Consider the following 65316-nt stretch of genomic DNA (forward strand, 5'->3'; position numbering starts at 1 on the left):
TATGTTATTATAAAAAGGTATAAGTAAAGGTAAAGAGAGTACGTGCACATGGAGTTTAGATCCCAAACTTAGTTAGTATCGTGTCGTCAATGAGCCGCCTCGACCGGAGTGATACCACGGCCTCACAGAAAACAGACGTGAAACGATGCAAGCGTCGTGTTTCGTTGTGTGAGTGAGTTACAGGAAGTCCTATTACTCTCCTTTTCAATCTTTCCGATCCCCGATTCCGCCTACAAGCCTTAAATTCCTAACCCCCAAAAAGCCGGCAACGCACTTGTAATGCTGGTGATTGCATACCATCTGGTGACCCGTCTGCTCGTTTACCGGCTTATACTATAAAAAAGTCTTATTCAATTGATATAATATTTGCGTTCTTCAAAAATGTTTTTTCTTACCACACACATTAAGATCACTAGTAAACCAATAAAGCACAATAACAGGTACAGACCAAAACTATTAAAACTAATCCCTAGTCACCAACAATTTTCCTATAAGTCGTAATAAATCAAATACCTATATGACTGTATCATCACGCTAATATCTGTATAGCGTGGTGGACTGTCTGTGTCAGTTTATTGTGGTACCGCCCACTATAACCATGTAAAAGGGTAATCAGTATGGTCGAATATTGGATCCAAGATTGATAGTGTTGCGACCAATGTTGGCTTTGGTAGAAGTTAAATTGACTTTACAGATTTTATCATTAATGGTTTAATTTTTTAGATAAATTATATTGTAGGTATGTATCTTCACCTTTTCTTATTTAGATGTTACTGGGGGAGGCCTATGTTTAGCAGTGGACGCCTTCAGACCTTCAATTTCTGTTGAGCTAGTGCACTAATAAAAATTGAATAATTATTGTGTTCAAATCACATAAATTCATGTATTGAATTATCTATAGAAGTAACTAATAAGTTGTAGGCTTAATTTATTGCTCAGCGTTAACATACACACAAACGATAAAAAAGCAGAGAAAACTAGTATGATACCTAATATAAATACAAAAGCAACATAACATCAAAAAACAGCGCTCCATCATTTCACCAACTACCAATAACTTGAATCACTTACTTCCTACGTTTCATTGGCAACATTGACCAACACATCACATAGAATGGCTAAGGAAATGCGTGCACTAAGCGTTTTTATCGCGTCCCGATTGCGTGACATTAAACAAATGGCTTTCGGTATAAGTTTTCATATTTTTCCGGTGATTATATCGATGCTTTCAATCGGCAACTTTAGATCGCATGTGTGTTGCGATTATTGTAATCGAAAATCGATTTTGAGAATCGGATAGGTGTGATTTTTTGTGATTTTTGTAATGGGTTTTGCTGCTTTAGTTAAGGTGATGTTTAGAAGTTTTTTTTTTATGTCAGGAAATTAGAAATTTTTGGTAGTAAAGTGATGTTTAGAATTTGTTTTTTGGGTCAGAAAATTTTAGTTACTGCTACTCTACTGCCGTAGGTAGATATGCCATATCGCCCACATGTATTCCTGACATCAAAAGTGAGATATCATCTCCTATCTTAATGATGAACAAATATAGAACTAAAAAAAAATTTGAAATACAAATAAGTATCTCTCCTAGGTGTAGGCAAAGACATTGGAACACCAATTCCTACAAAATAATCAACACCTTTCTACCAAACTTAAACGAAATAAAGTGTAAAGAGAAGTGTTACTTCTCCTATCACAAAGAAGGCAACGTCCAGTAAATTATGACGTACACTATAAAAACTTCAATTATAGCAACAAACTTCAATTACAGCAACAAAGAGCAATAAACATTTACTTGTAGTTAAGTTTTATTTTATTTGAAGCACTCGGCTCTGGTCGGCCTATTTTATGTGACCAACTGCAAACTTTTAAAACGGTATGCTTCAGAATGTGATTGGAAGGTGTGGAGACGATTCGAGTCTACATTTTTGGTTTTTTATAAAATATGGTCATACTAGTTTTGAACTTAGGTTTTTAAATTGAGTAAAAATTGTGGTCTTAAACAAAATATAAATTTTATTTCAACATCTTTTTAGTTCTTTTTTGAAAAGCATGCAACTTCTCTCGCCTTGAGGAGAAAAGTGTCAGACATTTACTGACTAAAAACAACTCCATTTCTACTCCTTCTTTTCGAGCCGGAGTTCCTGTAAACCTGCTAGGTATTTCGCAGCTCCGAAATAGTGCTAGAAATACAGTTAGGTGTTTATTTAGTAAAATATGTTTAAGTATTAAACGTAAAACATAGCATTCATTCATTAAAGTCCCTTAATAAACCGTCCAAAAATAAAATAACGTTTCATCTTTTTGAAAACAAATTTAACAAGCATTCGTAAACCAAAAATCATTATTTATTTATACGGTTCTTAACCCTAGTGGTTTTTTTGGTTGCTATTTGTTATTTATTGTATTATTCTTTTGTGTAAATAATAAATAAAGTAAAAATAAAAATTTATTTATAGTAACAAAAATATATTAAAAATATATATTAACAACACAACTCCATTCCTGACTAAACGGACTTCAGCGATGATTCACGCCTTGACTCACCTAGGAAGAGTGCACCTGATGAAATCATGGGTCATTGACCTGGAACATAGGTGTCATGCTCTGCTGCCCAAGCTGTAGTATGAGGTATTTCTATAATCATTTAGCAAAGAAATGTACTGTAATGTGTATTAAATTATTTATTGTTGTCACCGTGAGTCATACTTGGATGTGTTTACACAATGTTTTATTGGTAAAGTAGAGAGTTTGAGGTCTCTAGTTCAATTCTAGGTAATGTAATCTTGTGATTGTCATTTTTTTTAGCGTTGAAATGTCTGCGTTTGGCTACCAACCCGCTGACTGCCAGGACGGTTAAGTGAAGATGTGGCCGAAGATGGAGCACACAGACTTAGAAAGTACCTATTCACTCTGACATTTGGGTTTTTCGATTTCAAAATATTCAAAAATACCTACTACAGTGTCTAAGATCATGTTTAATGTATGAAAAACGCAGAAATAGTAACAGTGAGCGTTAATCGTAAAAATATGTAAGGGGTATTATAAGGAAACAACAGATTTCAATTTACGAATATACACCAATATTTACTTTATTCAATAAAATAATTTAAGTTACATAGTAAAAACATATACTACACAAGACCAATGCTTTGATGTCCAGGAGAAAGCATATTACGCAGTTTTTCTGTGAACAAACAATAATATATTAAAGACGATCAAACATATTAAAGTATTCATTAAAGGTGAATGATAAACATAACATCAGAATCTGAAAAAGTAGATACTACTGGGATTTCAAAAGATAAACTCGTAAAAAAATAGTTTACTAGAATGTTAACATAGCTATCTAAAAACATAATCACTTAAAAATATATTAATTCATGACATTATATCTTCAATATTATTAAACCAATAAAAAAAAATAGAAGTTAAACCATAATCCTTTCCATTTATGAAGCAGAGAAATTGCAAAACTACTTTTCCATTCCACTAACAAAAGAAAATATGACAATTTCTAATCAAAACCAGGTATTTTCTTTCACAAAGAGATAGATAGAAATACTGCAAATAACAGTCCATGGTTCAATTGTGTACGATCAATTCAAACTGCAGCCTGCGGCCATATTGTCTTCCAATCTATTCAGACCAGATGAACGAGACAGTGGATATCAATATTTTTCTATTTGCTTATTGTTTTACTTAATATTGTAGCTCTTCAGCTACAATATTACATTTACAGCTACTTATTCCTTCGAATAAGTAGAAATACTTCTGCGTCTGTTTTAGGAGTTAAATAAATACTTAGGTTTGAAATTCTAATCGCCAATTGGTCGATATATTAAAGAAGGGCCAAATTAAAAGTACCTTTAACCGACGAGCATACATGAAAAGACTGATGACTGTTGATGAAGCGAAAGAGGTTTGTAAGATTCGTAGCAATTGGCATTTCATTGTTATGTATGAAATTCTATCATTATAGTGTAAATAATTAGACTCTAATTGAAAAAAAAATCTATTTTGTTTGATGCACATGTACACAACGACATATTTTAAGAAGATTACAATAAAGGTAATTTACAAGTGTAGATAATAAAATTGCAGACGCAGAATAACTATGAAAAAATAATGTTTGAATGATAACTAGAGGTATCTATTTGTGATGAAAATTGGCAATACCGATCATCAAGACAGCGGCACATGTAAAGGTGCCGTACAAGATGAATCATTTCAATAACCGACCTTTTCTATTGAGATTCAACAAAATAGAGTTTTCTAAACATATCCGCGCCAATTGTAACAGTACAACAAAAACTTTGGCAGCCATTGTCCTAAACCAAATGCAATCCGAAATGTAATTGACATGCGTTTAACTAAAAAAAGCCATAGAAACGCCCATGCGGACTGCCTCAAAGGTAGAACGGACATGACTCACAAACAAACCGAACGTAACAAATAAAAATGTTTAAAACCGAAAAACAAGTGATGATTTGACTAAAGACCATGTTAATAAAGCAGGTGAGAAACTCAAATATGAACCTAATGGTGAAGACATAGAGGCTAATGATGGTAAAACGGATGGTGGAGGTAATTTGGGTGGGCACCTCTGTGGGTGGTGAATAGGCGGCAGGTTTGCAAACAACTAAGAAAGAAAGGAGGCGGTGCCGAATTCAATACAAATATGGAAGCGACTATGACGATGGCGGCTAAAATTTGAATAGAAGAAGCGACGGTGAGTGACCTTTATGTGGAAACAATGACGCAAATGGCGCAGGGAAATGTCCTGCTGTGCGGAAAGGAGGTAACGTCTTTACTGGTGACCGTTTCGATGGGATTTCGTATAGGGCTGTCGGTTTCTTGTTACAAGATTATTATTTAGATTTTTGATACGTAAAAAATATGTAGTTGTAATATATTGTGCTAAATTTATTAAGGAATGTGCCAACTAGGTAAAGCATTAATTTACAGCTTAGCTGAGATTTTTGGTAACATTTGCAACTGAAAATGATCGGTAATAAGTGGTTTAGAGAGACAATCATTTATTTTTTGATCGCAAAATATTATTGAGAGATTCGTTTGTTAAATTCAGTTGCAGATGATAGTTATAACACAGGATTTATGATAATTATGATCAAATCACCTCTAAACTTATTAAATCACCAATTAACATTGACTCGACAGCCCTAACATTTACAACCCCAATATTTATAGCAGTTTGCGTTCAATATCCACTAACTTCTTCATCATCTGCCATACAAAGAACAACTACTATTTCGCCTCCAAAACTATCCCTTTTGCCTTCCTTTTCAATATTTTTATTACCTTAATTAGTTCCGTCTGCAATTTCAAAAGCAATTTCATCCTCACAGTCGGTATTGCCAATTTTCAATACAAACGGTTTCTCAGTTAATTGTTAGGAAACAATTATTGCTTTGGCGTCAAAAGATTTTGCATAATATTGATGTTTTGTGTAGATCTTTCTACTGCTTTGGTGAGCCGCTACTAATTTGCCTTTTGCTTGTCATAAATAAATAATCTTTTGACGGTAATTGAGTGATTTTTTTTGTGTTGAAAATGTGCAATGTATTGTCTACGGAGACTTTTATGTAGTTTTTTACGGTAGCTCCTACTGATAGCAAATGCTTATTACATGTTTAGATGAAGAGAAAATAACAAAATGAGTTGCGTATCTTTTTCTTTTTGTTATAACAAATTCACATTTGTGTAAACTATAGTCATCGATTCGAATCATTATTGCTAATGATGACAGTATTTTTGTACTGTTCCTAATTGTTGCCTGATGAAATACAAGACTTGTATACGATCTAAATAAAGATATAATAGCTAGAAAATTTTACATCAACGTAAAAATGACTAAATATGATGATACAATTAATAACAAAGTAAGACTAGAATTAAATTTAAATAGATAAATATAAACTGAAAATCGCGGTTTACTGACGAATTAATAGAGAAAAACTTACTAGTTTCGAGTCACAGAGGGACTCTTCATTATGAGCAGCGTGCATAGACGCGGCGACGTCACGCAGCCTGCGTGACAGAACTAGTAGAGCTTTTCTCCATTAATTTACATGATTTTTAGTCAATTCAGTATGTCTAACGATAGATATTATAAAAATTACTAACTTTATTTTACAAGCCTTCGGATCCATGGACAATAAGTACTGGTTGAGGCTGTTTTCACAGTTAGTGTAAGCCAAACCGAAGCCAAGACCACCTCCAATGCACAATGGCCATTTCCTATATCCCCGAAGGAAGAAACTGCCCACCATGCTTCCTATAAGGAGACCGGCAGCTAGTTGGTAAAAATAAAAATTGTATTAGAATCTTATATAGTGTCTTTGTATACAGATATTTTTTATAGAACACTTTAATTCCTAACCGACAAAAGGCCGGCAACGTATTTGTAACGCCTCTGGTGTTTCGAGTGTCTATAGGCGGTGGCGATTGCTTACCATCAGGTGATCCGTCTGCTTGTTTACCGGCTAATACTTCGTTTTAGGAGATAGAAAAATTATCCAATGACAATGACTACCTGCCTTACACAAGGCAGGAGAGCATGCGTCAAACTTATTACCGACTGACAAGTAATACGGCTATCAAGAAAAGAGTGTGTACCAAAATCAGATTAATCTGTCGTCTAGAAGGGGGAGAAATTACAATTACTAGACCTACTGCATTTATTTGACCTAAACAAACTCCGCCCTCAAGGAGCCTATTCCCATAAATCGGGCACAATTACAGATTCAGTGCTACTACTGAGATAATTTTTCGAAAATCCGAAAACAGCCCAGTAATACTTTACCTACTTTACTTTGCTCGACCAACGAGGCAGTCGAGTCGTCGCAAATGCGACCTTTCGCAAGTTTCCTTTGATCAAAAACAACTTTAGACAAGAAATACATCACCTGCCACACACCAAACACAATATCACCACAACATCACAAATAACAATGAAAACCAAACTTTATTCACCAGTTTTTAGGCCAAAATCTACGAAGCATGCTGAATATCGTTCCTCAAAGTCCCTTACGTCCGCTGTACTCTGACTCATACCTTAGTCTAAGTTACAAATAACAACACCATATTCAAAAAATACATCCTGACAACAAAACACCTTTTTAAATTGAAAATAACTTATTTTTTGTAATGTCCCTTTACTTCTATAAGAATATTATATTTTATTTCATTACGGAACATACACAAATTTTGAACGTTGACACTACGTTACTTTGACATTGACGTATAAGGTATTTCATTTTCTTGCGTTTATTTTGTACCTGTTTCTTTATTTGAAATGAGGTTTTAACTTATTTTCTTTGCGACTAACGAAAACCCGTTGAAGCTATGATTATTTATTTTATCAGCAGTGGTCAAGACCCAGAGGGCTTAGCGTGTTCAGCGTTTTGATTGGCCGGCTCGAATTAATAAACCAATCTATCAAAAAGTGTCCAATCCTCAAGCCCCCGACCTATGAAACGCCCTAAACTAACTTATAATAACTCATTCACCGTCCTATGCTATAAAATCTCCATCAGACCACCACAGATGGGCCCCAGTATGGCTGTTGCCTAATCCGGAGCTGCGGACTACCTAGCGGGTTTACCGCGGCTCCGGCTAGAAAAGCAGGAGTACGAGCAGATTTGTTTTTAGTCAGTAAGAGTCTGACACTTTTTCTCGCCTCGCTCCAGGCGGGAGAAGTCATTAGATGACTTTCCTCCCTTAAACAAAAATCCATAAAACCTAATAAAACGCTCGATTCTAATACCCAAAAGTGCTTACCTACAAATTCCTCAAATACTTAACATAGATTATACCCAGATCATATTCAACAATTCACAGTCAAGTTACATAAACCCAGAACCCTTATCACATGCCATGAACACCTAATTATAATTATTTAACTAATTAACCATAAATCAAGTCCTAATTAAATCAATTAACTAAATCAGCCAAATCAAATCAACATTACGGTGGTGATTGAAACTATAATAACCTTATTAATTGTGTTCAGGGACTTAGGAGTAATCCGTCTAATCTAACGGGAGCTTAGTGTATTCTGTACCCTTAATTGGTTGCCTGGTCGCGCGGATTTGAGTGGAAAATCGCATGGTGTACGGTTGCATGGCTTGTGTGGAAGGAAGGGTTAGGTTATACGTAGCTATATATTAATAGCTGGTAGAAGTTCACTGTCAGATGGTGGGCCTTTTCTATAATTTTTTTTTCTTTAAACAGAGAACCGCCTTCTTTTTCCTTTACTACATTTTTTAAGTCTTTACATTCAAGTTTACATTATTTTTAGACGCCTATATTTCGTTTGCACGCTCTTAGCTTTGAGCATCTTGCAACGATTATTTGAGAAGGCGCAACTCAAATCTCTCTATGAGTGATATATCTCCATACAGTTATTTAAATGAAAATATATATGAAAAATGTATTTCATACTAAAATTGATTACAAAGTTTTACCTGTGGAAGTCTTAAAGGCCGACAAAACTACACATTTGACAAAGACTAAGCAGAGCAGCAGTACTCTTAGACATGCTCTTTTTTGAGATTCCCCTCATCATCCAATGACTTCTCCCGCCTTGGGTGAGGCGAGAGGGAGTGCCAGACTCTTACTGACTAAAAACTAACCTGTTCCTACTCCTGCTTTTCGAGCTGGAGTCCCGGTAACCCGCTAGGCAGTCCGCAGCTCTGGGTCGAACTTTTCAAACTACGATCTAGATGCCACCTGAAAAGTATGGAGATTACAGCAAGGTCTCTTATTTAGAGGAGACCCAGTGTTCAGCACTGAACTGTTGATGATAATTTACTTAGCCATTCCACACCGAAAATACACACCGAATAAGGAAATTCCTCAGTAACGTTTAGGCAATAAAGTTCCAACTAAACTTGACCAACATTTAACACAAAATCAACATGCACAACTAAATTAAGTCTATATACAGTTGTTCGCTAAACAGGCAGTCAATCTAAACACAGGGCACGTTCAATTTAAACCAAATCACACATAATTGATCCGAAGCAATGCATAAATAGTGATGGGTCTATGTTGCCGTTGAGATATCCGAGTGCGGTTAGAATATCCGCAATTGCTTCTGCATTCCACAATAGAGTATACGATAATGAGGCCGTGGGGTCAATGTTAAAGCATGGCTCTCAAACACTTATAATGTGAATGAAGTTGTTACCAAGTATTTTTTCATTAGCTTTTCATTAACATCAGACATAATTATTTACCCAGTGTAGTGTACTAACTACAACTCTTGAGTGGTCGTAAACTACAAATAAAAAAAACTGTTATCGTTTTGTTAAAACAAGTTGAAGTTTCAAGAAACTTACAAAAGAAGATTAAGAGAATTACGAATCAACCAATATATCCGCACCATATATCGAAACAATCTCGTACCAGCAATTCCCCATCCCTATTAGTAATAGACAAAGGATTTAGTGCTAAACAAGCTGCAAGCCTAATGATTGCCCGGGCAGGGATGCCACTGTCCATAATCCTATCTGCATGTCTTATCAAAGCGGTTTCTACGTAACGAAGCAAAATTGACAGCCCTGATTGAATGGCCGATGTGCAGTCGGTGAAGACGTTCAACGGTTCAATGACAGATTGAATTATCAGGATTATAATGACGATTTGTTGTGTCTAGGGGGTAGGCAGATGTCCCATGTAATGCTTAGATACATTATGTTTTTTGGATTTCTTTTATGAGATAATTTATAGAGTAAATACTTTTTAAATACGAAAGTATTTTAAAAAATTTTGATCTTGAATCTTCTGTATCTTTTAGCAAGTTTTTTTTTTGATGTAGTCAGACTACTGATTATAAACTGTCAAATCTGCTCTAGAAATATAATGCAAAATCCCAATTAAAGACTGCACTAAATTTCAAACTGCAACCAAAATTTGATCCCGCACGGAGCAATTCTTTGTATGATCCAAAAATTTTGTTTCGGGTCTAGGTGTCTTGTGTATATATTATGTTTGTAAACGCAATCATGACAAAGAAAATTTAGTGTGACAGTTTAAAAAATAAATAAGCTAAAGAGCCAGTAATGATAATTACCCGGGCAAAAAGTTAAATTGCATTACACCTTTAAACCACTAATCTCCTTATTTTCTTTGACTATCATGCAAATGACTCAAATTATGATAATTTGTCTAATTGTTAAATCAGCCGGTGGCTGTTTACATAAATGCTTTTACATGCTTTGCAGATAGGGGTGAAGACTACGGACTTACGGTTCAATGAGTGATTTTCTTGTCAAAATTTCTTGTCTTGTATTTTTTGGGAAATGCTTGCAATATTCAGTCTTGTTAATTATTAAATATTGCATAGTGTTATGGAAACAAGTATTTTCGGAGATAATATATCGATTTGAAATATCGCCTGATGTCACTTCTAAGTACATTTCTACGTAGTTTAGACATATTCTTTGATAACGAATCACTTATAAGTATTGTTAACTTATAAGAGAAAATAAAAAATAGTGTCTAATATTTTTTCTACTATCTAACTGATGGACTAAATAGATTTTTAATTTTCATAGCCCGTCATCATCCCTATTATTAAAACAATGTCAGTTACAATTTATTTTTAACAGTTGCAAGTAACTTAATACCAACAAAAAAAAACAAACAGACATACGAACAGTCATACAGACAAACACGAAAATCTTTTAAACAAACTCTCAAAAGGGCATCACAGTATTTAATATTCAAACATGCCAAATGTATGCCCTGTAGGCAAATTACTTAAAAGAGATGATGATTTGACATTAATTCAGTAACTTGAAACAGTATAAACAAGGATTAGTGGACTTTGATGAAATATTTTAGGAAACTTTGCCTAAGGGTACATTACTTTAGCGACTAAAGATATTATAATGTATTGTTTTAAGTTATTTAATGAAGCTTTTATTAGGGTTATTGAAGTTGTTTTTGGTGTAAATTCAGTGAGGTTGGTTTGATTACTGAGATGGGAAGCGTTTTGAATTTTTCAATCAATACAGTTAAGTGGAATTATGGATAGCATGACACTTTATTTTTGGGTAATAAAAGCATAAAATTTTGATCCAATGACATTTAACATTTAAATTTAAATGCGGTTATTAATGGAATCACATTTCACACTAAAATAAATGTGAAGGTTTGTATATTTGGGTGTATTGTCCGTCTTACGCAGAAAACAACGGATTTTGATACCTTCTAGTATACAGACAGGATTTGACCAGTTTTGTGATCGATACTTTATATCCCACGGCAACGAGAACGAAGCCGCTGACAGAAGCTAGTATAGAAATAAGTGTAAGAGTATTTGCCCGACTCAGAAAACAAACAAGAAAGTTGCTACTTTGCATCTCCCAAAGAACGTAGTAACAATAGAATAAATACCAAATTGTTTTAAGACCCAGATATTTCTTACCCTATTTGCAAAATTACAAGATAGACAATCTCATTCATTGGGACGGAGTTACGACAGCAAAATAGCAAGATTTATCTCATCACCACGACGCTTACGAATTGCCCTCATTTAGTTTACGAGGTTCGATACCCAGTTGAGCCAAGTTTTATAGTTGACTTAATTTTATAACCTTTGATTAGTACCTTCACGGTGGTCGGTTGATTGACTTATTTGGAAATTGGTTGTCAAAATGTTTTTTTTTTGTCTTTTGAGGTTTAGTTTGACATTAATTTAAAAAATAAACGTACATACAAATTGACCTTTTTTGGGAAGTCGGTCAAAAATACTTTTAAGGTATTATATATTAATACGTGATGAACTTTGGACCGCTTTGTACGAAAATTGCGCAGACGTAGGAGCATAAAATTTGGTACACTTATAGTTTTGTGTAGGAGAAGTACAGAACGCTAATATTTTTAAAAATAATGCTTATAAAGTACATTAAATCAATAAATAAAACATTTACACATGCATAGTATCTGATCGTATTTGACAAAACGTCAAAATCGATAGACATTGCGATGATATTCTCACTCATATGAAAAGAGTTTTTAAAAGAGTTTGTTTGAGTTTCAGTTAAATAAAAATTATTTGAACGTAAAGTGGTCTGTAAATTAAATCGTATATGGTTGAATTTCGGACTAGTAAATTCCCCAATTTCAAATTATAACTTCGTGAGATATACTACATTAATTTTGTATATATTTATTTATAACACTCTAAAATTATATTTTTACAATTACTTATTTAATCAAACAAAATAACATTTAAAAATTAAAATAGGCAGTAGCGGTAGCATGGTCCAAGCTCTTTAGGGCTCCAAAGACAGAAACTCACAATACGTGCCTTTAGTCCTGCTTCTGCATCAGGCCCTTGATCCCCGCCTAAAGCCTCCTAAGGTGGTTGTCGACTGTTGGGTATTATCCGTTGGCCGACACGACTATCGGCACACGATAGCCGAATCCACATTCCACATGTCGACAGATCGTGAGCCAAGTCAAGATATTTTAAAAATCTTTTTCAGCTTTCACGAGGTTCTCGTCATGAGGGACTTGATACATTATCATCGTGCGGCGCGCTTGTCGGATCACCACTATATCAGTTTATTGGCTACAATAGTCCTGTCAGTGATGATAGATATCCCCAACGTGATTGTTTTCGAGAACTGGATCGGGCGCATACTTGTAGTATGGAACCTCAAACTCAACAAGTTGGTACAATAGACAAGTTGCTGGTGGATAATCTTGGCCACCTGATTATGTCTATAAAATATTCACCATTAGCCAATCGACCACAACCAGAAATTATATTGTCTTATGGTTCACCAGGACTTGATATGCCCGACATATGTCAACGGTCCCATCCTTTAATATAGTAGTTACTTCGTAAATAACTTCGTCCATAATTGCACCAAATCCTTCAGTTTCTCCAAAGAGTACCTGAATCGTACAAGATACGGACGCCAGAAAATTACACTTCCACTTATTAATGGGTATTTGTTTGTAAACCTGTTTTTTTTTCGTTACGTTGTTTGTAGAATTTCAACACCCTTAAATTAAAAAATGATTTTCACCTACCTGCATGACACGTGAATGTATGGAATTTAGTTACTCGTAAACTGTGTTGGTAAACAGTCAAACTGGTTAAACCAAATAAATTATCAGATTGCAAACAAATATTCAAAGAATGTTTTAGAATTCTACCCCCTCTTTCACCTCCCACACATACATCCTTTTTCACATTCACTCATAACAAATATGATTTGGCTACAGATCCAGCTATACATAACCAATTTTCATGTTCTGGCAAAGACATTTTCGTACATTCGAAGCTCTTATATTGGTTATTACATATCCAGTTTATCATGTGGCTTTGGACCCTTAAACATTCGTAGCTCAGTTTATACTGGTTAGTCCCAACGTATTGTGGCTACAGATCCAGGTATACAACCTGTATCATGGTCTCGCTTTGTATGACCTTTCCATACATTCGAAGCTCAGTTTATATTGGTTATTTCCAACGTACATTGTGGCTACAGATTCAGCTATACAAAACCAGTTTACCATGGTCTCGCTTTGTATAACCTTTCCGAACAATTGAAGCTCAGTTTATATTGGTTAAGCCCAACGTACATGTGGCTACAGATCCAGCTATACATAACCAGTTTATCATGGTCTTGCTTTGTATGACCTTTCCCTACATTCGAAGCTCAGATTATACTAGTTATACCTAACTACATATGTAGCAAGTCCACTATTTATATATCCAGTTTATCATGGTCTTGCTTTGTTTGACCCTTCCATACATTCGAAGCTCAGTTTATATTGGTTATGTTTAACTTGATATGTAGTCATATGTACTATTTATAGTACAGCTCCGAAGAAAGGTCAATTAGCCACCCACACCGGTACCACGTGACATAGCCATTCATCTTATATTGTCGTTTTGTTTGTAAACTTCTAATTTAGATGTTTGGTACATTTGCAGTCACCGTGGAACTAAATGTACCGATTTATTGGAACCATGTGATGTGACGCTGGTGTGGTTAAAATTAGTGCTTTTGTTTTTATGTATGTGTGATGTTTTTGTCACTGTGACAATATTATGAATTCTAATTTATGAGACCTCTTTTTGTTTCATGATGGATGATAAAAGTCTTTTTTAGTCTTATTGGAGTACAAGATACGGTTGGGTGATAGCTAGGCAACTAGCTGATGTAAAACGTGTAGCGGTGTTGATTCCTGCACGGAGAAACTCTTTATGTGATCCACGTATTATTGTTTCTGGTCTGGGTGTGATATGTATGTAAACTTGTATGTTTGTAAACGCATCCACGATACAGTAGAAAATCCTATTGTGGGGCCAACATTATCTTAGTGAAAAAAATAAAGTAAGCAATGAAGCCAAAAAAAAATTTTGTATTTCAAAAATACATCCCTATACATATAACCTATTCTTAAAAAGATCAATAATAACTTTAATTGCGTACTCTGACAATAAACGCACATCACCCTGTGTCCTCATAAACCTACCATGATGAGTTTCATGCAAATTTCGACGACTGTACAGTCTGAAGTACCTCGTGTGATGAACGTGTCATTGTGTGCTGGGATTAATATTTGGGGTAGTGTTGATGCTAAATTATGGTTAGAAAATGTGTCGCGTCGCGTATTATCGGTCGTGTAACGCCTGATAAATGTATCACGATTAGGCCAGTGAAACAATTACCTAGTTGAGTATGAAAATTCAAGTCTTGTATGTGGTTTACAAACAATAATTAGCTTCTAGTCACATAGGATTTTTATCATGACCGGCCCGCGCAGAGCGACGAGTCGTGCAGGCCCACAAATTTAGTACCTAGAGATAGTGATTTAAAAAAAAAACTTGTAGGAAAATACCACAGAGTATATTATTTTTCAATAGAAATCCGAGTTTGCTGGTGAAGAGAAAGTGGTATAAAATATCGATATAATTAAACCAAATCCTTAATCTTCATGCATTACGCACAAAATAAGACAAACACAATAAAATCTTATCTCAACCTAACCTACAAGACCAACGATAAAATCGGCGAATTACTAACAAAACAAAATTACCATTAACACCCATAAAACAGAAAACTAACCTCTATTTCAAAAACACTAAAGTTCAAACTTACATTTCTTAGCCGCAAAAAAATGGCGGCAGTAATTTGAAGGGCACACAGTGTGCTAAAATGTTCGGATTAGAAGACAAAATGCATGTAGTAAAGTTTATGACTATGCAAATGTAATACCGTATTGGACAGTAAAATGTAAGCCCTGATATGTCAGGCGTGGATCTCAATATTAAACACAGGGAACATTTTTAAGATCGTAAAGTTTTTTGATTTTTATTAGCACTCTTTTATAGTAATAAGGGAGGTACCGAGTAAGATGTTATGCATTTAAAACTGATGTAATAAGATTTTTTACGATATTACTCGTATTACGTCTTGGCGTAGCTTTGTTTTTACTATAGTGATTTATGTTTTAATCGAAATTATAGATGACGTATGATTAAGATGAGAAAAAAACAGTTAAAAATAGTGTTAATCGAGGCTCCGACTCGAAAAACAGGAGTAGGAACGGGGTGGTTTTTAGTCAGTAAGAGTCTGACCCCCTTTCGCCGCGCCCAAGGCGGGAGAAGTCATTGAATGATGATGAAAAAAAAGCCTTTGCTCATTGTTTTTTGTTTTCACTTGACCACTGACACTACATCATATCAGCGTTCACCAGTACAGAATTATACTCAGGAACATATTAGAGCATGTATATTATATTTTCAAATATCTAATTTGCACATGACCATTATCCGTAACACAACGCATGAACATCCCTCCAACAATGTGTAACTGTTCACAAGCCAATAAAACTGAATCAAGATAAACTCCTTTATGTCATTGGGATTAAAAATTTGCTCGTAAAACAAGAACGTTACACTTACATAGGATTCATTTCTTTTACGACTTGCCTGCAATATTACAGGATTTCATGATTGTGATCTTAGTTCGCGGATTTGTGACGTCAATTATGTGTGAGCTGTAATTAAGGAAACACGTCTTTATTGTTAGGGTGGTTCGGTCGTAATTTGAGGTGTCGTGTGTTTTATTTGGTGTTAGGTTGACAAGATTATTTCTTGTCACATTGAGGTCTTGAGGTTTTAACTAAACTAAAATTGGAAGATCTGTTGGTTTAATTCTATAGTCAATGCACTTAATCTTCATAACTTAATTTTATTCAAGCTTATCGATATATCAAATCTATGGATTTGAGACACATATTGAGTCTTATTATATTTTTTTTATAATATTTAAATTGGAAATTAAAAACAGTTTTTCAATTTAATATGAATCAAAATCATACATACATACATACATACATACATACTTTGTAACATACACTTGTTACAAAAAAAAAAACAAATTACGCTTTGTTTAAGCCAGCTTCTGTGTACTTATTTTTTAACTTTATTGCACTTCCCTAACAATATAATTTAAATTGGATATCAAACTAGTAATTTGTAGTCAATTGAAGCTTACACAATGACTTGATAAAGGAAGTTTCATTATTGAATCAACACATCAATTAATTTCAATAAATAATTGCAATCAAACCAATCATTACTTTCAAATTCTGATTTCAACAACCTGCAATTTGAAAATCAAAATCATTTTTATTTCTAGAAATTAAAAACGGAATCAAACTTGTTACCCATTGAATTGTGAAGTATCAAATCGTAACCACTCATCAACGAACTGTCACCGTATAATTAAGTAACGAAGCATTAAAAAATTAAATCAACAAAAATATTTTTTTATGAAACACGAATCTCAACTCTAACTCCATAATTTTTAGTGTTAAAATTGCATTTGTGTATAATACGAAGTAATGATACGTTTTGTTAAAACCACCTTTTATTTTACACTTCATATAATCGACACATAGTCATAAAACCAAAGCAATAGAGTTTACAATCGTGTGTTTCTATGTTTATGGATTGTTAATAAAATATAGTTTTACATACAATAAAGGTACGCTCAGGTGCGTAACAAACTAATTAATTTGAAAGCCCGCATTTGATTAAACAAATCAAATGGTTTCCAGTGTGGGGGGTGAAATGAGAAATCGCTAAGAAATTTTATCCGTCACGTTCACGTATCGTTTCCTGCTTTTTGTTTGTGACGCTTCATTATTGTAGTTTTATTAAGGTGTAGATAGGTGCTAGTTTTAAATTGATTTTAATTTTTAAATGCTTCAGTGTAAAGTTAGTTTACAACATTGAATTGTATCTGTAGCAGCAGCGGTGAGTGGCTTTCGTAAGCAAGCTGATGGATGATGAGGTTTGAGGTTTTGGAGTGATGAATAAAAGATGTTGGTTGCGTGAGAGCAAAGAATGTAATGAACGATAAAAGATGAACATTAAACTTAATACTACGGGCGACAAAATGCAACGCGATTCGCGGTCCACCGTACGACGTCATCGTTGGTGCAGCCTGGTGATTGGTCGAGGCGAATGTTAAGCCAGAACAGTATCCATAAATAATTGTAACAATTATTAAGATATTGATATTATTGGGTTTTGACCAAATTATTAATTGAGCACTTTGTTTTAGCATTTAAGCATATTGACTTAGTTTCTTTGTTTACCACAATAAGCAACTGAATAGTTAATGGCATTAATTTTATTATAGCTTTTGTAAGATTTTGACATTCGCGACGATCGCCGCGTCGTGTCTCGCGGAATACTGCTCATGAATATGAGCCTCTAGCATGGCTTGGAACTAGCCGAGTTCCTCGTCAGTTACGTGAGGAAGCCGATGACATGATAATGAAGACATTAATTAATTTATTTATTCATGCTAAAAAACAATTGTAAAATAATCAAAGATAACTACATTTTTTTCCACAACGCCACCTCTATGAAACCACTATGTCTACGCACACCCTCGCACAGGTGTCGCCGATTCACACGACGCATTTATGATGGCTCGTTTATTATTATATCCAGTAATTACTCTGCCTACCCACTGTCCACTGTTGTTCAATGTGAAATCATGCTTAATTGGACATGGTTGGTCAAGCCAGTGTTTTTGGTAATGTGTATAATCTTTTACAATAGACGGCAAACGATTTTTTTGTGTGATACAAATTAAGAGGTTTAAAAAAATGCCATGAGTTTTACATGAAGTAATTAAAGTGATGTAAACCTATTAAATATGTTTACTTATTTCAAGGTAAGAAGAATAACAATAGCATTTAAATTATTTTGGCAATTGATTATTTATTTCAGTTGATCTAATTTATATGAAAACATAAATTGAGCTCACTTTTATATTTTCACAAAACGAAAAAATCATCCCATGACTTCTCCCACCGCGGCGAAAGGGAGTATCAGACTAGTTTTCGAGCCGCAGCTCCGGATTTGGTATAATACCTACATATATAAAAAGGGTAATAGTATCAATTATCATCAAGCTCTTTGAGGCCCGGGTCTTGCCTTGGGTCTGGCTATCGGGTGGCAAGCTCCACTGGAGAAAATATTATAACTGAAAATTATTTAGTTCACACACCACGCAAAAATCAATATTCAGTTTAAAAACTCATCCATCAAATACCATCACAATTTTTCACATAAAACTATCATTTATTACAGAATTTAGTAATCATTATTGCACCATTAGTTTCAATGAGCACGACCTTTTCAACCCCATACAATTATATGGCAAATTGATTCTCCCACAATGCAGCTTAAAAACAAAAAAAAAATCATAACTGGCCAAAAATACCGAAAAAAACATTATCTATAAACGCCCCTTTTTAAAAAATGGAAAACAAAAATTAACCGCAAATCGTTTTCACCCCATCCATACACCTACATGCATTCCCACGGACTTTAAAAAAAAAGAAAAAAAAGTGCAACACGATGATTCATTACTATTTAGTGATGGGGAATGATGTACCGTTTAAAAAACGATTGTATTGATAATTTTTGAGGTTATTTTATTGAATTATATTACGGTTTATAGACTCGAAAGTGTGTTTTATTTAGGTAAGCGTTTATGTAGAAATTGCTAAAAGGATTTAGATGTAATATAATAGGTAGGGGTTCAAAATTACAAATGATATTTTAACAAATATCTACCCATTGTTGTGTCTTGAGAAAAAAAACAAATGTCAAAGTCAAAGTCCAATCATTTAATCCAATTAAATCATAAATTCTTAGGTATATATTTTTGTTACGCTTACAAAGAAAGAAATAAATAATAGTCTGTCAGTCTGTCCGTCATTGAAGCTAGGTGCTCGTTCCAAAGTGTAGCTTCGAATGGAGAAGAACGAGAAAAAACTCCATCTTCCTCCATTCCTCCGAAAATGGAAAGAGCTGATATTAAAGTTCAAAGATTTTAATTTACTATCGTTACGTTTTTATTTTAAACAATGCAAATGTGAACTTTATTTACATAACACGTTACCTACATTTTGACAAACTACAAAAATGTATTCACTTTTTCATTTCCAAAACATTAAGTTTAGAAGAAAACAACCTGTAACGAACTTACAAATAAAATACAATAAACAGATTAGATCTAAAACAGCGCGAAAGTAGCCCTAAATGGATATGGTTTTAATTAAATTAATTGTTAGTTCATGCGATACAAATGACGAGTAACAAAACTAACCAAAAAATAGATTTCCAAAAAGATAAAGTCTAATAAAACACTTCCCTTTTGTACATGCGGCTCTATAACGTTGAATTTTTATACTCATTTGAGAGTTTTATTATTTTGCTTGATTCTAGAACTACACATTTAATAGAAATCGGACTGCAGCACTCTCTAACTAATCTAAACTTCTTAAGATCAAAACACGGAAAGTCATCCAATGACTTCTCCCGCCTTGGGTGAGGCGAGAGATAGTGACAGATTCTATATCTAGTGTCAGATTCTATAGCTAAAAGCCACTTCGGTCCTACTGCTGCTCTTCGAACTGGCAGTTAACCCGCTAGGCAATCCGTAGATACGGGTTGGCAGCAGCCCCGCTGCGTATCATCTGTGGTAGTCTGATGTCTTTTAGGGGCGTGAGCGGAAAGCAACACGTTGTACGCACAGGTCTTCCTATGACGCTAATAATCCTTATTCAGCTTTACCTAAAAGAGTCTACATAAAATATTGTAGAAAATCTCAATTTATCTTCACGAAAAAAATTGAGATGTAACGTAAAAATCCAAAATTTACTTACAAAAACTAATATTCGTCACATACAACCCGCAGCCGACCCGCATGATTCAAAAACTGTGTATCACGATAGCAGTACGTACACCGGACAATAACACCGTATTACTGATATTAATCACTGCCCCACGTGTTCAGGGAAACTCATTTGATTGGATAACTGTTATGAGCCTTTTAGGGATGCACCCAATACCGGTCGGTGAGCTAACTTCCGTTGTGTTGTGGGAATTTGAAAGTTTTGTAGTTGTAGATCTTTTTTTTATGAGTGATGGTTGAACTGTCTTATTACATTACATTACAGTTAGATAATACATATATTAGGATTATGCATGCATGCTATATGTAGATGCATGCGATGGATGTGTGCTATGGATGGTGAAACTATTGTCGATACGTTGCATACTCAAGGTGCGCATTTTCCTCGCACAGCTACACAGCTTAGTATCAGTGAACGGTTAAGTAATGGTCACATAGTTTCACAGCTTAGCTATTAAGTCTTCATGGCATAGCTACATCCCACGTCTCTGGTGAAAAATCACCCTTAAACTTAGGAAAAACATTAACTTCTATTTTTAATTACCTTATTCAATTATGTGATAATAGAAAGTGTTTGACGGCCTAAAATAAGTACCTATGTCACTTAAGTAATTTAATCATCAATTTATTTTAGTCTTTGAAATTCATTATAACATTAAAATATAAAACATACAAAAAGATAACAAAAATGTTCCTGTCGTTACCAAACGTAGAGACGATGTAAAACAAACAGTATTATAAAGGCATGTGTACACAGATACGGCTCAATATTTATACAACAAGCATTACTTGTACTCTCAGCCGATATCGGCTAATTGCCTCCTCGGGCACGATTAGGGGTGTACGATGTTTTTCTATTTAATTTTATTGTATAATTTTTAAATATCTATTGGATTGTCGTGCAAACTACTACGTACGAGTAAGAGATGTCGGAAATTAACACTACTTATTAATACTACTACATACTAATTTTTAAAAAGCCGGCAACACACCTGCGACTCCTCTGGTGTTACGGGTGTCCATGGCCGGCGCTGATAGCTTATCGTCAGGTGACCCATCTACTCATTTACCCCCTATTCCATAAGTAAAAAAAATATTTTCTGGTTATTTTGACCAACTTATACCATAATATATAGAAAAATTAAACGCAGTATTTTATAATTTTCACACAAACTAACAGATCTAATAATGGAAAATAAAACTTATTTAAATAGATATAGATTTCTTATTTACTTATTACGTTTTTAGAGGAAACTTTCTACCTTTGATGAGTAGCTTCGCTTGCTTCTATTCTGACGATTAATTTAAGCAACACAACCCCATGCCCTCTGTCACGAAGTTAAATATCAACAAAAACAAAAACGTTCACAGTTTATTTTTCTAAGCATTCCTTTCATTCTCACCCCTACGAGGTTAATGTTTAAACCCCGTAAATTGTATAATTCCTTCAAAGGAAGCCTGTCTGTACCACCCCTAGAATAAACTTTCTTAAATCAATAGCGACATGTCACCGATAAAATACAATTTTAAACTAGAACATCGCAAACAAAACAAGAAACTCTATTTTGATAGCAGCAACGTTGAAAATTGAATAAAATTTAATTATCAGACAGCAAAATTAAAATTGTTTACAAACATGTGTTTTGCAGTTGTGAAAACTTGTATTGGTATTTAAAGTTAGAGTTATAAGAGTGATTTTTGCGTGTTTTTTATTGTGTGTAAAGTAAGTTAATTTGTCGGTTTTTGTTGTAAGAAGGTGTCATTTGCATCAATCCACGTCGTATTAGTACATTCTTTGTGTTGAAATAATGGAGTGAGTGAAAAATTTGAAGTCTCGTAATTGGCCTCTGTTACATGAATAATTGTGGAGAATAAACTATAAGACTGTATATTATTTATGCATGTGTACTTATGTCAACGTCCCTTGTAGTTTAATGTCCAATTTTATATTGATTATGAATTTAAAAATAGATTGAGTTTGAGGTTATGTATGTTCTAAGATTATTATATCTATCCATTGATAAACGTAATTCAAATGATATCGTATACTGTACTGATGGAAACCTTTAGCACCGATATTAGAGGCTTAGAGTCAGCAGTGGCGAATCGTCAATAGGCTGTTTATGAAATGCCACCTGTATAGATTGAGGAAATGGGATAGATATAGAATAGAGTCAAAACATTGGAGGCTGGTTAATAGGAAAGGTTGAAAATAAGGAAAAAATATTCAAACACTCAAAGGACCAACTAGAACTTAGTACATTCATAAAAAAAAAACAATACATTCTTTAAGTTTCTAATAAAATTCTAAAATGATGAGCATGCATGAAAAGACTGATGACTGCTGATGAAGCGAAAGAGTTATGTAAGATCCAGAGCAATTGGCGTTCCATTGTCTCTGGCTACCTCCATGGAAGACAAGTATGAGGTAAGGTATGTATGTATGGTGTGTAAGTATGTAAAACTTTCCCTTTTTCCTCATCAAAATGAATACTCCAATCATTACCAAGCTATGTGTCATCCTTCCACGGACCTTCTTGATTATTGGCGCGTGAGAATTACTTGGAATTAAAAAGTTATACCTTTGTTACACATACTAAAACCAACTTACCCATACAGTTGGCAATACCGCTAGTATCTTCATAAAACAACTTAGTACTAACGCTTTTGCTAAGGGCATTGTTAGTTGGCGCGTCGCGTTCAAAGAGCCATCAGACCACCACAGATGGGGCCCAATAGGGCTGATGCCTGATCCGGAGCTGCGGACTACCTAGCGGGTTTACCGGGGCTCCGGCTCGAAAAGCAGAAAAAGGAACGGGGTTGTTTTTAGTCAGTAAGAGTCTGACACTCCCTCTCGCCTCACCCAAGGCGGGAGAAGTCACTGGATGATTTTCCCCCCTCAAAAAAAGGCATTGTTAGTTCCATATTTGTCCACCCGCAAATGTATCTTGGTGAAGCGATTTGCTTTTGTTATTTTTACTGAGTAATAGGTAACAATTTGCTGTAGCGGTCATGACAGGTAAATTGCGAACGGTATTAATGCAATCTTTTGCATTTTTCAAATTGTGATTGTCGTTCATAATCGTGTTCGGTTGGTTTCTTGGAAGTGTCAAGTGTCGTGTTAGGTAGTTGAGTCTTCGGTAACGCCGCTGTCATGCAATTTTGTCGTCAAATTATTTATTGGATTAGGATTTTTGCAGTATTAGACTTTGTTAAGTCTAATATTGCTAGTGTCCATACGTAGCAGGAATAGTACAGTTTTACAGGCACTAGCCTGTAAAACTGTAAAACAAAATCCTGTATGGATTTTGGTATGGAAATCGATCACTATTTTTTTTTACTTTGGTAACGAAACATAAATAACAGTTCGCAGAGTTTGCTCAAACAAATCTATAAGTTCAAATATTAAAAAAAAACTTTCCCCAAACTAGGATTTGCTCCTGTCTCGTGGGTGCATTTACATACAACTTCATAAACAAATGACACCCAGACCCGAAACAACAATTTGTGGATCACACAAAGGGTTGCACCGTGCGGAAATCAGGAATCAGGAAATGTGCAGTCTTAATATAGATCAGTCCGAATTATTTCATTCCCTGGATTAAAGACTAGAAATCAGTAGAAAATGTACTTTTAACCTTTTCAAACTTTTCACTAAGTAGACATATCACAAAGTACATTACCGAAAATAACCCAAACCCGTCCATTAATCAAGCAATTTCACCAAATCTTGTCGTCTATTCCTGTCTACGACATGTCCTAACAAGCAAACAAATGATCATTGTCAACGAAACTAATGTTCACAGTTGTATCGTGTGGTTGCAGTCAGCGGTAATTTTTGATGTATTGACGCCATTTTATTTTGTTGAAGGAGGAACATGTGTTGAAGTGGGGATTGGGAAATATTTTATTTTGTGTTACCTTGTCTTTGTTAATGAGGTAAAACAGGAGTAGGATTCTGAAACGGATACTAAGCTTAAGCAAGTAATTTTTAAGCTGGCGAATCGGATAATTTAGCCAATGGAAACAAGATAAACGGTTTACACTAAGAAAATCTGTAATTGTTTAGCTGTGAGGTCGCCTCGTCTGCGAACGCTGCTTATGAAGAGCCCCCATGTGACTCGAAACTAGTAGAACTTTTCTCAGTACATTTCAATTAACCGTTATTTTTAATTAAGGGGGACTATGGAGCTAATAAGGATGGAGATTTTTATAATACACTAGTATTTTTTTATTGTGACTCTATTGAACTAGTTGACTGTCAGTCAATCAGTTCATAATGTATTATTGATCTACATGTACATAGTCTGAAATAACTTAAAACCTATGAATATTTAGCACCGAGTTTCCATAAATATACTTATTACTAACGTATTTAGTCTAAACATCTGTCTGAACAGGAACCATATATCTTTTTTGAAAACCATCGCTGTAAAATATTTCTATTTAATTTCATATTAATGGCCATTTAAAAATTTTACTTAAAAAACAAAAGAGTTCCTAATGAGCCGGTGTGAAGTGTAACACTTGATTTTATGGGTGGAGGTAATAAAATAATAAATTGACCATAAAAGGAGGGTGCTGCCTCTTTGGACAAATGGTCGCAAGTGCAACTGCTGTGCATATGGTTCCGGTTCTCAGTCAGGTGTAGGCTTTATAGGCATTTTTGATTTTTGAAAATTAAGATTATTGCTTAGAGTCTGAAATTGTGTTCGATGTAAAGCAACCATATTTGCATAATAAATTAGTAAAGCATTTTTGCATGAATTTACGTAAGTAAACCGTGATTTTATACATGGTTAATTCAACATCTCCATTTCACGGGATTTCTAAACCAGTCGAAAAAGAAAATATTAGGAAACAAAACAAAGAACTTAGTTCGATTTTGTTTTACGTTTACGAAATCGAAACGAGAGCGCGTTCGGAGGTTTGAATGGTTGGTCATTTGAGTCCGTCAATCAGAGCACCGAACGCACTTTCATTCTAATCTCGATAAACGTAAAACAAACTCCTACTAAGCCCTCTGTTCACTTATTTGTTTCAGTTAAGTATTAAAACGTGGTCCTTATTGGTATTTAAAATAAGAAGGACCACAAATTAGTCAGTGCATTGAACAGTTGTGCATGCGCCGATCGATGCCACAGATATATGTGAAGGTGAATAAAATTTGAATAAATTCATGTTTGGGCGTTCTAATTGGGTGATCAGATTGGGGTATATTTTGATTTTTAGTTATTTATTACTAGCTGCCGTACTCAGAGATATTTAATGATTACTTAAACTATTCCTTGGTAACGATTTTGTTCTGAAACCAATTGCAAAAGGACTGGGTTAAGTAACTATCAAATGACTCTGAGTACGGCGGTAAGTGGTTAATATGATTGTTATCTTTCATTTGAAAGAATGAAGATGGTCCTTTTTCTTGTATAAGTATCTGAAAGTTCTTACAAAAACCTCTGTAGTTCAAGTACCTAGTTAATAAATATCTCCCAGTTTCATTAAAAAAATCAAAACTGCCAAACCTAATTAAAAAAAAATATTTGTTGTTTAATAATAGTTCGGTATTTAAATCTACTTAAACCTTTTAGTTTGAAGTTTTTGGTTAAAATACATACCTACACAGTGTTAAGGTCTCTTATTATGAACAACCAATATCCACATTAAAATTCAATTGTCGTGTGACTGTCCATATGTTACAGATTTTTGTAACACTAAACAGTTTCGAATTAGCATATTACCGATGATAATATTATGCTAATGTTACAGTATAAACATGTGTCGATTTCCACGCGTTTATTTAACTAATACATGCGATGTGGTTTTGTTTTTTATTAGGATTTTAAGTTCTTAGAATGGTAATTGTTTAGTTTAGAAATTAAAGGTTTCAATTTATAATCAGACTTTAAAAAACCGAATAAGGTGATTTGTTTATTTTTTATTGGGTCACAGATTACTTCGCCAATTAAGGACTGATTTTCAAAATCATTTTTTGTTAGAGAGGTTATACTCGATACCGAGAGGGTCCCATTTTCACCAAGTCAAGATCTGATGATGGAAGCCTAGAGAAACCGAGGGGATTTTTCGAAAGTTGTAGTAGCGGCACTCATAGTACCTAGTACTGTTATACATTATATTTTCTGTTTTTTTTTGATTTTTTTGTTTTCTTTAACCATATCATCGATAGTTTGGACATTTCTGGCTTAGACGATAAAATCACAAATAGTAAATTTTCTTTTGAAAACCGTATTAAATCTCAAACTCACTGTTTCGATCATTTGACCAAGCACGCAATCAGCAATAGATTTAAGGTTGAAATTACCTTAACAAGAAACGCAACACCTCGACAAAACTCCAATACAACCTCAAACATTTAAGTACGGCAACGTAAACCGTAAACTGTCTAAGATTTGCATTAAAATTATTGCTTAATAACGAACTTTATGTATTTTCCATTAGCACCAATGGACAACAGTGTGCGCAAATGTCGTCGTTTGAAATTTACAATGTCGTATGTTAGGCTTTAATTTTATTGCGTTAATTTGAAGTCTCGGACCGTAAACGCGCACGTGTCGCGTGGACCCGTGCGTGCTATATGGGGTCAATATGGGTTTTGTAAATGAATATAGGTTTTCAATTGTTGAAATATTTTTTTTGTTGTCTTTATGCTAATTTGGAAATCATTTTTGGTGAAACTCACTCTAGTTTTTATTTACGCGTACTTACTCAGTCTTTAAAACAACATCAGATTGTCCAAACGCATTTTAATCTTTAAAAAACATTAAGTACAGTACTCGATTTCACGATTAATATATTCTCAGTTGTTTACCATGCCTAAAATCGTAAAATAAAAAAAAAAGTTACAGACGTGTTGTCAAATAAAGTAATTTGGATAAGATTTCAATGAATGCTTAATAAGTAAATTTCAGTATTCTTAGGCATTAAAGTACAATTAAAATTAAAGAAAAATATGTGTAAATTCCGATTTAATGTTTTTTATGTACGTCTAAATAGTACATCACTCACATTGAACACAATATTTCAATCACAGTCAACAATAAAGTAAATAACAACGTTTCTTTGGCACCATTAAGGACGGTTTCTGGCAACATTGTAAACTAACGTCCAGTCACACTCAATATTGAAATTTACAACCCCCATTGTGCCACAAGCCTTAAACATTTTATATCTTTATCGACAAATGTGACACGCACCGATTTTTGCGTAAATTTCTTTGTCAGGTCTAAAAGACCAATTACGGGATTGTGTGTGGTCTAAAACACCGTGGCTAATGAGGGTTGACTTTTCTTTTTCTTTTGTGTTGTATAGTGGGTGGTATTTTTTTATTGTATAGGCAGTTGCAATGTTGCTAAATATTGTGTATTTTTGCCGTGTCCGCCTTTTTTGATCAAGTTATTATGTGATAAGGTGGGGAGAAGTTTTTGTTATATATTTATTGCCTTTGAAGAGTTTTGTTAATGCCGAAACTGTTTGATAATATTGTTGCTTTGTCGGTCGTTTTGTAACCGATAGGCAAAGATTTGAAAAAGAAAGATGACCAATTTTTTTTGGACTGTCATCGCATTTGTACTGACAATCTGTCAGATCAACCCACATGATTACCAGTTAGAAAGCAGCGTATGTGCTACCAAACTTAAGAAACCTTGGTAATTTTTGAAAATAATCAAGAAGATTATTTTTATATTCTTGCAGAAATGACACTAATTCCCAATTTCGCTTACCATCAAATGACCAGTCTGCTCGTTTGTCTCCTATTCCATAAAAAACTTAATTGTGCCTTAACTTTTTAATATGAATACTTTCATAACAACATTATATTTATTTCGCATCATCACTCCCCACTCATTCGGATAACGGTGATGAATTAGATACAGGATTATGAAGACTAATTCAGCTAAAGTGAATTTTTGGGGTCCCGTAAGTACACCGAAGAAAAATGGTTCGCGCGCTGACTGGCAATACGGAACCCATAATGGCATAATCGAATGAGAAAGGAAATTATTGCTACGGAAAAATGGGCAAGATTTTGATTTATTTGGTATTTCGATTAACTAGGAAGAGTCGTTAGTGTTTTTGGAGATAGACCAAGATAGGTTATTACGATGATTAAGTTTTTTTCCACATTTTATTGAATGCTCCATATTTGGTACGTAGATAAAACTAAAAGTTATAAATCTGATCTAAAACTTTTAGTTTTCATTTACTCATTATACATTATTTTATTTAATACTTAATCAAAAATGTTTAATGCAGATAATTCAATAAAGGAAAGATTTTTGGTTGTTTCATTGATACATTAGTCACATGTTCTCCGACACAAATAAACTTATTTGAAAATCTGTTTTATCCCATCTGTCTTAACATAAGGGTACTTTTCAGTGAGAAATACTAGCTGCTTTTTATACCCACAGAAATTGGAATTACTTTTGAGAAATGATATACTCAAGCTTCAAGTAATTTAAAACCAAACAATATTATCATAATTTATTGAATACTTTCTCTATTTAATATTTTTATTCGTCTCCTTTACAACAAAGATAAAAGTAAGTATACCACCATATGTATAATAATTCCAACACAACATTTTTGCACATGACTTTTCGCCATCAATTCCCGACACGCTATAATCCCGGTGTAACGGTATGATGACTGTCTATTCCTGCCCATCCCCTCGTAGAGATCTGAAGAGTCATGATGATGATCAACTATATCACATCTAACAGTTGGGAGCTATCTATCTATCGGTATTAAGTTCATAAGTATGCTGGGAATACAATGAGAGAAAATGCAAAAAAATAAAATAATATTTGAAACACAAATTATTTTTTTATTAGTTAAAAAACTTGATTACGGTTGTTAACTGGTTATAATTTTTTGCAAAAGGCTAACGTCACGCGGTATTCCCAGGCGGTCACCCATCCAAGTACTAACCGCGCCCGATGTTGCTTAACTTCGGTGATCGGACGAGAACCGGTGCTTTCAACATGGTATGGACGTTGGCGAGTGACGAGCTGAAATTACTCTTCAAAACAATATTACTTTGTAGTTACGTCATATGTTTTACAACTAACCAATCTCAACACAATTTGAATTTAGAATTCTTTGTCAGTTCTGATTCTAGCGTAAGCTTTCGACACGCGTGCGCCTGCGCATGTAATGTATATTTTACTATGTATCAGCAATCTATTTGAACAAAGTGTTTACGATTTTATAAAAAAAAATATTTTGTGCCTTGAAAGGGAGACAGGGAATACACAAACATTTTAGTATCAACTCCTACAATCTATGTATTTGTTTGAAACGATTACAATTTTACTAATAAAATATTTTAGTTCCTTGCAGGGGAGATAGGGCATTTACATTCAGTATTTAATAATAAATAAAAAAATTATTTTATATTAGTCACAGTGTCTTGAAGACGTGTATGCTTTAAAATTTCTAAGACCTTTTGTTCACTTTCTTAAATACATACTAGTTACAAACACTAATTAAAGAAATATATATTTTTTTAAGTTTATGGCCCAGAGATATTAGCATCGAGTACCTATTACTAACAAAACATCGGGGTACAGTTTCACCATATTTTTATTGTACTGATGGCCTTTATGTTCTTAGAAATAAAACATATACATATTATAATATGTGTGCACATTCATCATCATCATCATCAGCCGAGAGACGTCCACTGCTGAACAAAGGCCTCTTCCTTGGTCCTCCACGTAGAACGACAAGCCGCCACCTGCATCCACTGGCTCCCCGCCACTCTGACGATGTCGTCGGTCCACCTAGTGGGAGGTCTGCCCACGCTGCGTCTTCCGGTCCGCGGTCGCCACTCAGTCACCTTCCTGGCCCAGCGGCCATCAGTCCTCCGAGCGACGTGGCCTGCCCATTGCCACTTCAGCCTGCATATTTTGAGAGCTATGTCTGTAACTCTTGTTCTTTGGCGAATTTCCATATTTCGGATTTTGTCGCGCAAAGATACTCCGAGCATAGCTCTCTCCATCGCGCGCTGGGCGACTCTGAGCCTTTCTAAAAGGCCAGCAGTTAGGGACCATGTCTCGGTACCGTACGTCATCACTGGCAACACACACTGGTTGTACATCCTGGTCTTCAGACACTGCGGGATTTTTGACGAGAAGACTTCATGCAACTTCCCAAATGCTGCCCATCCGAGTTGGATTCTTCGAGCGACCTCTTTCTCGAAGTTGGACCTACCTAGCTGGATGATCTGACCCAGGTATGTGTAGTGGTCTACAACTTCGAGTATATCGTTCCCAACGACAACCGGTATAGGTGCAACATGGACATTTGACATGATTTTCGTCTTGTCCATGTTCATTTTAAGGCCCACCTGTTGGGAAACGGTATTGAGGTCGCTGAGCATGGTGTTCAGCTCTTCCAGCGACTCTGCCATTACGACTATGTCATCGGCGAAACGGAGATGAGTGATGTATTCGCCATTAATGTTGATGCCGCGTCCGCTCCAGTCCAAGAGCTTAAAAACGTCCTCCAGTGCGTTCGTGAACAGTTTCGGAGATATAACGTCTCCCTGTCTCACGCCCTTCCGCAACTGGATTGGCCTCGTAGTCTCTTCCTGGAGTCGGATGCGCATGGTGGCGTTGTTATACAAACACTTCAAAACCTCGATGTATCTATAGTCGATGTGGCACCGCTGGAGAGACTGCAGCACCGCCCAGGTTTCGATTGAATCGAAGGCTTTCTCATAGTCCACAAACGCCAAGCATAGTGGCAAGTTATACTCCTCGGTCTTCTGTATAATCTGCCGCAGCGTATGAATGTGGTCTATGGTACTGAAACCTTTTCGGAATCTGGCTTGTTCGGGAGGCTGGAAGTCATCAAGCCTGCGTTCGAGACGGTTCGTGATGACCCTCGAAAACAGCTTATACACATGGCTCAGAAGTGAGATAGGTCTGTAGTTCTTTAGCAGACAGTTGTCGCCTTTTTTAAAGAACAGAACCACCACACTCCGTTGCCATGCTACCGGCGTGGTTCCCTCGAGTATGACGGAATTGAATAGCTTCTGGAGGACTAAAAGTATCGGTTTTCCACCCGCTCGCAGAAGTTCCGACGTGATTCCGTCATCGCCCGGCGCCTTGTTGTTTTTAAGCTGTTTGAGAGCCATCCTAATCTCGTACAGGCTGATGTCTGGGATATCCTCAGTGTAGTGCCGCGTCAGTTTAGCTCTTGGGTCCCGAGCTGTACCGACGATGGGTTGCCGTGTTGAGGTGTATAACTGTCCGTAAAACCTCTCGAGCTCTCCGAGGATCTCGGACTTCGACGAGATGACGCTGCCATCCTCGGTCTTCAGCCTCGTCATTTGGCTTTGCCCAACAGACGAATTCTTTGCGAAGACTTTTGAGCCCTTGTTTCGCTCAATTAAGTCTCTGACTCTTGCGGCGTTATAGGCCCGCAGGTCACGTCGCATGTATTTCGAGATTCGTCTATTGAGCTTGCCGTATTCAGACATATCGTCTGAAGACTGCAGCCTCATCTTGCTACGATCCTTAAGAAGTTTTAAGGTTCCGTCGGAGAGCTTTTGGGGCCTGTTTCGGCGGGGGTCTTGAAGAAGTCTGACCCCACTGCTCGGACAGTTTCCACCAACCCATTATTTATCTCGTCCACGTTTCCACAATCAGCTAGACACTGGAAGCGATTTTGCAGTTGGAGTTGGAACTGCTCGGGGTTTTGGATCTGGGCACGTCCAGGGCGGAGCGTGGACTTCACCAGGCGTGACCGCTCTAGTTTTACATTGATGTTCAGTGTGCCCCTGACAATACGGTGATCGCTACCGGTTTTCACCTTCGCTATCACAGAGACATCACTGAATATACGTCTTTCGGTCGCCATGATGAAGTCGATCTCATTTTTGGTAGAACCATCAGGGCTTATCCATGTCCACTTCTTGGCCGGTCGCTTCTGGAAGAAGGAGTTCATCAAATAGAGTCTCTCCCTCTCCATAAAGTCGACCAGCCGCTGGCCCCGATGGTTTCGCTGCCCATATCCAAATGGCCCTATTCTCAACTCATCGCTATTCCGTGTGCCCACCTTTGCATTGAAATCCCCCATCACAACGGTGAAGTGTGTTTCGGAGGAGTGTATGGCTTTTGAAATTTCCTCATACAGAGCCTCTACTTCGTCGTCACAATGTGTCGAGGTCGGCGCATATACCTGTATGACCTTCAGCGAATACCGGTTAGATATTCTGAGTATAAGGTACGCTACCCTGTTCGACACACTGTCGACCTCACACACGTTGTTGACGAGAGACTTGCGGACGAGAAATCCGACACCACCCTGGGATTTACGGTCTCCTTCCCGGAAGAAGAGCAAGTTGCCGGAATCTAGGATTATCGTATCCTGACCCTCTCTTCGGATTTCAGATAGTCCCAAGATGTCCCACCGCATTTTGCTCAATTCTTCCTCCAGCTCGACAATCTTCTCATCAGTCCGCAGTGTGCGGATGTTGTGCGTTGCCAGGGCCAAAGTTCGTCGGGGGTGGTAGCGCTTTCTCTGCCGGGGATTCTTAGCACCCCCTGCTCCGCCGTTACCTGATCCGCTACCTAGATCAGGAATAGCGGAGCTGCCGGGGACTGGGGGCCGTGTAATTTTGTTGTCGCTCATAGTGAAAGGGGTTGCCATAATCCCCACGCTTGGCAGGCGGCTTGGGGATCGCAGTTAGGTCACCGATAAATTTTGAGAATGCTGCTGCCCATTCCTCGGTGGCTGGTCGCAGTTTTAGGACGTACCCGGGTTTGTGTAGTATTTCACGAATTAAAAATATTTATTTCATTAATTGCAACAATTCGTATCAAAAATTATATAAATATTGGTAACTCTATATAGGTATTACTTATTTATTCAGCATTTTAATAAATAAACGAACTGAATTATCTCACATAACATAAAAAGAAAACAAAATATTATTTAAATTGAAAAATAAAATAAATTAGGAAAAAATAAGATCGGCAGAATGAAGAGCCTCTAAGTATATTGCTCAATAAATAAGTCATATATACCCGTACATATATGATAAAATAATAAAAGAATTTGTCATAACAATTACTTGTATATCAAAATACAGGCTTGTATATGAAATAAGGGCAAATAATTAATCAAATATATTTCATTGATTCAATAATAACATAATACCTTAACCAAATATTAAAACTATTTGTACAAATATACAGTCATTAGCCTATAAAACAGTAAAAGTCTATTATGCTTACTAACATAGTACTTAATTATGTGTTACAGATTTTGAAAAATTCTGTGTAAAACAAAATAGAAGTCAAAATAATGGATTAAATAATAAATAGGGCTTTAGTACGAGTTTGCTTTACGTTTTATGAGATCGAAATGAGAGCCCGTTCGGCGTTCTGAATGGTTGGTACCTTGAGGCCGGCCAATCATGGCACCGAACGCGGTCTTGTTTCGATCTCGATCAACGTAAAAAAGTCGTACTAAGCCCTCTGTATAAGCGTAAAGATATGAGTAACATTAAATTGACAAAAATATAACGAAAAAGAGAAGCATCAAAATTGAGCAAAGATCAAAAAAGTCTTAGGATCATTAATGAGCAACAAAAGTGAGTAGACACACAGTTTCAAAATCTTTAACACAAATCTATCACATAAAGGAGCTAGACACAATCTAGCTGCATTTTAACTAAACTAAAACGATCACAATTATGTTTATAAAAAGTCTTTGTTTTAGCTCTCTTTCGCTTTTTCACTTGTAACCTGAGGTGTTTGTGCACATTGACATCTGTGAATTAAATATTTTTGTTGTTTAATGGCAGGCTGGGTAAATAAATTCGACAACAAAATATAATTTTTGAAAAACTAATGTTATTATAAAAATGCTGTTATTGTTTTGAATAAAATTAGCAAAAGGCTAACGTCACGCGGTATTCCCAGGCGGTCACCCATCCAAGTACTAACCGCGCCCGATGTTGCTTAACTTCGGTGATCGGACGAGAACCGGTGCTTTCAACATGGTATGGACGTTGGCGAATGTTCAGTTGAAATTACTTTTCAGTACAATATTTCACTGTAGTGACGTCATATTTTTTATAACCAACCAATGACAAATCAATTTGATTTTAGAGTTCTTTACCAGTGACGCGCGTACGCGTGCGCCTGCGCATGTAATTGTATTTTAATACGTATCAGCTATTTGGACATAATGTTTACGATTTTAATTAGAAGAAACATTTTTTTCTCGAGTGGGTGATAGGGGATTTAGATTTTTGATTCAATTTTTTTGTGAGTTTCCTATTATTGACTGTGCTCTAAGGAGTGAAGGTCTATAAATAATTTTGAGTCTTAGTTAGTGGTAGGTTGGTTGAATAAATAAGACACCAAAATAATAACTTTATTAATAATTAATGGTATTTAAAAAAATACTGAAGCATGTTTGTTTTGAGTAAAATAGCAAAAGGCTAACGTCACGCGGTATTCCCAGGCGGTCACCCATCCAAGTACTAACCGCGCCCGATGTTGCTTAACTTCGGTGATCGGACGAGAACCGGTGCTTTCAACATGGTATGGACGTTGGCGATTGCTGACATAAAATTGCTCTTTAGTATAATATTTTACTGTGATAATGTCACATTTTTTATAACCAACCAATAACAGAACAATGTGTCCGTGTATCTTATCAATGCGCATGCGCATGTTATACGCAAACATTTTAGTATCAACTTCTACAATCTATGGATTTGTATGAAACGAATACAATTTTACTATTAAAATATTTTAGTTCCTTGCAGGGGAGAAAGGGCATTTAGATTCAATATTTAATAATTAATAAAAAAAGAATTTTATATTAGTCACAGTGTCTTGAAGACGTGCATGCTTTAAAATTTCTAAGACCTTTTGTTCACATACTTAGATACATAACACAAACACGAATTAAAAAAAAAATTTTTTTAGTTTATGGCCCAGAGATATTAGCATCGAGTACCTAATTACCTATTATTAGTGCATGCCATTAGCAAAACGTCGAGGTACAGTTCCACCATATTTTTATTGTCCTTTATGTTCTTAGAAATAAAGCATATATGTATTATGTGTGCACATCGACATCTGTGAATTAAATATTTTTATAGTTTAATGGCAGCCTGGGTAAATAAATACGGCACCAAAATATAATTTTTGTAAAACTAATGTTATTAAAAATGCTGTTTCTTTTCTGGATAGAATTAGCAAAAGGCTAACGTCACGCGGTATTCCCAGGCGGTCACCCATCCAAGTACTAACCGCGCCCGATGTTGCTTAACTTCGGTGATCGGACGAGAACCGGTGCTTTCAACATGGTATGGACGTTGGCGAATGTTGAGCTAAAATTACTCTTCAGTACAATATTTGACAGCAGTGACGTCATATTTTTATAACCAAACAATGACAGAACAGTTTATTTATGTGATAGAATTCTTTGCTATCGATGCGTATGTGCATGGTACACTTACATATTATACTCCGACTATCTATGTATTTGTATGAAACTGTTATGAATTTTCACAAAGTAAAATTATATTTTAGTTTCTCGAAGGGGAGATAGGGAATTTAGATACCTGATTTTAAGTTTAAATAAATTGCTTAATTCCTATTATTGACAATTCCTGTGGAGGGAAAAGGGTCATACATAAATATTTCTGAGACGTTTCGGTCGCATACACAATGTAAACAGATTAAAAAAATATTTGAGGATATTTTTTCTTCCAATTCATTATTTATGTAGATCAGATCGCTCAGAGCTCGGAGTAATGACCTATTTATGAGCCTTGCTAAACTAAACTTTTATAACAGTTCCACAATATTATTACTATACCGATGGTCTTTACATCCTAAGATACAATTACAAAGCATAATATCTGTTTATAAATATTATTTTATAATGCATTGTTTAATGATAGGTCGATAAAAAAAAATATAACCGGAAAATATTAATATTTAAATAACTTCTGTTCTTTAAAAATACCTATACATTGTTCGAGTAAAATTAGCAAAAGGCTAACGTCACGCGGTATTCCCAGGCGGTCACCCATCCAAGTACTAACCGCGCCCGATGTTGCTTAACTTCGGTGATCGGACGAGAACCGGTGCTTTCAACATGGTATGGACGTTGGCGAATGCCTATATAAAATTACTCTTCAGTACAATTTTTTGCTGAATCAAGGTCATATTTTTTATAACTCATTACTCATTACTGTGTACATATGTATTTTTAGACTTTATTCTTATCGGCACGCGTCAACACATTCGTTTTTTTTTATCTACAATCTATTTTACACGAGGTTAAACTTTATTAAAAATCTTATATCTGTTCCTTAAAATTTAAAGAGTAGATAGGGGATTTTGGATTTCCGGGTTTAGTTTTTATTTTTGTTTTAAAATAAATATTATTGTGCCTTTACTAAATACTTAAAATGCTTTAAATTTTATAGTCCATTTCATTATAGTAAATTGTGACTTGAGAAATAAAACTTAATACATGAAACAAACTGAAAAAAAATATAAATTATACTCACTTTACTGACTGGCAGAAAATCTTCCTGACGTAAAGGATATTTAAAACAAAAAATATTGAGTAGAAATGGCAAAAGGCTAACGTCACGCGGTATTCCCAGGCGGTCACCCATCCAAGTACTAACCGCGCCCGATGTTGCTTAACTTCGGTGATCGGACGAGAACCGGTGCTTTCAACATGGTATGGACGTTGGCGAACACTGAGCCAAAATTACTCTTCAGTATAATATTTTACTACAATACCGTAGTATTTTTTATAACCAACCGGTGCGGTGACGCAACAATTTATTTTTAGAACATGCTTATCGACGCGTGTGGACTCTTTATATCGACGATTTGTATGGAGAAACCATTGTACTAATCATATTTTTGACTATAATTTGAATATAATAGCCGATGTTACGGCAACAATTTCTTGGATATTTTGAGCTTTTTAATTTAGATATCGAGTTTTTAGAGAAAGTAAAAAAGGATCCTGTCGCATGAGTTACCTTTACTTTTTTTCTAAAATATGACGTCACTACAGTGAAAAATTATAGTGAAGAGTAATTTTAGTTTGGCATTCGCCAACGTCCATACCATGTTGAAAGCACCGGTTCTCGTCCGATCACCGAAGTTAAGCAACATCGGGCGCGGTTAGTACTTGGATGGGTGACCGCCTGGGAATACCGCGTGACGTTAGCCTTTTGCTAATTTTTACTCAAGAAAAATATAGGTATTTCTAAATAACACCAGTTATTTAAATCATATTGTATCTTTACGGTTAATCTTTACTTTTTTTTAGCCACAGTCAATACTATGAAATTTACTTTAAAAACTAGAATCAAAATCTAAATCCCCTATCTCCCTTTCGAGGAGCAAAATAATAGTTTTTTTTATTATTACTTATTCCCATACATAAAATATTGTGACACAGGAGTTTGTAAATTACGGGATTCAAAATGGGATTTTTATTGTTCGGTGTACGAATTGTACCCGCGACACGTAAATCAGCCCGTAAACCATCCATGCAGAAAAAAATAGCAGGTAGGCAGTAACTGTAAGGCCTCTTGTCCACGACACGGTTTTTCAACCGTACGGTACGGTGTGTTAGCCGTACAGTTTCCCGCTGTTCGCGTTTACATACTTCCATAGTGATCCATACAACACTGACTACCGTGGCTCCACACGGCGAATTAACCGTAGATTTTTACGGCGAAAAAGCGTGTGTGTACAAGAGGCCTTAAGTTACAAAATTTTATTTCAAGCCAAGTTATTATCTATTTTTATATCACGTTATAATTATTTAAAACGTATTTTAAATATATACACATTTACGTATGATTTTGGTAAACAGTAAACCATATTAAAATCAAAATAAAAATTAGAACCCTAAATCCCCTATCCACCCTTTCAAGAAGCAAAATATTTTTTCTCATTAAAATTATGAACTTTCTGTATAACTGATTGTAAATAACAAAACTAATGTGTTGACGCGTGTCGATAACAATATAATCTAAAAATACCTTGCTGTTATAAAAAAATATGACGTTGATTCAGCAAAAAATTGTACTGAAGAGTAATTTTAGTTCAGCATTCGCCAACGTCCATACCATGTTGAAAGCACCGGTTCTCGTCCGATCACCGAAGTTAAGCAACATCGGGCGCGGTTAGTACTTGGATGGGTGACCGCCTGGGAATACCGCGTGACGTTAGCCTTTTGCCAATTGTATCCGATGTAATTTTGTTTTAAAAACACTTTGGGGTAGATTTTTTTGCTGTGTAAGAACTGAATTCACGACATGTTGAACCATCCGTACAGAAAAAAACCAGCGGGTAAGAGGAGTAACTGTGAAGTCATAAAACATTATTTTAATTAAATTTTACTACAATAGAATTAATTATATAATAAAATTAATTTTAAATACATATACACATGAATTTAGAAAAGGTATAAAGAACATTAATTTTAAACATAAATAAATATTAAACCCAGCAATACCAAAATTCTCTATCTACTCTTTCAATTTCAAGAAACAAATATTATAATTTCGGTACAAAAATATAAAGGTCCTATAAAAAATCTGTCCCAGACCCAGATAACAATAACAATGTGCGTTCATACGTCGATGTCAATAAAGTCTAAAAATAAATACGTCGCAAGTAGTGGTTTTAAAAAATATGACCTTGATGTAGAAAAAAATGGAACTGAAGACCAATTTTAACTCAACATTCGCCAACGTCCATACCATGTTGAAAGCACCGGTTCTCGTCCGATCACCGAAGTTAAGCAACATCGGGCGCGGTTAGTACTTGGATGGGTGACCGCCTGGGAATACCGCGTGACGTTAGCCTTTTGCTAATTCTATCCACTGTATTTTGGTTATGAAAATCTTTTATTTCAGCTAGATCTTCTACCAGATTACTGTATTATATATTTTAGCTATTTTTAATTAATTTTCAAGATAATTATTTTGGTATATTTGTCTACATATTCACAGTTGGTGCATTGACTAGGTGTCCAGCTATTACGCAACGTTTTGACAGGTTTAATTTCAATATATTGTAAACAAACACAACGTAGAACAACAGTTTTCTTATTACAAGAATTACATTTCAATTATACTGTTCTTTGCACGAATGAATCCATGAGTCTCATGACACATTGGACAACTGTATTAAAATCAAACTTATCACTAAACTAATTGTACAGCCGAAATAAAGAAGCAGGTAAGCAGTAAATACTGTGAGGTAAATAAAATATTAGTCCAAGTAATTTTTTATTGTTTTTTCATGTTTGTGAACAAGTAATTTTATATTTAAAATATTCTTGTATGAACTTGGGAAAGGTACAAAAAAATTAAATAAAAAACATATTAAAAAATAAAAATAAGATAGGTATCTAAAATCCCCTATCTACCCTTTCACGAAGCAAAATATTGTTTGGTTAAAAAACTAATAAACGTTCTTTGAAAATCTATTTTAGATACGAATAACAATGTGCGTTTATGCGTCTTAAATATCAATAAAGTCTAAAATTACATACCAAGCAGTGTATAAAAAATGACCTTGATTTAGTAAAAAATTGTACTGAAGAGTAATTTCAGCTCAGCTTTCGCCAACGTCCATACCATGTTGAAAGCACCGGTTCTCGTCCGATCACCGAAGTTAAGCAACATCGGGCGCGGTTAGTACTTGGATGGGTGACCGCCTGGGAATACCGCGTGACGTTAGCCTTTTGCCAATTCTATTCAATGTATTTTTGTTTTAAACCCCGTTTTTTCAGCAAGATTTTCTGCCAGTCAATTATAATTACCTAGTATAATTTAGCTTTTTTTCAATTCGTAATATTAAGTTTTATTTATGTTCATAATTGCACGCTGTACTTATTATTCTGTGGCACGGCTATGAAGAAAATCCTAGTGTGGAGCAACGTTAAAAAGACATTGTGTGCACAATAGTCACTGTTAACGCTGTGACTGGGCGTGCAGCTACCTGCACAACTTTTTCATAGGTTTAGGAAAGCCACTGAAGCATCTGTATAGAAAAAAGTAGCAGGTAAGCAGTAACATTGAAGTCATAAAACAATTCTAAGTCAGTTTTTACTGTAACAAAATAGATTATAAAATAAAACGAAATTTAATTATTAAACACTAAAATAAAAACTAAACCCAAAAATCCAAAACACCCCTATCTACTCTTTCAATTTTAAAGAACTAAATGTTATTTTGTTAATAAAATATTTAGGTTCTATGAAAATCTATCGTAGATAAGTACCAAAACTAATATTATGTTGACGCGTGCTGATAAGAATATAGTCTAAAAATATATATCGAGCAGTGAGTTATAAAAAATATGACCTTGATTCAGAAAAAAATGTACTGAAGAGTAATTTTAGCTCAACATTCGCCAACGTCCATACCATGTTGAAAGCACCGGTTCTCGTCCGATCACCGAAGTTAAGCAACATCGGGCGCGGTTAGTACTTGGATGGGTGACCGCCTGGGAATACCGCGTGACGTTAGCCTTTTGCCAATTCTATTCACTGTATTTTTGTTTTAAACCCTTTATTTCAGGAAGATTTTATGCCAGTCATTTATAATTAGTATAATTTAGCTTTTTTAAATTCGTAATACTTAGTTTTATTTATGTCCATAATTGCACGCACGGCTATGGAGAAAATTCTACTGTGGGGCAACATTAAAAAGAAATTGTGTGCATAATAGTCACTGTTAACGCTGTGACTGGGCGTGCAGCTACCTGCACAACTTTTTCATAGGTTTAGAACAGCCTCTGACCCATCCGTACAAAAAAAAATAGCAGGGAAGCAGTAACTATTAAGTCATAAAACCTAATTCTTTGTCATTAATTAGATTATTATGTAATTAATTAGATTGTATTGTAATGTAAATACTGTAATTAATTAGATTATAAAATAAAACGAAATTTAAAATTATTTGATTTAATACAAAAATAAAAACTAAACCCAAAATTGCAAAACGCCCATATCTACTCTTTCAATTTTAAAGAACAAAATGTCATGTTTTAATAAAAAAATATTTAGGTTCCGTAAAAATCTATCGTAGATACCAAAACTAATGTGTTGACACGTGCCGATAAGAATAAAGTCTAAAAATACATATCAAGCAGTGAGTTAAAAAAATATGACATTGATTCAGCAAAAAACTATACTGAAGAGCAAATTCGTCTCAACAATCGCCAACGTCCATACCATGTTGAAAGCACCGGTTCTCGTCCGATCACCGAAGTTAAGCAACATCGGGCGCGGTTAGTACTTGGATGGGTGACCGCCTGGGAATACCGCGTGACGTTAGCCTTTTGCAAATTTTTCTACCTGTATTTTTATTTTCGTATTTTTTTTTGTTGAAAGACAATTTTTTTATTGTGGTAAGTATTCAAGCATCCATTTCGTTCAGTGTTAACACGACGATCTATTACAAGATTTTCACAATATGTATACAATAACAAAAAAAACAATTTAATATTTTTTTACCTGGTGAGTTGTCGAATAAAATATCACAACCCTTTAAAGATTAAATCCTCTCAGTGTAACCCGCACCTACTCATAACTTACCATTTCCAACACACTCACTTTTAAGTTCAAACAATTTGAACTCAACTCACCGAGGGGTGAAATATGGGGTTGAGTATACAAATACTATTTGCGGATTTAAATGCGGATTTTAAAATCGAAACTTAAAATCCGCATCTTAGGGTGAGTGCGGGTTAAGTGATCCGTTAAATGGAGCACATGTGTGTTTTTTAGGATTATGTGATTAATGTACATTTTTTGTTATGATAGCTTTAAATAAATTGTAGTAAAGTGTAGGATCAGATTAAAAAAAATACTTGACTGCTCTTTTGATAAGTCACAAGTGCAACTGCTACACAGATCCGGAGCTGCGGACTACCTCGCGGGTTTACCGGGGCTCCGGCTCGAAAAGCAGGAGTAGGAACGGGGTGGTTTTTAGTCAGTAAGAGCTGACACTCCCTCTCGCCTCGCCCAAGGCGAGAAAAGTCATTGGATGATTTTCCCCCTTAAAAAAAACTGGTACAATGATTTTCGCATTTCCGACACTAGGTACTACTATTTTTGTACAGTACCTCTCTACTATGAGTTTGAAGCAATAGCATATTATTTTGTCAATAGTCACTAGCAATGACGTAATTTTTTTGTATGGCAAATTTTAGTTCCACTGGTATCCGGAAGAGGCGTTGTAAAATTAAACATCGACAAATACTAATGCTTCAAACTCATGGTAGAGGTACTGTTGTTTTTATGTTATACTATTATGTAGTTTGTGAAAAACTTGAATTGAAAGAATCGTAAACATCTTTTTAAACTTAATACAATAAAAAAATGTCTTTGAATAAAAAAACAACAAAAATAAAAATACAAGTAGAAAAGTTAGCAAAAGGCTAACGTCACGCGGTATTCCCAGGCGGTCACCCATCCAAGTACTAACCGCGCCCGATGTTGCTTAACTTCGGTGATCGGACGAGAACCGGTGCTTTCAACATGGTATGGACGTTGGCGAATGCTGAGCTAAAATTATTCTTCACTATAATATTTGAGTGTAGTGACGTCATATTTTTTATAACCAACCAATGGCAGAACAATTTAATTTTAGAATTGTGGGGCGTGCGTAAGTAGGCGTGCGCCTGCGCATTGTATATTTTACTATGTATCAGCAATCTGTTTGCTCAAAGTGTTTTCAATTTTACTTAAAAAAAAAAACTATTATTTATTTCCTTAAAAGTTAAGTTTAGTGATAAACCTTTCCAAAAGGAAATATATTCTGTACTAGCTACTACATTCCAATTAACTGGAAAATAACAGATATTAAACTACCGAAAAATCCAACAAAAATAAAAAAAAAACACCATTAAAATGACCAGACTGTAAATCAAAGCGAAAACCTTTGGCAAAAGTGCAATCAACCACCTACCGCTAACAAAGGTAGTTCAAATTCAGTTCTTGTTTAAAATGTAAATATGTGTATCAACTAGCAATAAAATTGATACAACATTGATGGTTGGTAGACCACAACTGTGCGCTTCTCACGAAACTTTCTGCCTCGCACAGCAAAACTGTGGAATGAGCTGTCGTCGGCGGTATTTCCGAACCGATACAACCTTCAAACCTTCAAGAAAAAAGCGTACTCCTTTTTAAAAAGCCGGCAATGCACCTGTGACTCTTCTAGTGTTGCGGGTATTCATGGGCGGCGCTGATCGCTTACCATCAGGTGACCAGAGTGCTCGTTTGGCCCCTATTTCTTAAAAATCAAAGATGAAACCGCTGAGAGCTCTGACAAGAGTACAATAAACCATACCGCTAACTAAGGTGGTTCATATTCAGTTCTTGTGTAAAATGTAATATGTGTATCAATTAGCAATCGATACAACATGCAACTGTGCGCTTCTCACGAAACTTTCAGCCTCGCACAGCAAAACTGTGGAATGAGCTGTCGTCGGCGGTATTTCCGAACCGATACGATCTTCAAACCTTCAAGAAAAGAGCGCATTCCTTTTTAAAAGGCCGGCAACCTGTGATTCCTCTGGTGGGTGGCGTTGATCGCTTACCACCAAGTGACCCGTCTGCTCGTTTGCCCCTTATTGAAACAATGACTAATGAGCCGAATTTCAATAACTGGAAGAGATACTTTTTTTTTTATTGTAAGTGAAATAATAATATCGATGTTTAACGACTACAGAGAAATGATGAGTAACAGTGGTTTTGAGAACTTCAACAAAATGTCTAACAAAAAGGTTGCATTTCACGTGAAATCATTTGGCTACTTCTTTGAATTGTAGAATTTAATTATTTAGAGGAACAAGGCGAGTATTGAACTATTCATTTCTATAAAACTTTAAATAAAAGTGGGACGGAAATTAACTATTAGTTTCTATTGAATTTAAGTTAGTATGTAAAAAGATTTTATTCCTTTTTTTTTGGTATTTTTAAGTTGTAAATAATGTGTAAGTAAACTATAATTAATTGCGACTTGAATAAAAACAACAACTTAAAAAAAAAGTTATCATTTTGGTTTTTTAAGAGCCAATGCAGTTAATTTTTCCTCTCCTCTAATTTTATTATAACTTTCGTGAGACATACTAAATTAATTACTATGTTATCGTCTATTAATTTTTTTTCATTCATTCCATTCAATTAATTATTTTTTCTGATTTATTTTCTTGTGGGATCCAAGACAGTTATTCATGTCTCAAAGACATGCGCACTAGCTTCCAGGTCTTCAGAGTTTCTGTATTTTCATGGTTGTATCTACTGTAGATCCTGGCTTACAGGAGTTACAGCAGTTTTGGGAGGTTGTGGCGAGTTTGTCTCAATATAAAAATAATACGGTACCGATAACAAAATCCGAAATAATGATAACTTATTCTTATAAGCTTTTGTATCACCCGTCTCATAATTTTTCTCCATGGCAGCCCAAAGTTACTAGCAATCATCAACAAATAAGCTCAATTACCATCTAATCTCCACTAACTACACAACACAAACAATGTAACGCACACTAAACAAACTTCTACAACAATAAAACCAAACCCTTTACCAAAATTAATCCTCTTACATACTAACAATTATAACACACGTCCTTTGCACAAAACTGCACAATATGATTGGCTATGCATACTCCGATTGTTATCGACGTGACCGCCAGATGGCGCTTTGGCCCTCAAATTACCGTAAGTAATCTGTAATGAACTCACCTGCTATATGACTTTGGACTGTAGGTTAATAAGGGGTGAAGTTTAATGATAGACAGGGTGAAATGTGATTGGAAATAATTTCTGAATTTGTTTCGCTTAGAGTTTGGGCAAATATGTGGTTCAGTGTGAAGTGACGGTTACAATAACTATGAGCAAAGTTCGGTTTGAAAATATTTTATGAACTTCTTTAACCGACATCTTTGATCAGCATTACCTAGTAAACTGTAGTGTTTCGTTCAACAATAAATGTTCAGATAACCGGGACAGTTAATGTTTTAAATCTCTAATAACAAATCTAAAAACAGAAAATAACAAAAATCTACTAAGTGGTAAACTTCATAATTATTTTCATTACTAAACGCAACTAACTGCCACACTCAGAGACTTTTAATGATTACTTAAACTATTCCTTAGTAACGAATTTGTATCGAAAACAATTGCTAAGGACTGGGTTAAGTAACTATTAAACGACTCTGAGTACGGCAGTAAGTGAATTTTCTTACACCACACAGGTGCAAAAACCATTATCTAAACACTACATTTCAACCCGAGTCCACTTACATAATTTAACGGCGTAATCAATCGTGACAAGCGCACCTTTATTACACTTCCGTAGAAAATCACATTAATAAACAACAAAAATAAAAAAAGAACAAACAGAAAATTACAAACCATTTGACATATGACACCGCGAATATTCAAATTAATGCATTATCGATACGAATTACTAACAAAGGTGCACTTGACTGGAAAAAGGGAGTTTTTTTATGACACCTACGTGTTACACATTTTTGCCGCACCTCCCCTCTAACGCACACAGTCTAAAAACAAACCAAACAAAAATTATTAACAAAAAAACAGATGACCAAGTTTTAGTTCTGGATTATTTTATGCTGTGGTTCGTTTCTAAAGGGGAGGTACGGGTGATATGAGCGTTCAGGTTATGACATGTAATTCACGCGTAAATCAAATTTGACCGGTGGGCGTGTGCAGTTGTCTTGCCCATATGGCGATGTTTCTAAGCGATGATTGTTACATTTCTGAGTGCTTTCGTGTGTATGGAGTGACGTTTTGTTCGTGATGAATGGGCATAAAGTATGGATAGACAGACGGTTTAATAGGTAACCTGTTTATGGTCTTATAGAGACGTTATTTTGTGGAGAGCTATTGTTTTTATTGGTGATTTTGGTGGGTTCTATTTGGAAGATTGCAATTGATTGTAGTATTATGTAATATTGTTAGTTAAGTTTTGCACCTTACTTACAAGTCATTTAACCCTTTAAATGACTTTAAGTGTATTGTAGACATTGGAACAATCGTTAAGGATAGAGGTCCTTAGCAATATAAAATCGTTATGGTACTAAGGAACAGTTTAAGTTATTTTATTATGTTTCTGAGTGCGGTAGTAACACTGTTTTCCAAAATGCCACATGAAATTATTAGGTTTGATTTGTGTCACAAATCATTTTCATTTTATTTGTCTATACTTAGATTACCCAACCACAATAGCGTCCTGGGTTTAGAAGTGCAGCAAAGCATAACTAATTTCTTTAAAATAAAGCTTCATAAAATCTAAATAAACAATTAGAACAACTGCTAAAAGATCCAAAACCTAGATTGAATAGAGATAAGACGATATTTATAGGGTGCAAGTGCAAGTGGTTGATATGGCGGCCATAATTATTTGCGCGATCTAATTACGTGTGGTAATTTTATTCAAAAACCGTATGTCAGTGTTTTTGGGTTTAGATTTGACGAATTGATAGTGAAAGTTAGAAGCTAAGTTACAATAAATCTGTGTGTAAATAAATGTATTTAGATAACTTATTCTTACAGGAATGAATTAGCATATTATTAAAATAATTTTTAACAGTAGGTTTAGTAGTAATTATTTATAAAACAAATAACCATTAATGCTGTACAATAAGCAGATTTCTTCAAGGTTGAGGGAAAATCAGTGGATAAATTAATAAAAAATACTGCACGAAACTACTCTTTCAAATTGTTGTTTCGGGTCTGGGTGTCATGTATGGGAACTTGTATGTTTGTAAACGCACCCAGGACACAAGAGAAAATCCTAATTTGGGTCAATGTTTTATACGAAAAAAAAGTATTAATGAAACCTTTATCTATTCAATTAAGTCAAGACCGTAAAACCACCTCACTAATTGTCCAAAACTATAACACATACAAAGCCAACAAAAAACCTAACATTACCATAATCTACTTACACTAACGACCAAAATAAATAACGCAGCCGAATTAATCCAAATTTCAAAGCATTATCTGGCTAAATAACCACTTATTAAGTCGGCTCCTATTTTACGCGTACAGTGGCAGGCACAAAAAGTGCCACCCCCGTACACCTGCACGTTCCCTCGAAACTTGTACAATATGCCGATAAGTTGAATGTGCCACTTGTGTTACAGTTCGTTCGCTGGAATTATGGGGGATGTATTTTCGGTGGTTGTTGATTTATTTTGTAGGAATATTTTTTGGTAGTTTTGTTTGTCTATTTGATAAAACGTGATTTTATACTATTTTCACTAAATAGTATAAAAGAATTTCGTTTTCTCTGTCCCTATGTCCCTTTGTATGCTTAAATCTTTGAGACTTCGGAAGGAATTTTATGCCGTTTGTTTTTAATAGATAGAGTGATTCAAGAGGAAGTTTTATATGTATAATATAATTATGCACCACCATTGCACCCTTGCGAAGTTGGAGCAGGTCGCTATAGTATAAGTTTTAATTATATATTTTCCAGTTTTCTTACGTTAGCAGAACATAATTGTGTTTTTTTTATAGATTTAATCTGGATCTAATAAGTTATTTCTATTTTAAAATATTATATAAATAACATTTCACAACAGTAGAGTCCTAAAATAAGGACGCAGAAATTTAATTCAAGCAACAAATTTTACTCTAAAACACCAAAAACGATGCACTATTGTTGAGCGTCAGTCCTTTACATACCCCAACTTAAAATCGTAATGAAGAATTATTGTTTCGACGTTACACTACTGACTACAGTGTGGTGCAGTGTTTTGTTTAAGGATTTCCTTTCCATAAGTCTCTACGGTCTTTGAGCTGACACGTCCGCACTTGTTGTATACTATTTTGTTTTTGTAGGTGTCACACTTTTTGTGCAATCAAGTGTAATGTTTTTTTTTTTTGAATTGTAATTTTAAAACATATTTTTTGATTTTGTATGTTTATTTAAAATGTCATGTCTTGATTCAGATTTTTTGATGAATCCAATTTCTAATATATAGTAGTTTTCAAACTAATATTATAAAATAAATGCGAAAGTTTAGGAGATTGTGTTTGTTTGTATGTTTGTTACTCAATCACGCCAAAAGGACTGAAAGGGTCGTAAAGAAATTTAGAACAGGTATAGATTGAGGTCTGGAATAACACATAAGTTACATAAGCTGAAGCTAGTAGCAAATAAAATGTCAAAACTTGTAAGTTGATACCTGTTCCTTATTACGTTAGAATGCAAACTTAATTGATAATAGTCAGCACAAGATAATAAAATAATTGCATTGAAAGATGATACATGACACTTACTATATGGTAGTGACTACTAGTGACTAGGATTCTTGAGGTTTTAAAAAGTAACTGCTAATGTTTGCTAAACATATTTTGTCTATATTTGTACAGTAGTTTTATAAACCTACGCCTACCATATTTACTCTGAATCACAATGTATGAGTAATTCATTCATATGACTAACTCATGGCTATGAATTTACTATTACAAATAACTAGTATGTATTTTCAATACTTAGGAAGTAGAGCTTTGTGTTTGCAATGAACTTATTGCCATGAATGTCAAATAGTCGAGAACTAGACCAACAAAACATGCAAATCTTTACAAAATTTAGGTATCTATCACGGATATCTACAACTTTACTTATTATTTATTACTTATCAATTAATTCTATTGCACTTAGGATCTCAAACCATTACAAAAAAGCCATTACATACAATACAGCTAACCTGCGCAACCTCACGCCTATTTATCCCTGAAGGGATAAATCGATGTGCACATCACGGCACGTAATGCCACTGTACAATATACACCCACTTTTCACCATTTGTGTTATAAGTCCCATGTAATTGGGGGTGAGCCTATGGCCATATACTGGACACAATTCCAGACTCCGTGCTACCACTACCACTGAGAAATTATCGCAAAACTGAAAATAGCCCAGTAATACTTTGCCCGACCCGGGAATCGAACCTGAGACCCCTTAGCCGGTAGTCGAACTTGCGAGCAATCGGCCAACGAGGCAGTCAGATACATTAAACAAGTAGGTACTCAAAACATTGTATCCATGCACCTACCACTGGTTTTTCACTGCATCACCTAAAGGTTTGGCTGGTAGAAAATGCCTACGGCATTAAGCCCACCTATGTACACATTCATGTGCATAAAGAGTCAAATATATAAATAAATATATCTAACATGATTCAACATTATAAGAAGAAATACATATAAAGATGTTACGGAGACAGTGTCCAGGCATTATATGCGATGACTTGTAAAACCATCCCCTATAGTGGACCGACAAATAAATCATTGCTAATACGATTTTCCTTTAACATATTTTTGCCACCGTCTCTTAGGGTGAATGTGGCAATAAGTTATGTAGAAAAAAGTGGGATGATAGCTATAAACAGCCGTGTTGTAGTTGATAAGGTTGAAAATAAGACAACCAATTTTTCTTCATAAGCGTTGCCCTACACTAGGATTTTTTTTCTGTGTCGTGGATGCGTTTACAATCATACAATTTCGCATGTATATGACACCCAGACCCGAATTCCGCTGTTACAAATAAAAATTTGTGAGTAACACAAAGAGTTGCTCTGTGCGGGAATCTAATCTGCTACGTTGCACGGTAGCCAGAGTTGCACAGCCACCGCGCCAACCGTGCAGTCAAATGAGCCATAAGAGAATTTGTTCAACTGTTGAGACATAGCTTGTTACCGCCCCTAAAGGGATAGGTACATCTGAGTGAGCTATAACTGAGACTATTGATGTAAATAAAAGAAAATGAATGTATTTTTTAAATTAGGTTACATCGTTATGATCATATCAGTCATAAAACGACTACTATCATTTCTCAATAACTTCCAGACCCACCAACTAAAAGCATTTGCGTCCAGTAGTCCAACTCGGTTTTTAAAAGGCCACCTTTTAAAAATGAATACTAATAGCAATCTCGCATGATAACAGTATTTATAAAAAATCACTACGAATTATCAAGAGCACTATTGCTAAATCAAACATAGCACATTCAAAATTATACCAAGCTAACTTAATTGATATCTACATCAAACCAATCCAATCACAAAACCGCACTTCAAAACCCAAGTACCTTATAATTGCATCCCCAATAATCTGCAGACAAAAACAATAGATCGTGCACTGTGCTCGTGTTTACTGAGCCTACGGCTAGATGGCGTGCATTAGTTAAGTCAACATAGGGAGCCTAATCCGGCTCACTCCTGTATAGGAATATGTAGACAGATTACAATGGACCGTTTGATGTGGACTAGGGATATTGTAGAATTATTGAATTGATTGGAAGATGGTATTTTGATATAGGTTAGGGTATGGTAAGTCTTGATTGAGGTTGAGAAAGTGCAACGACAAATGATAATGAACTTAATTTTATTGTTGGTAGAGTACTTATTTCTAGTTGGTATGAAATACTTACAGTTTGGAGAGAAAATATGTACCTACTATGAAACCGATTGAAAGTTCTAAAATAAATCTTAATTTATTGCATTCTAGTATGACAACTCTGGTAAATTATACACAAACCTTAGTTATACTTTTTAAAAATCTATGCACCATGTACTGCTAAAAATTAAATATGACTGCGATAACTCTACTAAATGAGAATGGACGTAACATTAGTCAAAGTTAGCACAACAACACGTATAGCATTAATGACTGCTATAAAATCGTTCTCAGTCCTTATAATAACATAGAACTAAATAATAAAGACCATTAAATTATCAGGAACATTTTCCGTTAACAAAAAAAAAAAAAACCAATTCAAACCCTTCAGGTACAACATGACAGTCACAAGCAAATATCATTCCTAATAGACGAAGAAAGAGGATTTGCAAGTTGCAAGTCAAATGTTGGCCAATTTCGGCAAACACACAAGTTTCAAAATGCAAACACGGATGACACAGTGAGACACAGTGCGAAACACAATTTCCATTCTCCCACTCTTCAGAATACTAAAGACGAACACGGTGGTTTAATGGAAAACGATGGTAAGGCTAAAGTTATGGATAGTGCAACCTTCAATCGAGCGTACACTGTGCAGATAAGTGCTTGTCTCTCTAATGTACAGTGACTGCAAAAAGTGGAAGAAAGGAAATTCAATTTAGTTCTTTTGCTGTCGAGAATATCTTTGTGTTAGTAGTTTGCATTAAGGAAAACAGTTTTGTAAGATGGTGAATGAAAAAGGTGAAAAAAATAGAATATAGGTATGTTATTCTTGAAGTTCGTTGATAATGTGATTACTATTTTTAGTATCATGAAAGGAATGCTACTGAATTTCTGATGAATATTGAACTGTACCGTTAGTACGAGTTTGCTTGACGTTTAACGAGACCTAAACTAAAGCGCTCTGATTGGTTGGTTCATCAGAGCGCCAAACGTGCTCTCGTTTCGTTTAAGGATACTGGAAATAATAATGCAAACCTTAAACTTTGGCGAGAAAGCAATCGATTTAGAGAATATTTTTCAAAATCGTATAGGAAAAGAGAAATAATCCTACGATTGTGACTATCACATGTAAGGTAAACGCAGCTATTAACGACCCATCGAAAATCTGCAGTTATTACCGACCTATAAAAGTAATTCGAAATCTTTACGTTTCCAGAACTATTCTAACTATAGGTAGGCAAAGTTACAGACGCGTTTATTCCTTGAGCATCGTATACTTTTACGTTACTGTGAGTAGCTGTGCAGAAAATAGATAAAATACGTCATTTACTACGGGGCAGCGTGGACGCAGGACATGGCGTACTGTTCCCTTGTTCCTTCAAGTAAGTACGTGACTTTTCTATTTAAGACATTTATACAAACAAATGACGTCTATACTTTATCTTATATTACTAAATGTATTCATTTAAGTATCAACTTTTGATTTCTTACGACATTTTATTAATAAAAAGTAATTTGAAACGATAAAACTTTAAATTAAAACGGGACGGTGTTAGCTTCATCAGTTTTAGTCGTGGCAGCTATCACCGACCCATAAGTCGGCAATGGCAGCAACGTAACTTTTGGTTTTATTTTTCTTTTATGTTATTATATCACACAAACACAAGTATTTTTAAGAACCAGTTTAAATCTAAGCTATCAGTCTTTATAAAAATCTATTAGCGACTAAACTTTTTTATCTAGTTTTTACCTTTTAGCGTTGTCAATTTAACCAAAGTTATGATATTTTTCGAGGATTGATATTGAATAGTTACAGTACAAAATTATTGTTTTTGTGTTTAAAACAGTGTGCATTTGTTCATATTTTTTGTGACATTAATCAACTATAATCTAGTTTTTACTCCGAAGGTCAATTGAATTTAAATAACCATTTTTTTATGAGTCGGTAATACAATTTATGTTTATACTTACATACTTTATTACCGATCCATAAGGGTCGGCAATACAAACTATAAGAAGCTATTACCGATCGTATATAGATTAATTAATTTCTCACCTACTTTTATAACATAATAGGTACCTATGATTTTATTGTAACTTTCGTGAGACATACTAAATTAATTATTATGTTATCGGCTTACTCACGTAATGTTTTGACGATCGCCGCGTCGTGTGTCGCGTAATGCTGCTCATGAATATGAGCCTCTAGCATGGCTTGAAACTAGTCGAGTTCCTCGTCAAAACATTACGTGAGTAAGCCGATAACATAATAATTAATAATAGGTACCTATTAATCAATGCTACTTCTAGGCTAAAGCAACATAAAACATACAATTATATTTTTTTCCAGAAGTATGGAGCCACAAAAGCGGCGAAAAGTATACAGTAAAACACAACTCGCCGAAGCAATCAAAGCAATTAATGAGGGTACCAGTGTATATGAGGCATCAAAAAGAGTTAATATTCCCAAAACTACATTACGAGACAAACAGAACGCTAAGTATAAGAATGTTGCGGAGTTCAGCCGGTTCTTAATTTAAGTGAAGAAAAATGAAGCACCAATTTGTTTTATTAAAAAGAACGACAATAAAAAAATACGAATAAGTATTTGCATTTTTATTTTGTTGTATTTTATTAAGATCGGTAATCACCATCACTAGCTTATAAACATGCCATTACTGGAAAAAGGCCTCCTATCATACACGATCGGGAATAGCTGCATAAAAATCGTTAATAGCTTCACAGCCGTTTTTATGGGTCGGTAATTGCAACAATCGACTAGGTCACATTATAAATTATTTTTTACAAGATAATCCTCTATTTTAATCTATTTGATTCAGTAAATACATATTTTATACATAACACTATCATATAAAATGAAACTATTAATCTTTAGAGGAACCAGTGTACTAAAAAAATATGGTTCATTTCAAAATTGTCTTAGGGGGGTCGTTAATACCTGCGTTTACCTTAGCCACTGACTTAAAACTAATACGAATCACATGAAACATAAAATTAACCGTAAAAAAACCTACGTCCAAAATTCGAACTCACCAATTGTACCGACGCAAAGCGAAGACCCCTACAACTACATTTCCTAGCACATAAACCCAGCTTAATATCCGTTTGCTTACTATATTTGCGCCGGAGCTTAGCATAGGTTACGTTCCAGTGTTTGCCTGCAGGTATTATGCAGTCAAAGGGTTGATTTGAGACGGTATTAATGGTTAGCAACTAAGCTGATTACGTCAGTTAATTTGTGGCGCTGTTTGATTGGTGATTTTGGTCCATTTCACTGCCTTGGTTTAGTGGTTATGTATACTGAGTAGGATCTGGATGGTAAATAATACATATTCGACAGTTAAACACACAGAACAGAGAAATACCACTGTTCTATGGTCAAATCGAAGTCTGTGGCCAGTAGAAGTTTATCCACTTCTTAAGTATATACGGATTTTTTACTGCTATCTTTATTATAATTCTGATACGAGACGTGACTGTCACCAAGAATGAATTAAATCTAAAGACTGCGCCCTGTAAATACACAATGGAAATTCGGAAATTTTTGTCGATTTTAAAAATACAAATTGGGTGCAAACCCTTTTATTTTATTTTAAAATTAATTAAATTTAAAAAGGGGCAGTTTGAAACTGAATATGAAACAGAAGAGAGAAAAAAGTTTAAACATGTTAATCTCTGGAACTACTGGTCTGATTTGATTAATAGTTTTTTTGTTGGTATTAGGAACGCTATATACAAAACATCACACTACGACCAAAAGGGGCCGAGCAGAGCGGGTGAAACTAGTAGGTTATAAAATGAACAATTTATTTATTGATAAGTCAATCTTCTCCTATCTACTAATTACCTATTAGATCAATATCCGTTGTACTATGTATAGTAAAAACATCAGGTGGAAATCGAACACGGAACTTTGAGAGAATAAGGGCACAATTTCCCTGCAGTAATTGCTTTGCACATTAAAATATCATTATTGCTAGTAGCTTGTGCTGCCCTCTGGATATAGGCATATAAATCATTGGTACCTAATACTTATGTAAAATTACACTTGTCTTTTCACTAAGGAATAGGTAACCTAAGGCTAAGTGTGGGAGAGCCATGCTTCGGCAGTAATGGGCCGGCTCGACCGGAGTGATACCACGGCCTCACAGAAAACCGACGTGAAACAACGCTTGCGTTGTGTTTTGTTGTGTGCGTGAGGTTACCGCAGGCCCAATTACCCCCCCGCCCAAACTTCCCATTCCCCGATTCCCCAAAAATCCTGGAATTCTTAACCTCCAAAAGACCAGCAACGCACTTGTAACGCCTCTAGTGTTTCAAGTCTCCATGGGCGGTGGCGATTGCTTACCATTAGGTGATCCGTCTGCTCGTTTACCGACGTTTTCCATAAAATGTCAATTTTTTGTGGGGGAAAATCAACTCTTTCAATGAGTGCCAGACTCTTCCTGATTAAAAACCACCCCGTTCCTACTCCTGCTTTTCCAGCCGGTAAACCCGCTAGATAGTCCGCAGGTCTGGATCAGATTAGATTGAACTTGCATTGTCATTGAGATTGGTTTTAAGAGTAAGCATGCAGATCAAACTTAAGGTTGTGAGTGATTTTTTTCCTATAAAACCAGACATAGGTACATTTGGAATGTCAACAAATAAAAAAGTACTTAAATAATAGTCTGTCAGTATGAAGTCAATCACGAAAGTTTGATAGTACGTAGGTACACTCACTTAAAAACTACTTTCTTCATCACTACGTGTATGTAACACGTCATATTATGCAAGTATAAGTACATCCACAAACATAATTGTTTGGTACAATCTGTGCTGCGTACGATGCAACGCACGTAATCTGTAATACTGTCGCGTGGTCACGCCTCTTTACTGTACAGGGTGATGGTGCAGTTGTGCACTGCAGTTGCAATATATGAACAGTTTTGTGATGATCAATTGCTCTTATAATTTTATTATTTATAACAGTCTCATATTTTTTAGCTCATAAACATGAGTTTTGGCATTTAATGTGTTTTGCTCGTATTCCTAATAATAATATAGTGACTTTAACATGACGTCCCTATATAACCTAAAACTAAATAATAAGGGAACCTTATCTTATTTATAAGTTAGATAATATCATGCTAAAGCAAACTTTCTTATTGACAAATTTTCTTCGTCGCTTCCATAATATACACATAGGAAAAATCACGCAAGTTTTTAACAGAATTAAAACACTTTTTTTTTTTTTTTTTTTTTTCAGGGGGAAAATCATCCAATGACTTCTCCCACCTTGGGCGAGGCGAGAGGGAGTGTCAGACTCTTACTGACTAAAAACCACCCCGTTCCTTCTCCTGCTTTTCGAGCCGGAGCCCCGGTAAACCCGCTAGGTAGTCCGCAGCTCCGGATCAGGCATCAGCCCTACTGGGCCCCATCTGTGGTGGTCTGATGGCTCTTTGAGGCGCGCGCGGAACGCTACGCGCCGTACGCACGGGTCTGCTTCTGTTCGGGCGGTGAGCTACCCTTACTCGCCGCCCGCAGGCCCGCACTTACGGTGGCCGGAGATCGTCCCGCGATCCCCGACGCCCGGAGTGTCTCTCGCGACGGCTGGGGCGTGAGGAGGTTTGTTCTCTCACGCGCCCCGCCTCCTCCTTAGCTAGCATGACTGCTTCGCAGAAAGAGGAGACGGCATCCCAGTCCCTCTCGCTCCGCACCATGGCCTGAACCAGTGCCGGGCGCGAGAGATCGCCGTCGCCGACCACATCCCTGAGGACTTGGCGGTACTCAGCCCACGCAGGGCACACCGCCACCGTATGTTCTACCGTGTCCTCCGGGCGGTCCTCGCAGTGATGACACCCGGGCGTTTCCTCCCGCCCAATAAGGAACAGGAACCTACCGAAACTCCCATGTCCGGTAAGCACCTGCGTCAGGCGGTAGGTGAGGACGCCGTGGCGCCTCTCTAGCCACTCCTCAAAGAGGGGACTTACCGCTGCGATGACAGCGAGCCCAAGAATTAAAACACTTACAACGACGATTTGTCGATTATATTTCAGAATTAGACATATTACAGACAACCCAAAAATCAAACTGTGAAACAAAAAATAGATACACGAACAACCAAAAAAAAAAAATTACGTATATTTAAAACAACCTGTATGTAAAAGTTAAATCAAGAGCGTAGGACCGTCATTTATCATGGTTCAGATTAACTGTAACTGTGTTCACTTGTGCTACTTATTAACTACTTTAGACTTTCTTTGTTGTCTATCTAGAGTTAGACAAAGTTACGCAGTAAGCATCTGTTTGTTTTATTATAACTTTCGTGTGACATACTAAATTAATTATTATGTTATCAAGCCGATAACATAATAATTAATTTAACTCACGTAGATTACAATCGCCGTATCGTGTGTAGCGGAATGCTGCTCATGAATATGAGCTTCTAGCATGGCTTGAAACTAGTCGAGTTCCTCGTCAAACGCGTGAGTAAGCTGATAAAATAATAATGAATCTATTTGTTTGTTTAACTAATTGTCCCAGACATTTGACTAATTGGGCCCAGCAATTGTATTTGTACTCTCTTATAATTTACGCATATAAAAATAAACGCACTGAACTGACGGCCAATTGGCCACAAAATTCTACAATGGATGCTACGTACTAGCTTTTAGCTTTATATGATGATGATCATGCAAATAAAAATTGGCTACCTTGATCAACGCATCATGCGCAAACAAAAACAAACGCCAAGAAAATTTCTTGGCGTATAGTGTCCGATCTTTCGATTATAAAAATTGCTGTACGACGCAAAATAACCCCAAATTCAATTTCTATATCTATCTATCTGCACTTGTCCCTAAAACAGACATAATATTATGTTATTTAATTCAAAATTATCAAAATCCAAACAGATAATCATATTGTCATAACAAGACATGGTCTGACGCTCAACCGTGCAGTCGAGGGTCAGAATAACGAAGTGAATTTTTTATTTTTACTTTTTTTGTGCTAAACATGAGGGTTGATGAAGAAGACCCTCTTGCGTTAGTTTGGGTTTACATGGAGTGATAGATTTTTCAAAAATAGATTTATTCTTTAGTTTTAGTAAAAAATAAAATTCAATTTAAAAAAAGATGTTAATATCATTTAATGGAATTAGTTTGTTAAGACAAAGTTTCTGTGATGCTGTAATTTTAATTTTATTGAAATATGTTTTTTTTTTAAAAAAACGTTGCCCCACATTAGGATTTTCTCCTGTGTCGTGGGTGCGTTTAAAAACATATAAGTTCACATGCACATGACACCCAGACCCGAAACAACAATCTGTGGATCACACAAAGAGTTGCTCCGTGCGGGAATCGAACCCGCTACCCGTTGCGCGGCAGCCTGTTGCCCAGCCACCGCACCAACCGTGCAGTCAAAATATATTATAAGTAACTTTAGTAAAATAGTATTACATTCATTATAACAATTAAGTTAAAATAAAATGATTACTTACTTACGTTATAGATATAACCTCAAAAGTTCAGCTCACAAGACACCCTAAAGTTTACTTTTCTATTTTCTCTGCAAACATCTTTGCGAAAAAAAAAACATATTAATCAAAAATCCATGGATACAACCCTAAAAACCCCATGTAAGTCAAAGCTGCACCTAAAACAAAAAAGGTCCTAAATAATTTCCAATGCCGCGGTTACAGTTTTTTTCTTCAATATTTTCCCCCAAAACGGTGTATTTTGTCCGTTTTTTTGCCAAGGGTTTGATCCCGTAAATATCGGGTGTGCTATTATTTATTCCCTTTCTGATCTATGGGTAAGTTTGTCATTAAATGTCAAAGTATTTTATGTTTTTATTGATTCGATTGATTGCCGTGTCTCGTCGTGGGAATGTTTTTGCTTTTTTAGGTAGCATTTCTATATTTTTTATTGTAAAAACATCGGTTTTTTTTGTTATCATGTGATGATGATGACATTGAGTTTTTTTTTCATTGTGTTTGTGAATTATTTTATTGCGAAATTTCACAGGTTAGGGTTTTGATAAAAATGTGTTTTCAATCCTTTCTCTCTTGGGAGTTCTGGGAACGCTGTTGCAAAAGTTTATAAAAACAGGCGTCCTGATATCACTTTTTGATAAAAAAATTACCAACGCACTTCTTGAATTTATAGTGATAGTTATCCTTGCTTAGTGCGACATTATCTTTTAGCTTTACAACATTTATCCTTTTATCCAGTCTTGTTTAAATCTATCAACCATAAGCTCCAATTAACACACCTTCAGTCAATAGGGATGACATCGGGGTATGAAAAAAATTCTAAATAGTCCGTCAGTTAGGTAAAGAAAAAACTTTAGACACGTTAATTTTTTTAATTTGTCATATAAGATAACAATACTTATATAAAACAATTGTAAACATTTCTACGTATAAAATGTAACTAGAAATGACGTCACATGGCATTTCAAATCGATATATCTTCCAAAGTATTTATTTCCGTAAGAAAATGGTAAAAAATACGTGTCTATAATGGTTTAAAATAATTAATCTACAAGACAGATATTAAAAAAAAATTAGCCATCCACCCTATTTCATAACTCTTTCCACATCCAAACAAAACCAACCAAGCACAGACCATCCCCAAAACGTCTTACCTAAAACCCATCTCAACGTAATTTCGCAAAACATATTCATTTCGGAACAATATTCACAAAGGCACAATAGGTCTAATGGCCTAACAGTCGCAATGGACGAGATTCAACTCAACTCATTCACTAAACAATTACCAACTTAATAGAATAAATAGGGTAATCAGAACACTTCAGGGTAGACGAACGGGTTGGAACGGGTTATGCAGTATGGAGCATGCAATTTTGTGAATTGGAGTTTTTGTGGTACTTGTACAAAATGCTGGTTTTGAGAGCTAAGCTTAAAAAGTTGGTGGACTTTCGTGTAAGTAGTTCATTGTAATTGTCTTATTATAATAAAATATTATATTTTTGCTGGTTGAAAACTACGTCGAGCATTATTTTGTGTAGGAATCTTTTTTCTGTATATTTATTTATTTAGAAATCTACAGTTTTTTATTGATAATAATTACATGCAAATTTTAGAAACGCCAGAGCAATTTTATGAGGGAAAAAAAACAAACTAATAGTATGGCAAACCTTCAAGAAAAGAGCGTATTTCTTTTAAATTCCTAAAATGGCCTCAATGCACCTGTGACTTTTCTGGTGTTTCGAGTCTCCATGGGCGGCGCTGATGCTTACCATAGGGAAGAAATGACCTGCATGCTCGTTTGTTCCCTATTTCATAAAAAATAGCGATTAGCTATCACAATCTCACCTAATAGTAAGCAATAATTAATAGTTCTTTATTTATTTTAACTCTACTTCTAACACCTATTCCTAAATGAGGCTACACACTATTGCATACACCAATCTCCACACATCCAACCCTCCATCGCCTGAACACTCACGGTAACCCAATTCAAACTCGAAACACACCTTTTGTTCCCGTTATTTGGATGGTAATGCGTTAATTATCAGTTTTGCATCCAAATTACCTTCTGAATACGAGGTTATGAATATTGTGATTGTAAGCAGGGATTGATTAAATGCTTGTTCGCTGATTGGCGGTGACAGCTAATTGTATAGTTTTGTATTGAAATGAGCTGTTTGTGTGTCGTGTTAATTTTATTTTAATGTGTTTTCGGGTGTTTTGTGATGGCCTGTTAATTTATCTCGTTGTTGGGCGTAAATTGTTTATTGGTTTTGTTTGGCTTTATATTATGTGAGTGGGTTATTTAAGAGGAAATGTGATGTTTTTAATTTTATTTGTGGTTAATTTTACTGTAAATAATGGGTTGCTTTTCATCCTCTGACGTTTTTCGATAGATCATATTACGAGTATTTATTTATTTAATACTTTTGCACATAAAATTTTGCAGACTTAATGCCTAGGGCATTCTCTCCCAGTCTACCTTAGGGTGGTACAGAGACAAGACATAGTAGGATAGATATTTTATGTATATACATATTATTAAATACATTAATATACTTTGTCAATATCCAAAAGATTTTTGTTTATAATATCGAGTCACATTGAACAACAATATCCATAATCACCGTATAACAGATCAACTATACGTTGCGTGACCTGGTTATTGGTAAAGAATAGAAAAACGGTACTCCACGCTTTAGGCACCTCAGTCTTATATCCGTTTGACACGCATGTCAAAGTATAAGTGTACTGCGCACGCTATTTTGACTCAACACAAATAGACCTTAATAAAAAAATGAACTGTGAACCCTTGAAATTAATCCACAATATCCTTCGAGATACTTGACACTATGTTACACTTTCTTCCCATTAGCGACGGTTTAATTCGCATTGTGATCCCAATTATGACCTACTTCATCTTCCAAAAGAAAGGCGATGTCTTACCAATAAAAAAATAAAGTTCAATTTCGATCATAAAAAAATTAAGAAAAAAATATGTGACGGGGTCATTTTTTGCACACCCAGCGTTTACCGGTTAACCGTGTCAAAATCAAAATCAAGGGTTGTCGCAACCGAAAAGGGGGCAAGTTCAAATAGAATGACAAACACTTTTAGACAACCCTCGGTCTTTAAATAATAAAAAAAAAAAAATATACAAAACGCCGTTTACAAATTTTTATGTTCTGAAATTTAAAACTTTATTATTTGATGCAGTGAAGGCATTGTAAAGGGTGAGTCTTAAAAGATATTCATTAGTGCCAATAAAAAGGTAATGTTCCATTGTGATCGATCGATGAATTTTTAAGATGATTTTGCGAATTTTTACGATCGATTTTTGAACGTTTTATGGCACCATTTTGGCATTATGGCGTGAGAACGGTTAGACACAGCTGCTAGTTTGAATAAATTCATCATTAAAAGTATTTAACGTGCTTTAGTTTTATGGTGGTACATGATTAAGGTAAAGGGGTATACTTTTTGCAACTGTAAACTATTGGGATAGTTGCTCTTAGAATCAGTTTTTTCTTTAACTTGAGAACAGAAGATATCTAAGTAGCCTTTCTTGTCTAGTTAATTTGATTTCCAAAACAAGATGTACAGGACTTTACTTTAAATTCAAATAGCTATTTCTTTTGAGGACCGATAATCATCCAATGACTTCTTCCGCCTTGGGCGAGGCGAGAAAGTTAGTCAGACTCTTACTGACTAAAAACCACCCTGTTTCTACTTCTGCTCTTTGAGCCAGAACCCCAATAAACCCGCTAGGTAGGCCCCAGAAATTATTCAGCTAGGAAAATAAATGCATCTAGCTATTACATTGTGAAAAAGAACCAGAAAATCAATGCAAAAGTCCTTATACGTCACTTTTGCGTCACTACAGTAAAATACATCATACTACCCTTCTACCTCATTACATCTCTAACCACAGATACAATGGTCATGCCCAATTTAATCTACTTACACCCAAAGACCACACATCACTTCAAATCTATTAGCATAAACGTCCCATCAGATAATACCCATTAATAAACTCTATGCTACCCGCAGAACATCAAAAACAATTTAATATTACAATGTAACAATATAATCACTGGTTTGGTGTTACAAACAGACATAACTGTACATCAGAGTGTTACAGTTTATGTGTTCAATAGCACGATTTGTTTTTTAAGTAATTTATGGAAGTTGGGCACGGAAGTAACGCCCATGTTTGATGGGTGTACCGTGGATATGGAGTTAGGTGGTGCTGGAAGAGTTTGGAGTTAATATTGTATGATGTTTGTTATTTAATCCCTATAGAGTGTTGTAATAGAATGGCAAACAGTTAATATTCTATTAAAATTGTGTTCATTTTTATTTTTGCAATCAATTCAATTCGGTCCGTGCGGTTGATTAATTAAGAGACTAAACTAGTATCTTTAATAAAGTTTTATTTTTCAGCATCAGAGAGACAACGACGCAAAATCTTTAAAATCAGATCAGTTGCAGGTGAAATCATAACATTGATTGCTTAATTCAAATTTTAAACCAAAATTCATTTCCATTTTGAAGACCTATTAACGTATTATGAAGAGTGCATGTTGAGAATATTGATGATGTTGTGGCTATTAAAATTGGTAAATGGGCTCCAATGTCACATCTAGCCGCACAACATCATCGTTCTACCATACGGGTCACTTTATAATCCGGATGGAAAAAATGAGATTTTAACAACAGTTATTACAAGTAAATTAATTAATGACCTCTACATACTCATACTAATGCGGTGTTTAGTAGTGTTAACTTGAGGCTGAAGAAGATTTGTTTATTTTTTTTAAGACATTGTGTACTGTAGGAGGCTTGAAATATAATCTATTGCGTTGCTGCTTTTAACTAATCATATCTTTTTGGCGCCTGACCTCTCTTTGGTTTTGTCGGTCTACCGTCCTATCGTGTTTAGAGAGAGGGAACAGAGTGCACCTATGTGCAAACACACTTGTGCACTATAATATTTCCTGCGTAATGGGTTAGTCTAGTTAGATAGACTGGCCACTATAATCGTAATCGATCTGAAGGTATATTATTTATTTTTATAAATTGTTTTAATAATTGTAGAAGTCTGATCTTCTGTACAAGCAACGTCACGCCTTACATCACCGAAGAGGTAGGCAGAGGTGCAAATTATGGTGCACAATAATAAAAAAAAAAAACAATAGTGTTGTCCATTGTCCTCCATTCCAATATGAGTAACAAAATAATTATTTAAAAATGTATCCCCATACATACCTGTTCTGAGAAGCACAGGTGTGCTGTTATCACAATTATAAAATATTATGCAAAAACTCACAGCATTGTAACTATGTATTTCTAAGTAATCATATTGAAATAAAACACTCACTATCCGAGGTTTATTTCAATCATTTTGTATCAAATGAAATTAAATAGTGTTCGCAATAATTGTAGTCGTTATACGAAACGTACACTAGGTAATTGCAAGCTAACTTAAGTGGAGGATGCGTCTTATTAAAATGAAGCAAATTGGTCTTTTAAGCTACAAGATATTGTATTTTTGCATTAACCGTAGTAGGTAAACAAAGTTGATGCAAGACCGCACAAATACATTTATTTTTTAATGTGTTTATGTCAGTGGTCATTTACTTACGTGTGGAAATATCAGAGATACAATACATTTTCTTGGTTTTCTTTTTCCAATGCTCAACAGTTACCGCCGGTAGAAGCAACACAAGGAAAGGAAGGACATGGCTGATACAACTCTTTATTTCATTCGATCTTAAAAACATTATTATATACACGCACGAGTTTTTACCCGAGAATTGACGAATAACTGCCGCACTCAGAGACATTTAATGATTACTTAAACTATTACTTAGTAGTGATTTTGTATCGAAAACAATTGCTAAGGACTGGGTTAAGTAACCATTAAATGACTCTAAGTGTGGCAGTAAGTCAGATTTTTTCATGTAGAGATGTTTTCGTTTTAATTATTGTTTTATATTTCAAAATAAAGTGATATTATAGTCTTAACTTGAAAATATCAATAAGCGATGCACCTTAACAGAATCTGCAATATTTTTCATCGCAGCATCGCATACCCTTTTGTGCGTCCGTAGAGTAATGACAGAAAATTGTTACTGCCAGTCCTTTGTGCCCCAACTATTTCAATCAAGGGTCCCATCCGTAGGGATTAAAAAAAAAGCTAAACACCATATTCTTAGAACATTGTAGAAACTACATATTAAAGTAAGTTGTTAGTAGGAATATCTGAATGAACTGTTTTTGATGTAAAATACGCCATAATTGTATGAGATTTCGATTTTTTTTGTGCTTCATACAAATTGCCAGGGAATCCAAGGATGGCGCTTGTCTTTGCGAAATTATTGTTGATTTGTTTTACGTTTAAATAACATTTTGTATTGTTTTATTTGATTCTTTCAAAAAGAGATGAGGAAGATGAGGAAGGACAATGAAAAGACCGAGAAAAACTTGTAAGTAATCAAAATTAGAAAGCAAATAAGTGAATTGAAAATGTAGTAGAGCTATGCTTCGGACCGATTGGGCCGGTTAGATAGGAGTCATTCCACGGCCTCACAGATAACCAACGTGTTACTAGAGGGCCAATTATTACAAGTAATGAACACTTGTAATGCTTCTATTGATTCGGGTACCATAGATTTGGGGATTGCTTACCATCAGGTGATCCGTCTATACATTTACCGGCTTAAAATGGTATAAAAAAATGTGAATCACACAAATAATCGATGCAGAAATCTATTCCGCGAATCAACTTCGAACACACACTCACACTTCCTACTCAAGACGACACATGCAGCTAAAACACATCTCAAATCTTTCCATAATTGAATCAAAACTTAACACATAGAAGATGTAACAGAATAACTTTTATGTCTCAACTGACACCATAAAAAGCTAATACCACGTATCTGAGTTTCACAGACAAATGAAATGTGCGCTTTCAGGAAATTAAACCATAAACTGTGAGTAGTAATGACTATTATCGTATAAAATGAGCTTCCTTTTTGCA

The 65316-nt window shown here is 35.2% G+C and overlaps 1 protein-coding gene and 13 non-coding genes across 14 annotated transcripts; 6 read left to right on the top strand and 8 right to left on the bottom strand.

Moving 5' to 3' along the window:
• Nucleotides 1-3060: 3060 nt before the first annotated feature.
• On the bottom strand, nt 3061-7251 carry LOC118278129 (MICOS complex subunit Mic10). The gene is made up of 3 exons (XM_035597209.2): nt 6997-7251; nt 6148-6316; nt 3061-3187 (listed from the first exon to the last, which is right to left on the bottom strand). Exons 1-3 carry the CDS (start codon nt 7073-7075, stop codon nt 3175-3177), a joined length of 261 nt encoding a protein of 86 aa, XP_035453102.1. The 5' UTR covers nt 7076-7251; the 3' UTR covers nt 3061-3174.
• Nucleotides 7252-29182: 21931 nt separating this feature from the next.
• Nucleotides 29183-29301, bottom strand: LOC118278314 (5S ribosomal RNA). Its single transcript, XR_004783855.1, has one exon. It is a non-coding gene; the product is annotated as a 5S ribosomal RNA (ribosomal RNA).
• A 4911-nt stretch (nt 29302-34212) lies between these two features.
• Nucleotides 34213-34331, bottom strand: LOC126911734 (5S ribosomal RNA). The gene has a single exon (XR_007706250.1). It is a non-coding gene; the product is annotated as a 5S ribosomal RNA (ribosomal RNA).
• Nucleotides 34332-34759: 428 nt separating this feature from the next.
• Nucleotides 34760-34878, bottom strand: LOC126911735 (5S ribosomal RNA). The gene has a single exon (XR_007706251.1). It is a non-coding gene; the product is annotated as a 5S ribosomal RNA (ribosomal RNA).
• Nucleotides 34879-35532: 654 nt separating this feature from the next.
• Nucleotides 35533-35651, bottom strand: LOC126911736 (5S ribosomal RNA). The gene has a single exon (XR_007706252.1). It is a non-coding gene; the product is annotated as a 5S ribosomal RNA (ribosomal RNA).
• Nucleotides 35652-36332: 681 nt separating this feature from the next.
• On the bottom strand, nt 36333-36451 carry LOC126911737 (5S ribosomal RNA). Its single transcript, XR_007706253.1, has one exon. It is a non-coding gene; the product is annotated as a 5S ribosomal RNA (ribosomal RNA).
• Nucleotides 36452-36926: 475 nt separating this feature from the next.
• LOC126911738 (5S ribosomal RNA) lies at nt 36927-37045 on the bottom strand. Its single transcript, XR_007706254.1, has one exon. It is a non-coding gene; the product is annotated as a 5S ribosomal RNA (ribosomal RNA).
• A 370-nt stretch (nt 37046-37415) lies between these two features.
• Nucleotides 37416-37534, top strand: LOC126911739 (5S ribosomal RNA). Its single transcript, XR_007706255.1, has one exon. It is a non-coding gene; the product is annotated as a 5S ribosomal RNA (ribosomal RNA).
• An 894-nt stretch (nt 37535-38428) lies between these two features.
• On the top strand, nt 38429-38547 carry LOC126911740 (5S ribosomal RNA). Its single transcript, XR_007706256.1, has one exon. It is a non-coding gene; the product is annotated as a 5S ribosomal RNA (ribosomal RNA).
• A 517-nt stretch (nt 38548-39064) lies between these two features.
• Nucleotides 39065-39183, top strand: LOC126911741 (5S ribosomal RNA). The gene has a single exon (XR_007706257.1). It is a non-coding gene; the product is annotated as a 5S ribosomal RNA (ribosomal RNA).
• Nucleotides 39184-39946: 763 nt separating this feature from the next.
• On the top strand, nt 39947-40065 carry LOC126911742 (5S ribosomal RNA). Its single transcript, XR_007706258.1, has one exon. It is a non-coding gene; the product is annotated as a 5S ribosomal RNA (ribosomal RNA).
• A 672-nt stretch (nt 40066-40737) lies between these two features.
• LOC126911743 (5S ribosomal RNA) lies at nt 40738-40856 on the top strand. The gene has a single exon (XR_007706259.1). It is a non-coding gene; the product is annotated as a 5S ribosomal RNA (ribosomal RNA).
• Nucleotides 40857-41547: 691 nt separating this feature from the next.
• Nucleotides 41548-41666, top strand: LOC118278329 (5S ribosomal RNA). The gene has a single exon (XR_004783869.2). It is a non-coding gene; the product is annotated as a 5S ribosomal RNA (ribosomal RNA).
• A 1101-nt stretch (nt 41667-42767) lies between these two features.
• Nucleotides 42768-42886, bottom strand: LOC118278323 (5S ribosomal RNA). The gene has a single exon (XR_004783863.1). It is a non-coding gene; the product is annotated as a 5S ribosomal RNA (ribosomal RNA).
• Nucleotides 42887-65316: the final 22430 nt, after the last annotated feature.

The sequence above is a fragment of the Spodoptera frugiperda genome, chromosome 18, assembly GCF_023101765.2.
Source record: "Spodoptera frugiperda isolate SF20-4 chromosome 18, AGI-APGP_CSIRO_Sfru_2.0, whole genome shotgun sequence".
NCBI classification, from domain to species: Eukaryota; Metazoa; Arthropoda; class Insecta; order Lepidoptera; family Noctuidae; genus Spodoptera; species Spodoptera frugiperda.

What these genes read in the sequence shown, in the direction of transcription:
- LOC118278129 (XM_035597209.2), bottom strand. Translation starts at nt 7,075, where the DNA reads ATGAGTCAGAGTACAGCGGACGTAAGGGACTTTGAGGAACGATATTCA. An exon ending in AGATTTTGGCCTAAAAACTG is followed by an intron (nt 6,317 to 6,996) that starts GTGAATAAAGTT and finishes TTTACCAACTAG; the next exon opens with CTGCCGGTCTCCTTATAGGA.